General features: G+C 38.7%; 7 protein-coding genes across 8 annotated transcripts; 1 reads left to right on the forward strand and 6 right to left on the reverse strand.

Annotated features, from left to right (window-relative positions):
- The first annotated feature begins 29,522 nt into the window (after window positions 1-29,522).
- Window positions 29,523-31,350, forward strand: LOC111913087 (pentatricopeptide repeat-containing protein At2g03380, mitochondrial). Its single transcript, XM_023908815.1, has 2 exons — window positions 29,523-31,250; window positions 31,327-31,350. The coding sequence occupies exons 1-2, from the start codon at window positions 29,523-29,525 to the stop codon at window positions 31,348-31,350; spliced, it is 1,752 nt and encodes a 583-aa protein (XP_023764583.1).
- LOC111913096 (putative pentatricopeptide repeat-containing protein At1g69350, mitochondrial) lies at window positions 30,584-33,933 on the reverse strand. Its single transcript, XM_023908826.3, has one exon. It carries the CDS (start codon window positions 33,657-33,659, stop codon window positions 31,410-31,412), a length of 2,250 nt encoding a protein of 749 aa, XP_023764594.1. The 5' UTR covers window positions 33,660-33,933; the 3' UTR covers window positions 30,584-31,409.
- A 765-nt stretch (window positions 33,934-34,698) lies between these two features.
- On the reverse strand, window positions 34,699-37,601 carry LOC111913094 (clp protease adapter protein ClpF, chloroplastic). 2 transcript variants are annotated; one of them, XM_023908824.3, is made up of 9 exons: window positions 37,393-37,601; window positions 36,497-36,905; window positions 36,336-36,395; window positions 36,029-36,123; window positions 35,754-35,926; window positions 35,535-35,647; window positions 35,368-35,413; window positions 35,227-35,267; window positions 34,699-35,067 (listed from the first exon to the last, which is right to left on the reverse strand). In XM_023908824.3, the coding sequence occupies exons 2-9, from the start codon at window positions 36,815-36,817 to the stop codon at window positions 34,912-34,914; spliced, it is 1,005 nt and encodes a 334-aa protein (XP_023764592.1). In that variant the 5' UTR covers window positions 36,818-36,905; window positions 37,393-37,601; the 3' UTR covers window positions 34,699-34,911. The 2 variants fall into 2 exon arrangements, with proteins under 2 accessions (XP_023764592.1, XP_023764593.1); XM_023908825.3 differs by lacking the exon at window positions 37,393-37,601 and adding an exon at window positions 37,206-37,342.
- A 2,044-nt stretch (window positions 37,602-39,645) lies between these two features.
- LOC111913093 (uncharacterized) lies at window positions 39,646-43,500 on the reverse strand. Its single transcript, XM_023908822.3, has 15 exons — window positions 43,347-43,500; window positions 42,554-42,956; window positions 42,389-42,466; window positions 42,239-42,294; window positions 42,042-42,161; window positions 41,872-41,942; window positions 41,683-41,776; window positions 41,376-41,588; window positions 41,023-41,274; window positions 40,841-40,949; window positions 40,676-40,743; window positions 40,490-40,559; window positions 40,300-40,374; window positions 40,117-40,208; window positions 39,646-40,003 (listed from the first exon to the last, which is right to left on the reverse strand). Exons 2-15 carry the CDS (start codon window positions 42,857-42,859, stop codon window positions 39,928-39,930), a joined length of 1,680 nt encoding a protein of 559 aa, XP_023764590.1. The 5' UTR covers window positions 42,860-42,956; window positions 43,347-43,500; the 3' UTR covers window positions 39,646-39,927.
- Window positions 43,501-46,251: 2,751 nt separating this feature from the next.
- LOC128127547 (uncharacterized) lies at window positions 46,252-48,336 on the reverse strand. Its single transcript, XM_052766092.1, has 2 exons — window positions 47,793-48,336; window positions 46,252-47,710 (listed from the first exon to the last, which is right to left on the reverse strand). Exon 2 carries the CDS (start codon window positions 47,117-47,119, stop codon window positions 46,373-46,375), a length of 747 nt encoding a protein of 248 aa, XP_052622052.1. The 5' UTR covers window positions 47,120-47,710; window positions 47,793-48,336; the 3' UTR covers window positions 46,252-46,372.
- Window positions 48,337-48,405: 69 nt separating this feature from the next.
- On the reverse strand, window positions 48,406-50,767 carry LOC111913086 (pentatricopeptide repeat-containing protein At5g66520). Its single transcript, XM_023908814.3, has 2 exons — window positions 50,547-50,767; window positions 48,406-50,311 (listed from the first exon to the last, which is right to left on the reverse strand). The coding sequence occupies exon 2, from the start codon at window positions 50,279-50,281 to the stop codon at window positions 48,725-48,727; it is 1,557 nt and encodes a 518-aa protein (XP_023764582.1). The 5' UTR covers window positions 50,282-50,311; window positions 50,547-50,767; the 3' UTR covers window positions 48,406-48,724.
- Window positions 50,768-51,830: 1,063 nt separating this feature from the next.
- On the reverse strand, window positions 51,831-54,824 carry LOC111913092 (LRR receptor-like serine/threonine-protein kinase GSO1). Its single transcript, XM_023908821.3, has 11 exons — window positions 54,505-54,824; window positions 53,869-54,016; window positions 53,709-53,780; window positions 53,521-53,592; window positions 53,304-53,375; window positions 53,069-53,212; window positions 52,900-52,980; window positions 52,738-52,809; window positions 52,574-52,645; window positions 52,423-52,494; window positions 51,831-52,137 (listed from the first exon to the last, which is right to left on the reverse strand). Exons 1-11 carry the CDS (start codon window positions 54,599-54,601, stop codon window positions 52,047-52,049), a joined length of 993 nt encoding a protein of 330 aa, XP_023764589.1. The 5' UTR covers window positions 54,602-54,824; the 3' UTR covers window positions 51,831-52,046.
- Between the last annotated feature and the right edge of the window lie 16,618 nt (window positions 54,825-71,442).

Below are 71,442 nucleotides of genomic sequence, written 5' to 3' on the forward strand. Positions count from 1 at the left end.
GACAGTATATTCTATTCGAAAATGAAAATTTTTGTTTGAAAAATAGGACGTTACTATATATATATATATATATATATATATGAAACGACCCGAAAATACGACCCAAAAATTTTGTTTTTAATATAATCCAAACGGCAAACAGAGCATCATATAATAAAACCATACGTGATGTATTCCAAAACATGATAAAATACTGTGCGGAAAAACTGTATCATACTACATCAGATCAAACATCTAAATCAATCCCAGGCTAAAGCTGTGGCGGTGGTGTGTGCGATGCCATCATCCCGAGCTCTTCCCTTTGCTTGCGGAAGTACCTGAAACCAAAACTGAAACCGTAAGCACGAAGCTTAGTGAGCTCCCCCAAATTACCTCATACCATACAAATACATAACAAGCACGTACGGGGCCTTGCCCCCTCCATCGGACCGAAGTCCGAAGCTGACTGACCGGGACCTTGTCCCCTACATCGGACCAGAGTCCGAAGCTGACATCGGACCGAAGTCCGAAGCTGACTGGGACCTTGTCCCCTACATCGAACCGAAGTCCGAAGCTGACATCGGACCGGAGCCGAAGCTAACCGGGACCTTGTCCCCTACATCGAACCGAAGTCCGAAGCTGACATCGGACCGAAGTCCGAAGCTGACTGGGACCTTGTCCCCTACATCGAACCGAAGTCCGAAGCTGACATCGGACCGGAGCCCGAAGCTGACTGATCATAGCATAACGTATCACTGACATGAACACACATAATCTTGTCTGAGCCACGAAGGCATCAAACATGCTAACTACTGCATCGGATAACATCCGGATACTACTGCTAGCTAAACGGGCCGGCATTGTGGCCTTAGACCCGTTCCTACTGAAAGGGAACTCACCTCGTAAACTGGCGGCTGAGTGTGTGTGTGTCTGAAAGCTACTGGCTGCTGCCTCTGAATCTCCTCGGCTACAAGTCCATGAACACACTCAATCAAATACTAAACACAGCACTTGGGGTAAAATGACTCTTTTACCCTTGGTCAAAGTCAACTTGCTGATGGGACTGACTCGCCGAGTTGGGCCACCCAACTCGCCGAGTCCTATTCTCACTTCTCAGCTCTACATGCTGCTACTCGTCGAGTGTGGCATCGACTCGACGAGTACCCTCTTGATCCAAGAACTCAGATGATCTTCATCCGACTCGCCGAGTCAGATGAACAGACTCGACGAGTTGTTCTTAATCCTCAAGGAGATTGCCTTGGACTCGCCGAGTTGTATGAACAACTCGCCGAGTCCCTCCATTACTGAGTCTACTCTTAACTCGCTGAGTCCACTCCCTAACTCACCTCGTCCACTCGACACTGAAGAAACTAGAGAATTCGGGACTCGCGACCTGACTCGTCGAGTCGTTCTTCCGACTCGTCGAGTCGCCGCCATGCAACATATTTTTACTCGATTTCTCTTGAATCCAACACATGCAAATGATAGATCTAGGTCCATTAAGCTGTTTTACCACGTAAAGTTTCCAACTTTACGTGTACAACCACATGAATGAGGGAAATAAGACTAAAATATGCACAATAAGGGTAGATCCAAGGCTAATAAGCAATGTAACCCCAAAAAGACAGTGGATCTGGACTCTTCCACACCCCAACACTCAGATCCAAAGGTAATTCGGCTTAATAACACAATCAAGCAAGCATAAGGCTTGGAACAAGCATCAAATAGCTCTTAGAAGAGCCCTAATGGAAGATTAAAGCATATAACAAGAAGGGAACTCCGAAAATACCTCAATAACTCAGATTTGCCCTTGGATCTTTGCACTACAACTCGATTCCTTGCTTCTTTCTTCTTCTCCTTCTTCACACCTTCACAAAATGGCACCAAATCACTTATAGGCTTTCAAGGAAGGATTAGGGTTTTCTCACTGTGTTTTCAGGGTGAGGGAGGCGAGAATGGGGCTATAAGATGATTTAAATAGTGGGCAACCCGGGGATTTAGGGTTTCATCCAGACGGATGGACTCGCCGAGTCTAGGATATGGACTCGCCGAGTCCCCGGCTCACGCGTGCTCTCAGCCGCGACCCCACTCGGCGAGTCAGGCTATGAACTCGCCGAGTTCCTCTTGCAAAACTCACAACAATTACTAATAAATTAACATACCGGGAACGGGTCGTTACAATTCTCCCCCACTTGACTCAGACTTCGTCCTCGAAGTCTGCTACGGCTGGATCTGCAAATAACTCTGGGTAGTGCTCTCTCATCTCCTCCTCAGCCTCCCACGTCCACTCAGACCCCTTCCGGTGCTGCCACTGCACCTTTACTAACTGAATTTCCTTGTTCCTCAAGGTCTTGGTCTTCCGGTCCAAAACCGCGACCGGTCTCTCAATATAATTCAGGCTACTATCAACCTGAATATCCTCGAGGGGAACGACCGCTGATTCATCCACCAAACACTTCCTCAACTGAGACACATGGAAGGTGTTGTGGATCTGACTAAGCTCTTCAGGAAGATCTAATCGATAAGCAACCCGACCCACCCGGGCCAAAACCCTGAAAGGACCAATAAATCTGGGGCCCAATTTGCCCCTCTTCCGGAACCTGATGACACCTTTCCAAGGTGAGACTTTCAGAAGAACCATGTCTCCCACCTGGAAACTCCAAGTCTGAACGCCTCCTGTCGGCGTAGCTCTTCTGCCGACTCTGCGCAGTCTGCAGTCTACTACGGACCTGCTGGATCAGTTCCGTCGTCTTGAGCACCACTTCGGTGCTCCCCATGACCCGCTGACCGACCTCGCCCCAACAAATCGGGGTCCTGCACTTCCTGCCATATAACATCTCAAAAGGAGGTCGATCAATGCTCGCATGATAGCTGTTGTTATACGAGAATTCCGCTAAGGGAAGATACGTATCCCAACAGCCCCCAAAATCCAGAACACATGCCCTAAGCATGTCCTCGAGAGTCTGAATCGTCCTCTCACTCTGCCCGTCAGTCTGAGGATGGAAAGCGGTGCTGAAATGGAGACGAGTACCCATCTCATCGTGAAACCGCTTCCAGAATCTGGACGTGAAGCGAACGTCTCGGTCCGACACTACCGATACCGGCACTCCATGACGTGCCACAATCTCTCGCACATAGATATCAGCTAACCTTTCCGCCGATATACTCTCCTGGATCGGAATAAAATGGGCACTCTTCGTCAACCGATCCACCACTACCCATATCGAATCTACTCCACGTGCGGTTCTGGGAAGTTTGGTGATAAAATCCATGGTGATGTCCTCCCATTTCCACACGGGAATATCCAACGGCTGCATCTTGCCGTGAGGTCTCTGGTGCTCCGCCTTGACCTTCCGGCAGGTCAAGCACCTCTCAACGTACCAAGCGACGTCCCGCTTCATGCAGGGCCACCAATAATCAGGTCGAAGATCTCGATACATCTTCGTCGCCCCTGGATGGATAGAAAATCGAGACTTATGGGCCTCGTCCATCAATACCTGCCGTACCCCACCCCAGTACGGTACCCACACCCTACCATGAAGCGTCATCAAACCCCGACTGTCGTAGTCGAACGAAGCTACTCGACCCACTATCCTCTCGCACTTCTGCCTTTCCTCCTTGAGGCCCTCCATCTGAGCCTCCTTGATCCGCTCCAACAGAGGAGTGATTACCGTCATCCTCATACACAAATCCCTGATAGGGGCCGCCGACACCTTGCGGCTCAGGGCATCGGCCACTACGTTGGCCTTCCCTGGATGATACAGGATCTCACAGTCATAGTCCTTCAGCACGTCCAACCATCTCCTCTGTCTCATATTCAAACTCGGCTGATCCATAAGGTATCGTAAACTCTTGTGGTCCGTGTAGATAGTACAACGGACCCCATACAGGTAATGCCTCCAAATCTTGAGGGCAAATACAACTGCCCCCAGCTCCAAGTCGTGGGTAGGATAATTAGCCTCGTGAGGCTTCAACTGTCTCGAAGCGTAAGCCACCACATGGCCTCGCTGCATCAACACTGCTCCCATACCTGTGATCGAAGCATCACAATAGACCACGAAATCCTCAACACCCTCTGGCAAGGTAAGGATCGGAGCCTCGCACAATCTCCGCCTGAGAGTCTCGAACGCCGCCTGCTGCTCAGGCCCCCAACGATAAACTACCGACTTCTTGGTTAGTCGGGTGGGCGGCACTGCTATCTTGGAGAAATCCTGAATAAACCTCCGATAATACCCCGCCAATCCTAGGAAACTCCGAATCTCAGATGGAGACCTCGGGACCTCCCACTGCATCACTGCCCCAATCTTGGCCGGGTCAACCAAAATACCCTTCTGATTAACGAGATGCCCAAGAAACTGCACCTCGCGTAACCAGAACTCGCACTTGGAGAACTTAGCGAACAGTCTCTCCCTCCTCAAAGCCTCTAGCACCTCCCGCAGGTGCTCCTCGTGCTGCTCCTGCGTCTTGGAATACACCAAGATGTCATCTATGAACACTATCACTGACCGATCCAGCATCGGCCTACACACGCGGTTCATGAGATCCATGAACGCGGCTGGGGCATTGGTGAGCCCAAATGGCATCACCACGAACTCATAATGACCATACCGGGTCCTGAAAGCAGTCTTCTGTACATCCTCATCCCTGACCCTCATCTGGTGGTAACCGGAGCGTAGGTCGATCTTGGAGAACCAAGACGCTCCCTGGAGCTGATCGAACAAGTCATCTATCCTCGGAAGTGGGTAACGGTTCTTCACCGTTACCTTGTTCAACTCCCGGTAGTCAATGCACATCCGATGCGACCCGTCTTTCTTCCTCACAAATAAGATCGGCGCTCCCCAAGGCGAACTGCTCGGTCGAATGAAACCCTTGTCTAACAGCTCCTGCAGCTGTGTAGACAACTCCTGCATCTCAGGGGGAGCAAGTCGATATGGTGCTTTGGCTATCGGAGCCGCACCAGGAACCAGGTCGATCCTGAACTCAACCTGCCTCTCAGGAGGTATCCCCGGCAAATCCTCGGGAAACACATCCGGGTAATCTCGAACAATAGGAACATCATCGATCGTCGTCTTGCCCTTATCCCGGGCATCCAAGACGTAGGCTACATAACCGGCGCAACCCTGCTGAACGTAGCGCCTCGCCCTAGCGGCGGAACAAAAGGTCGGTCCTCGCTGTGGCCTCTCGCCCTGAATCACCAACTCTCCCCCACTGGGAGTGCGAACCCTCACTAACTGAAGCTCGCAATCAATCATCGCCCCATTGGGGCTTAGCCAATCCATACCCACAATAACCTTATTCCCTCGCAGGGGAATAGGTACCAAATCCACTGAAAACCGCTCATCAAATAACTGAAGAGAACATCCTCTGTGCACTCTGCCGACCCTCACGGTCCTATCATCCGCTAACTCAACCTCTAATGGACAATCTAGCTCCCCTGGAGCTCTACTGAACCTCTTGCTAAGCGCAAGAGATACGAATGATCGGGTAGCCCCCGAATCGAATAATACCAAAGCAGGAATGCCGTTCACAGAGAACGACCCTGAATAAAACATACAATCATAAGCAACATTTAATCAATAATAATAAAGAGATAAAAGGGAAGATACATACCCGTCACCACATCAGGAGTCGCTCGCGCCTCCTCTGCTGTCATCTGAAACGCCCTACTCTTCGCCACTGGCGCATCAGCTCGGCCCTGCCGGCCGTCTGTAATCCTCAAGGTAGCAGGGGCAGGTGCAGCCACCTTCCCTGCTGAAGCTAAACTCGGACACTGGGACCTTTTATGTCCCCTCTGATTGCACTGAAAGCAAATCAGGTCTGACGCAGCAACGACAGTAGCAGGAGCCGTACAATCCCTACTCAAATGTCCAACCCGACCGCACTTGAAGCAGCCGGGACTCCCTGCCTTGCACGCTCCCTCGTGCATCTTCCCACACCTACCACAACGACCGTGGCTCGGCTGTCCCCTGGACCTATGATCTGCAACCCTGGGCTTTTTGCCCGAACCGCCCAAACCCGAAACCGCCTCCGGTTTCCTCTTCTTCTCCATCTCGAGATCAATCTCCCTCTCCCGAGCTCTAGCAATCATATCTTCCAGCGTTTTACAGCTGGACCGACTCACAAACTGGCGGATATCGCTCCGCAACATCTCATGATAACGGGCCTTCTTCATTTCCTCATCAGCTACATACTGAGGAACGAGAAGAGCCCTCTCCCTGAACTTGGCGGTGATCTCCGCCACTGTCTCGGTAGTCTGGGTAAGATCCTGGAACTCCCTGGCTAACTGTTGCACCTCAATGACCGGTGCAAACTCCGCCCTGAACCTGGTAGAGAAATCAGCCCAGGTCATAGCGTCCAATGCTGCATCGTCCCCAATAGCATGCCCGACCTCCTCCCACCAATCTCGTGCCCTGTCCTTCAGAAGACAGGACGCCAATCTGACCTTGTCCCCCTCGGGACATCTGCTAGTACGGAAAGCGTTGGCCACATCTGCCAACCATCTGGTGCTCGCTATGGGGTCCCGCGCCCCATGATAGTCCGGGGCTCCACATGCCCTGAACTCCCTGAAGGTAAGGGTGCGCGACCCCATCATGGCCGCCACCTCGGCACGGAAGGTGCCCAGTCTCTCATCCATCAACTCTAGAATCCCCTCCTTGATCGAACCGAAGATCACAGGAGTCTGCTCTATAATGATGCGCGTAATCTCCGAAGGAAGAAACTCTCGGGTCTGCTCATCCATGCGCTCATCCCCTGAGCCTGAACCTGATCCCTCCCCAGCACCTCCGCTGCCGGCTGCTGGTCTCGAACGCAAAACCACCATTCTGAAACACATCACAATCACATCAGAAAACAGAAATGCCTCGAGGGATCATAGATACTACAACTAGCTTCCTGGTCTTGTCTCAGCCTTTCTTGATTCGAGTACGGATCCTCTGCTTCCAGTAGTACGGGCCCATACTACCTTCCACATCTATCCGTACTTTCTTCAAGAACTGCTCTGACTCCACCAAGTCGCTTCTACTACTACTGATCTCTGCTACTCTCATCCTAGGCTTGCCCTAGGGAACCTCTGACTCTACCCACACAGTCCTCAGCTGCTGAAGGCCTCCTAGTAATGCCAATTAGTCATCACCTGAATACCATCACATGTGACAAGGCTCAGATAATCCTTCAAGTAAAAGACTCGTCCCTACAACGGTTGGACTCAGACAAGAGCTGCGCAATAGGGCCAAATCCAACACTCTGAGATTATTCAACCTTGATCACATGTGATGTGATGTATTCACCTAATGACTAACTCCCATCACTCAGAGTCCCACAAAGCACAAAGCAAGCAGCATTCGGATAAAGGAAACATACTCAGGCAAAACTATTCTCAAAATGAGAAACTGATCTAGCATGCAGTGCTAAGCTCATACTATCAGGCATAACCTAAACAGGCTATCCTACTGCTGTCTACTCAATACTAGCATGCAATACTCATATAGCTGTAACATATAAAGCAGGCACATAAGGCATCATCCTAGATCCTTAATCCTATTCTAGCATGCTGTTCTACTGAAGCTGGAACTGAAACTGAAACTGAAACCGATACTGATAATCATAATATAACTTGTATGGGTAAATTGGGAGTACTTACTTGAGCTCGGCTGATTGCATGCACACACCTCTATCTTGTTGAAAATTCTTTCTTTCTAAGTGCTTTCAAAAATTCTTTTAGAAAACATTTTACTTTTAGAAATCTTTTTATTTTCCCCTTAGTTTGAGTTCAGATACACCCGGAAGTGTACCTGAATCCCTCAAACCAGGGCTCTGATACCAACTTGAAACGACCCGAAAATACGACCCAAAAATTTTGTTTTTAATATAATCCAAACGGCAAACAGAGCATCATATAATAAAACCATACGTGATGTATTCCAAAACATGATAAAATACTGTGCGGAAAAACTGTATCATACTACATCAGATCAAACATCTAAATCAATCCCAGGCTAAAGCTGTGGCGGTGGTGTGTGCGATGCCATCATCCCGAGCTCTTCCCTTTGCTTGCGGAAGTACCTGAAACCAAAACTGAAACCGTAAGCACGAAGCTTAGTGAGCTCCCCCAAATTACCTCATACCATACAAATACATAACAAGCACGTACGGGGCCTTGCCCCCTCCATCGGACCGAAGTCCGAAGCTGACTGACCGGGACCTTGTCCCCTACATCGGACCAGAGTCCGAAGCTGACATCGGACCGAAGTCCGAAGCTGACTGGGACCTTGTCCCCTACATCGAACCGAAGTCCGAAGCTGACATCGGACCGGAGCCGAAGCTAACCGGGACCTTGTCCCCTACATCGAACCGAAGTCCGAAGCTGACATCGGACCGAAGTCCGAAGCTGACTGGGACCTTGTCCCCTACATCGAACCGAAGTCCGAAGCTGACATCGGACCGGAGCCCGAAGCTGACTGATCATAGCATAACGTATCACTGACATGAACACACATAATCTTGTCTGAGCCACGAAGGCATCAAACATGCTAACTACTGCATCGGATAACATCCGGATACTACTGCTAGCTAAACGGGCCGGCATTGTGGCCTTAGACCCGTTCCTACTGAAAGGGAACTCACCTCGTAAACTGGCGGCTGAGTGTGTGTGTGTCTGAAAGCTACTGGCTGCTGCCTCTGAATCTCCTCGGCTACAAGTCCATGAACACACTCAATCAAATACTAAACACAGCACTTGGGGTAAAATGACTCTTTTACCCTTGGTCAAAGTCAACTTGCTGATGGGACTGACTCGCCGAGTTGGGCCACCCAACTCGCCGAGTCCTATTCTCACTTCTCAGCTCTACATGCTGCTACTCGTCGAGTGTGGCATCGACTCGACGAGTACCCTCTTGATCCAAGAACTCAGATGATCTTCATCCGACTCGCCGAGTCAGATGAACAGACTCGACGAGTTGTTCTTAATCCTCAAGGAGATTGCCTTGGACTCGCCGAGTTGTATGAACAACTCGCCGAGTCCCTCCATTACTGAGTCTACTCTTAACTCGCTGAGTCCACTCCCTAACTCACCTCGTCCACTCGACACTGAAGAAACTAGAGAATTCGGGACTCGCGACCTGACTCGTCGAGTCGTTCTTCCGACTCGTCGAGTCGCCGCCATGCAACATATTTTTACTCGATTTCTCTTGAATCCAACACATGCAAATGATAGATCTAGGTCCATTAAGCTGTTTTACCACGTAAAGTTTCCAACTTTACGTGTACAACCACATGAATGAGGGAAATAAGACTAAAATATGCACAATAAGGGTAGATCCAAGGCTAATAAGCAATGTAACCCCAAAAAGACAGTGGATCTGGACTCTTCCACACCCCAACACTCAGATCCAAAGGTAATTCGGCTTAATAACACAATCAAGCAAGCATAAGGCTTGGAACAAGCATCAAATAGCTCTTAGAAGAGCCCTAATGGAAGATTAAAGCATATAACAAGAAGGGAACTCCGAAAATACCTCAATAACTCAGATTTGCCCTTGGATCTTTGCACTACAACTCGATTCCTTGCTTCTTTCTTCTTCTCCTTCTTCACACCTTCACAAAATGGCACCAAATCACTTATAGGCTTTCAAGGAAGGATTAGGGTTTTCTCACTGTGTTTTCAGGGTGAGGGAGGCGAGAATGGGGCTATAAGATGATTTAAATAGTGGGCAACCCGGGGATTTAGGGTTTCATCCAGACGGATGGACTCGCCGAGTCTAGGATATGGACTCGCCGAGTCCCCGGCTCACGCGTGCTCTCAGCCGCGACCCCACTCGGCGAGTCAGGCTATGAACTCGCCGAGTTCCTCTTGCAAAACTCACAACAATTACTAATAAATTAACATACCGGGAACGGGTCGTTACAATATATATGCCTTGCCATTTCATCATCATACCTTCATGAATCACATTGTCTTTGTTGTCCAACAATTTTGTTCTAGTGAAACTGTAACGTCCCACCAATTCATAGTAAAAATTTTGTTTTTAAAACAGTAAACCATACAAAAGAGTTAATCCAAATTGATTACAGTGAGTATATTATTTAAACATGAGAGTAAATATCATAATTTTCCAATGTAGAAAACTATGGGGAATGCTATGCAGTCACGTCGGCCCTTCCTTTTCGTAAACCATAACCATAAAACCGTAAGAATAAAGCTTAGTGAGTTCCACAAAATACCACATACCATACATATCGTTGCGCCTAACCCACTATAATATGCCTAGCCCTCCCAAACCAATGGGCCTAACCTGACATACAAATGCAAGAGTCACAGAGATAGCTAGCACCCTACATAACATATAATGGGCCTATCCCTTCCTGATCCATGTACCTAGCCTAACATAAAAATGGACCTAAACTGTCATACTATAGGCCTAACCCATCATACAATAGGCCTAGCCCAACATACCATGCAAGAGTCACAAAGACAACTAGCATAACAGATCCTATGGGCCGACATTGGTGCCTTCAACCCATGGGTACAGTGAGGAGACTCGCCTAAATCACAAATCCAACCACAACCAACTACCCTCCTGCCAAAAGATGGGTGCTCGACACCTCCTATAAAACTAGACTAGTTAAACCCTAAGTTTACCTTCTTAAAGTAGGATTTGACCAAAAGTTAAGCCAAGCCAAAAGTCAAGAGTCAAAATCAAAGTTAACAGCCCAATGCCAACTTATCCATCCCCACATCGTGACCAACCCCTTAGTCATTTCATGAGATCTCACTTGATCTGATTCCAACTCATCCCGACTCAACTCAGTTAACTCATACATGAAAAGTCATCAGCTGACCTCACACAGTGAGAAGCTTTTCATCACATCGTGAGCTCCAAGAAGCTCATTAGAAACGGGATCACTCACTCATCACGTCGTGAGACCCCCATGTCTCACTTCTTGAGAACAATTTGAAGCCAAAAGTATAACTTTTAAGTCCTTAATCCATTAAGCCTTAAACTCTATCTTTCCAGAAGGTCTTATAATTCCATAATACACCGGAAAGTAGATGATTTTAAGACATATATGTCCAATATATGTCTAGATCTTATTTGGGTCAAAGGTTGAAGAAAATACATCCAACTTTCATGCAAGTTTCCCAAAACTCAACCATTCACTCGATCTAAACTCCATAATACTCTTAAGACCATTATAACCCATAAAGTTGGCAACTTTATGGTTTCCATTCATTCAAACTTGCACAACCAAGAAGAAAAGTAGGACAAAACTTAGATCTAGCCTCATATAACAATACAGGTGGAAGTTTTGACACTTAAAATGGTCCAAAAACAATGTAAGGTGATGATGATGATGATTCGTTGCAAGCCTCCACCAAAGATCATGTTCTTCTTCTTCTTTTCTTCTTCTTCCAAACCAAGAAAAGGGTCTAAAATGACCAAGGATCAAGCAAGGGATGAAGGCTAGGGTTTTCTGATGTGAAAGAGGGTTTTGAGGCTAGTAAGAAACCCTAAAATGAGTTTAGAGGTGCTTAAATACGAAGTAAACCATAAAATATCATGGGATTGCGCTGCTTTAGTTCTCACGTTGTGAGCCTTTATGTCTCATGTCATGAGACCAGTCCCGTACAAATGTTTTCATCTTAGCCCACCTCACGTCATGAGCCTCTATGTATCATGTTGTAAGGCTCCTTTCCTTCCAAAATCCAACCTTTTGTCTCCTTGAAACCCTGATTCAACTCATCCAGGAAAACGGGTGTTACAATAAGTTGGTATCAGAGTCGGGCACACTACGGGGTGTGTCTAAACTCAAACTGAGGAATTGATAATATTTTTGAAAGAAAAAAAAATTTCTAATAAGATTTTAAACAAAAAAGGGGTGTGATGTGTCCATTCAGCCTAGCTCAAGTAAGTGATTCCCAGAATACCCATACATATTGATATGTTATATGATATGAATGTTTGCATGCTAGGATAAGGCTAGGGATATGTGACAACCCGATATTTCGAGACAATGTAATGTAACACCAGTCAAATTTAGGTCAAAATATAACTTTCCTAAAATCTTATTTGGATTAAATAAAGTGGTAGGAATCGTAACAAGGTTTTCATACTTATAAAGAACACTAAAATCCGAGTTATAACGAAGAAGTTATAACCATTCTAAGATTCCTGACAAAACCGGCAATACGGATAGACGTAAAAATGCGAAGTTTCGATGCAATAGTTTTTAGCCTTAAGTATCTAAATGAAAGTTGTAGATATCATTAAACTGTGAGCGTACATAAAAAGAACGTCCAAATCTGACTTCGTATGAGGAAGTTATGATTTTTCTAAGATCCGGATATAGCAGTAGACAGCTAAAAACTCGAAATAGAGATCGAGAGACTTTTGGCCGAAACAACCAAAATAAGTATCGAAGGTCTCAACCAAAGTAGAACAACGGTAAAATGTCTGGCAAAAACGGACGCCGGATGAAGAAGTTATGGATTTTTAAATGGGCTTTTCCAGTCCCGACCTGTTAAAAATAAATAATTAAAAATAAAATCAAAATTAGCCGACGAAGTCTGAATGAGAGTTGTAGAGTATATTATCACCTACGCGTGCATATAAAGAGTATCGAAAACGGAGCTCATACGCGAAAGTTATGGATTTTACAAGTTTGAGGCCCGAAATCCGAGGCTGTCAGGCTTGTCACGACGTGACACAGTTTTCCGCGACCCGACAAGTGACTGAGGGCGTCCAATCAATAAAAGAGGATAATATGACTCACCACGACGTGGCACACCCTTTGCCACAGTGTGGCACTCAAAATATGCCCCTATAAATAGATCTCAAGGGCTCCGGGTTTCATTGCTTAGTTCTTTTCTTTCTCGCGCCGAAGCTCCGCGTTTAAGCCCCCGAAGCCCCGGTTTTCACCTTCAAGTTCCGAAGGAAGGTTTTGTGTTCCCGAGATTCCCGAGATTTCCGAGATTCCTGAGGAAATCAACTTTTCCAAGTCGAAGTTCTGCTCGATTTTCGTCTCACCTCTTCAATCAATCAGGTGAGTTCATACCCCTATAACTATACTTTCAAATGTTTTATAAATGCATTTTATACAATTTAAGGTGGGGAATACAAGTAAACACACGGTTATCATCGTGTGAAAAACATAAATCTTTTGTTATACTCTTTGTTATATAATCAATCACATGCGATTTATAACTGTGTTAAACTTACAAACAGCGGAGACAACAACTCTAGTACGTAGTAATATACATTTAACTCAATCATGCTCAGGGGGTAATAACTATACCTTGGGATATTATTAGCATGTTCACAATTCAGGATAAACACCCTTTTAACCAGTTTTACTTAAACAAAAGACGCACAGGGAGTATTAAAAATATATTGGTTTACAGAGTCATCAAGTGCCTTAGCGATTTTATACATACATAAATCTATTATTTAGGCATGAAAAACATCATTGTGTTATATTTTTGGAACTTTTAAACTACCACACACTTATGGATAAATGTTGGACTTTTAGAAACAAATATTCAAAAACAGTCAGGCCTCGATAAAAGGCTACTTTTATACTAGTAGAAAATGTGGGATTTTCTAGGAGTTTTCAAAACATATACAAACAGTTACATTGAACAATTTCAAACGTTTTCATCAAACTTATACAAACAATGACATTAATTACTTATGAACTCACCAACTTAAATGCCGACCTACACTTTCAAAATAACTTGTATTCTCAGGTCACCAATAGACAGGTTCGATGACCAGGTTTTGCGAAGACGGAGCAGTCAAGACTCGTCTTTTATTTTGATTACTTGTTGTAATGTCTTATTACTATGAAAGAACACACATGTATTAAACTATTACTATTAATGCAATGGACGATGTTGTTGCTTGTTTACTACTTTGCATTGTTATGATACTGTACATGAGGTCATCCACCCTCGAACGATTCCGTCGTTCTGGTTTGGGGGTGTGACAGGATACTTTCAGTAATTGCATGATAGATTGGCCTGATATGTGATGCCTTGTAGCCTAGGAAGCATTGGATGTTATGCTAGATTGGGAATATGTATTAATAATAGTAATTACTAAATGTATGCTTTAAAAGTTGTATACGGTTAGGATCATACAACCTTAGAATGACTTATTTGGCCTTATTCCATGTTCCTTGTTTGGTTGTGGTCTTAGGGTAGAATCTTTTATCCAACATTCTATTTGATCCTGTATGTGTATAATTTGCATGCATAAGGCTACCCGCGGTGAGAGTGGAAGTTCCTAGCATGGGTTGTAGTAAGTGAGATTTAGATATACTTTGTTTGCTCTGTGGCTTGGAGTGTAATTGCACGGATTTTGCTTGCTTTGTGCTTTGGGGGAATCTTAGTGATGTGAGTTAATTAGTAAGTGAAAATGTTAAGTCACATGTTACAAAGGTTAAATAATCTCAGGGTGATGGATTTGACTCTATTGTGTAGCTCTCGTTTGAGTCTAACTGTTGTAGGGTTGAGTCTTTTACTCGAAGGATTAGCTAAGCTTTATTACATGCGGTTGTATTCATGAAGTGGTTAACTGAAATTATTGGGAGTTTTTCAGCAGTTGATGGTAGAGTGAGGTCGGGAACCTATGGAAGTCTGGGGAGTGCTTTAGTGGGTTTGGTTACGCTGTTTAGAAAGTACTCAGAGAACCAGTTTGAGAAGGTGGCCTGGAGGATTCAATATAATTCTTGAGGAAAATATGGATATGTGTGGAAGGAAGTATTAGGCCTGTACTACTGAAATAACAGAATTCATAGTCGAAACACAGGAGAGTCACAAAGAATCTAGGAAACCTGCAGATTGAGGATTTTTGTGTATGTTCTGATTACTGTATGGTTGCTTTTCAATATGGTGATGAGCAATCGTGATGGAGGATCCGTTTTGGGCCCAGGTGTCGGCACTGAACCATTAGATGAGAGGATGCGGGAGTTTATCTCGTCGGAGATCACTCATGGTATTTTGGATCAGACTCCGGCGATATTTGGTACGATCAAGGAGGGGATCATGGAGATTATGCAGGAGCATCAGGATGGTTACCGCACTAGGATTATGGAGTTGTTGGATGAGCGACTCGGGGATTTCCGTGCCGAGATCACGACAAGATAGTTGGGAGCGTGGACTCCCTCATTTTAAGAGTTCAAGGCTTGTAGATATCAATAGTTCTTTGGGGATAAGGACCCCATTTCCAGCCGCCGATGGATCGCTGACATGCTGCATGCATAGCGAATGAGCTTCTGCCCTAAGGGGTGAAGGTGGGTTTTGTATCTTGTCTTTTGAAGGACCGAGCCCGTGATTGATGTGAGGAGGTCGGTAGGGTATTAGGATCTACGCTCGTGGAACCGGTGTCTTAGGAGGAGTTTGTTACGAGATTCTAGGAGGATTTTGCAGCGGCAATTGAGGTGTAGCAGTTGGAAAGGGAGTTTCAGGACCTTCGGCATACTATTGAGACTATAATAGAGATCAGTGCGAACTTCAAGGAGAGGGCTTGTTAGTTCTGCAGTGTGCAACGAATGTGGATATGAAGAAGATAAAGTATCATGATATGCTGAGGGATGACATCAGGGAGTTTGTGAGTTTGTCAGGGTGCAAGACCCTGAATGATATGATTGTTAGATCCAGAGAGTGGGAGATCGATTTGGAGCACCTCGGGAAGAGGAATTCAAAGCAGATTAAGATCATAGTGGGTCAGGCGAAGAGGCCCATAACTCAGGATTCATGTTTGGGAGCCCATCAAGGTCGGGTCCGTTGTACCAAGTATAGGAGGACCCATGAGGGAGGCTGTCGGGAGACAGGTCGGGTATGTTTTAGCTGTGGTCAGATAGGTCATTTCAGTAGGGATTGCCTCCGTGGATCAGTTTCGATGTGTTTTACTGCAACCAAGTGGGCCACAAGAAGGCCAATTTTCCAAGGTTGAGGGGTGGAGCAGTGAGTGCACATGCTCCAGTTACTTTGAGGAACAATGATGGTCGTGAGAGTAGGGCAGAAGCCCCAACAATGAGGATTCGAGCTTTGCAGCTTCAGATAGGAGAGGCCAGAGTTTCATCATATTCTGTCGTGGGTTTGTTATCTTTTGTTTTCCTCATGCCTTATTTTATATATATATATATATATATATATATATATATATATATATATATATGTACCTTTGAATCATGTTTTGGTATGTGTAAGGCATTGTCTTCGGCTTAGTTCTCTATAATTGTTTGGTTAATATTATCAATAGTCATTATATGCCATTTTTCATGCCAAGAACTATGATTAGGAAACATCTTGTTTAACCGGATTTAGATTGTCAGGCAGTTTTTATGGGCTATTAGTGGAAGCTGGTTGTCCCCATCTAGGACAACAAAGTCAGAATTAAGGAGCGCTTGTGTCGCTCAGGATGGATGTCAACTGATTGTTGACAGGCTTTAAACCGATTACTACTGTTGGTAGGACAACAACAATAGCGAATCATCACTCCAGAGCGTAGGTGATAAATTAATCGCATGGTTTTGTTCAGATGGTATTGTCAAGAGGATTTAAATGGACTTGTTAAAGATGTATAAAGTGCATCAATTCATTTGATAAGTAGGTAGTTAGAATGGTGATCTTTTCTGTTCTGGTCGAGGGTTGTAGTTCTTTGTCATGAGCTAATGTGGCTTAAGGATTTGGAATGGTATCATGGGAAGTACTTAGGATTATTGAGCTCGTTGAGATTTTAGGAAGTAGTCATATGGTTTTAGAATGTGTGTGATCGCTAAGATTGGCCAGTAATGTAATGCTAGTTCTTGTAAGCTCAGGTTGTCGACAGTTTGAATTGTAAGGTTGTGAGATAGATTGTTTGGTCATGGAATCATTAGCTCTTGCGAGCTCGGGTTGGTGTTGGCTTCGGGTAGTAAAGTTGTGAATGATTGGTGGTCCAAATGCTCTTAAGGTTAGGAGTGGTAGCTTAATACAAGTGGGGGAGAGCCATTTGTAGTGTAGAGGATAGTTCCTAATACGAGGTGATGTGGAGTTTTTATCCATAATGAGATTTTTGGGCCAATGGGCGTGTGAATTGAGTGTTTGTTGGATTTCCTTGTGGTTGGGGATGATCCAATATAGGACAGATGGTAAGTATAAAGCAAGCTACTGATAGTTTGGTGAGGACTTAACTGGTTGATTAGGTGATGCAGTTAAGAGATTGTCTGATTAGGGTAACGGGGTTATGCATGTTCGACCAGCAAGGGACTTATTTAAGAATCAATTTTCGAAGGGTAACCAGGGAAGGCTAGTTATCCACAGGTCATGGTAGTTGGCAATGTTATTTGGTAGTTATGGCTCAAAATCTTATATAGTAATTTGGATAGCCATTGTCAGATAGACTCTTGATCGCAGTCTCGTGGTGCGACCGTGTTTGAGGCCATTAGCATCAGCAACTGGTCAGGGGAGTCCATATTCCAATTATTTAGTAGTACAATGCGGAACTAAGAAGATCTCAGATAGATCGGAAATGTGAATGTTGGTTTGCAGAATGAGAGATATATGTTGGTAGGATACCAACAACTGATACCGGTATGGAAGTCACTTTCTTCTTCGAAGAGTAAGGATGTCAATATTGGAAGTTGGTATGGGTTTCTATTTCTCAGTTATCCGTGTGTTAATTTAGGGTCAAAGATGTTGTAGTTTATTTTGGATTGTGAATTAAAGAAGTTAGGGTTCTGGTTTGAATGGTTATGTATGTATGGAAGGCAGGCATACTATGAGGTTTTTAGATTTCAGGCAAAGTGGTTGAACTTTCTCTTTATTGATTAAGGGTAGTGTGTTGATGTTCGTTTCTTCGCCAAGACGTATGATTTTGCTAAAGATTGGTTCGGTATTGGTGTTAAAAGGTGGTTATCTCCTTAATTTGTTATTCTAGTTAGATTTTGGACTTGGAGGGTTCGGACGACGTTAATTCGGGTGAAAAGAGTAGGCTTGGAAAACCCTCAAGGGTTTGGAAGGGGCGTAGTAAGTGTAAGTGTAAGTACATATTTCGAGGATGAAATCTAATTTAAGTGGGAGAGAGTTGTAACGATCCGTTTCTCTTATGCTAATTATCAAGTTTATTGTCATTTTGGGTTGGCCACGGCGTGGTGAATGGATCAACACGTCGTGGTAGTGTGTAGGAAACACGTGTATCATTAATGCCCCCCCCCCCACGGCATGGCAAGTATTGGCCACAGCGTGGTGGACAACTGACGTAAAAACCCTATCTTTCCGGGTTTGCTCCCTATTTAAAGGAATGAAGAGGCTAAGGTTTGCTCATCCTCAGCCTCTATCAGCCTCCTCAAGCCCTAAAGAAAATCCTAGTAAATTTCCTTCATTATTAAGCTAGTCTTTATGTTCCTTGAAGCTAAAGAAGGAAGAAGGAAGCAAAGATAAAGCACGCAAGTCTCCATTCTTCACCTTAGCACTCTTCTATACCTTTGTAAGTGTCCAAGACTCGGTTTTTATCATGCTAGGTTTCTAGATCTTGAGTTTTGTCCCATAAATTTCTTGTTTTTGCTTATTTGGATCATGAGATCTCTTAAAGTTTGCAATTTTATGAATCTCTAGTGCATTTGGTGTATTTTGTGCCTTGGATCATAATGGGTAAAGTTAGAGACTTTATCCTTCTAGATCACATTTTGGACCAGATCTGAGCTTTGGAGCTCTTGGAATCGAAGAAAACAGCTTAATACATTAAGTTGTTGGAACCCCCAGCTACCACGGCGTGGTCCTAGGTCACCACGGCATGGCATATGAGATTTTCCCGATTGTGTGGTTGTATGCGGGCCACGACGTGGCCAAGGAAGACCACGTCACGGCGGTCGGCTAGAGTTAGCATTGACTGTTGACTTTGACCGTTGACCTTGAGGGTTGACTTTTAATCTGTGGATTTTTATCCAGCTGTTAATGTCTTAATAAGTAGATTAAGGTCTTGCCTGGTGTGATGATCTAGGTGACATTTAGCATCAGTTATGGGATGTTAAAAGCATGTTGACTTTTGAGCCGCTTTGCAAGGTGTGTTTTCCTTCACTGTACTCATAAGTCAAAGGCACCAATGCCGACCCAATGGATTATGTCTGTAGAATGATAGTTGTCTTTGTGACACTTACTGTTATGCGTGCATGTGCTTGTTGTCTACATGACTCTCGTTGATATGATTGTATGCTTAGGTGTAGGGGTGAAATAGACCCGATACCAGTTGAAAGAGACCGAAGGGGGTGAAATAGACCAAATATCGGTTGAAAGATACCGAAGGGGGTGAAATAGACCCATTATCGGTTAAAAGATACCGAAAGGGATGAAATAGACCCAATACTGGTTGAAAGATACCGAAGGGGGTGAAATAGACCCAATACCGGTTGAAAGATAGCGAAGGGGGGGGGGGGGTGAAATAGACCTAGTTATGTTTTGACTATTATGTATGTATTGTATGAGGTATTTTGGGGAAGCTCACTAAGCTTTGTTCTTACAGTTTTCAGTTTATGTTTCAGGTACATCCAGCTCGAATGAGAAGGGCCCGACCTAATCGTACTGCATCCGTTTATGTTTTTTGCATTATGAGATTTTGGGATTATGTACTCTGATGATATTTTTACTATGATACATTTTGATTGATTTAACACGTTTATAAAGTGTTTAAGAATGATTTAAAAACAAATATTTTATCTGAATTTTTGGGATGTTACAAGTTGGTATCAGAGCCTTGGTTTGGGGGATTTATGCATACTCTCGGTTGTGTCTGAACTCAAACTAAGGGTTTGGTAGGTTTTGCATAAAAATAAATGTTTTATTAAAGGATTTTTCTAATAAAAGAAAGGGGTGTGGTGCGTGCAATCATTTGAGCTCAAGTAAGTGATTTCTAGAATACTTATATATGTTTGTTATGTTATATGTTATGAGAATTTCATGCTATATTAGGGCTAAGGATCTGCACAAGATTTCTTGTTAGGAGAGATGCCTTTGATGCCTGTTGTTTAAGCTTTTAGAGTTGCATGCTAGTTTGGATAGAATGGCCTGATTAGGTGGTAAATTGGTTAGACTTTCTGATGCCTGAATGTTGCTTGCTTTGTGCTTTGTGGGACTCATATTAATGTAAGCTAATTATTCCATGAATATGTTAAGTTGCATGCTGTAGAGGTTAAATAGTCTTAGAGTGATTGATTTGGCCCTACGACACAGCTCTCGTATGTATCTAACCGTTGTAGGGTTGAGTCTTTTAGTCGAAGGATTATCTAAGCTTTGTTACATGCAATTGTATTCATGAAGTAGTTAATTGACATTACTAGGGGATCTTCAATAGCTGATAGTATGGTGGGTTGAGGAATCCTAGGAGAGCCTAGGAAGTATGTTAGTACAACGAAGACGTTGGTAGCCATTGAGCTCGAGATGTCATATGATTGGTCTACGGATTGGAGTGTCACTGCACGAATGTTGTTGGTTTTATGTTTATGGGACTCTTGATGATATGGGTTAACTATTAAATGAATATGTTAAGGCACATGCTGCGAAGGTTAAATAATCTCAGAATGATTGATATGGTCCTACTGCGCAGCTCTCGTCTGAGTCTAACTGTTGTAGGGATGAGTATCTTAGTCGAAGGATTATATAAGCGATGTGTGTTAAACGAACTAGTTTTAATCCTAAAAAACTCAAATAAAAACAAACACACGTAGGCAGTGTACCTATCGATAGCAGTTTAGTTTAAGCAAGTAGGGTATCGAACACAGGGAATGGTAACAGCTAAAATTAATAATGCTATTATCTAAATAAAACAATTAATTAAAATGAGGGTTTCTCTCTAGTTTTGCAAGACTAGAAAACTTAAGTAAGCAAATCACACTAAAACAAAAGACAACTAAACAACTAAATAGAATAGAAGGTAACTAAATTCAATGATAAAAGAGACTTCTGTTTAGGTTCGACTCACTTATTCCTATGGTTGATTTCATGGCAACTACAATGGATTAATATGTCATTGGCTACCGATTTCTAATGTGGTTAGATTCATGTTCACTATTACTAATCCTTCGCAAACTAGTTAATTCAAACAGTGGCCAATTGATTAAACTAACGAGTTTCCTAGTTGTTCAATTCAGATCAAGTAAGACTTGTAGTATTAGCTAACTAAATTTGTCAATTCAATTAACTCATGTATGGTTGTTCATCATACAAGCTTACACATTAACTTACTTATTTTCTTAGTTAATCCTAGGTTCATATTCACTAATTCTAGGCATACAATATTGTTTTCACAAATCCATATGTGACATCCCCAAAATCACGGCCAGAAAAGACCGGTTTGTTTATGCTTTGTTTAAAAATCAGAGTTACATTTTAAATGAAAGTGTTGCGGAATTTGTCCCAAAACAAAATATGATAAAGATTTATCAAAAGCATTTCCATAGAAATGTATTTCATTAAAAGACTTGGGATTTCATGTTCGTACAGATCAAAAGCATAAACAGTACAATATAAGCCTTACTACATTATTTCATATCTACAGGCCTATATCCGTAATCCCTCGTCCAAAACATCACACCTATGCTCATGCGCCACTACCTGTAATACATAAAACTGAGTGGGTCAGGCTTGGGAGCCTGGTGAGCACATAGGGTTTTCAACCCACAATAAATAAGTTTATTAATTTCATCAATCAACAATAACCCGATTACCCGTTCCCGTTATCCTCACTTTACGTCCCTAAACACCTATCATAAGGGACCTAGCCTAAGGATCATCATCGGGACGGACACTACTGCTAAGGGGATTCCTCAGCAATAAATGTCCTAAAGGCAACCATGTGGGGGATGGAGTACACCGGTGAACACGTCGTTCACAAACACCTACAGGTTGCGAGCCTGCTAGTGTTCCACTGGACTGTCTAGAAGAGTTCGTGGTCGTTATCCATACTCCGCTAGATGACAGAAACAACAACATCAACATCGAGGCCTCTCATCATTTTATCACACATCACCTATTGCATCTACCCATGTTTTACCCCAACATTTTCATAGATATAAAATACATATACAGTTTAAATCATTGAAAAACATGTATAACAACGTTCATCTAGCATAGATAGCAAGTATTCAGATAATATGCACACATAGCACGTAATTTATATAAAATACTTCATATCTATGTGTAAGCTGAAAGTAACTATGCACTCACCTAATTAGGTGGTGACTCAGCACTCGGACAGCGCTTCGATACTCTCAAAACGATATTCCTTCGATAAAACCTAGTATCGATACCACTAGGGTTTAGTTTAACGATAACCGCGACAAATTAATTAGTCTGACTATTATTAAGCGTTAATAACGCTCAATATAACTCATAATAATAGCCCAAATAATTATTTTAAGGACCTAATAACATTCCTATAATTATTTGAAAGCTATATAAAAAAATTGCGTAAGCGTAGCACACTTACAGCGAATTTTATCGAAAACCGAGACTTGATTGGAGCAACGTTTCGAAATCGAAAAACTCCTTTTTCTCGGGACTCCGGGAGCCTCGGGGCTTTCCTAGGGTGCTAAGGGTTTTAACTAGGGTTTAGGGGGGGTTTGGAACTCTAGAGAGAGAAAGAAACTAGAGAGAGAAGTTATTTTTGGTGTGAAAATGTGGGCAGCCTCGGTCCCCTTTTATAGCCTGGTCCTCGGACGCGGGGCGTAGCTTCGGATCATACCTCCAGGTGGCGAAGGCTCGGTGGTGCGACGTGGCTTCTTCTGGACCGAGAACGGCTAAGCGAACGCGGCGCGTACGAGGCCGAATGCTGGGCGTAGCGAGGGGCGACGCGTCACTCATCCGAGGCGACTTCAGCGATCATCATCGGACGGCTGGGAAAGCGCCACGTCAGCGAATTCGTATCAGACCTCGCAAAAACGAGTACAAACTTTAAAAATTCGTAACTTTCGCGTACGACCTCCGTTTTCGACGTTGTTTATATACATGCGAAGGTGGGAACGTACTCTACAACTTTCGTTTAGACTTCGTCGGCTAATTTTGGCTCGATTTTAAATTTTATATTATTAACGGGCCGAGACACGATTGGTCCGTTAAATCCTCATAACTTCTTCATCCGACATCCGTTTTCGCCCATCTTTTTCTCGTTACGCTACTCTCAACGAGATCTTCGATTCTCGTTTAGGTCGTGTCGGCTAAAAACCGCTCGATCTAATATTCGAATTTTGGGCTGTACACTGCTATTCCGAAACTTCGAAAAATCATAACTTCTTCATACGAAGTCAGATTTGGGCGTTCTTTTTATCGATGTTCCTATTTTAACATATTCTACGACTTTTGTTTAGATCTCTAAGGCTAAATCTCGCTCTATCGTAAATTCACTATTTACGCTTCCCGGTGCCGTGCCGGTTTTACCGTAAAACTTCGACGGGTCATAACTTCTTCGTTATAACTCGGATTTCGACATTCTTTATATGTACGGAAACCTTGAGACATATTCTACAACTTTATGTAGAGATATCGGGATTATCTCATACTTTAATTTTGACGCTTATTTTTATTATTTATTAATTATACACTTATAATTAAATAATATACACATAAACACACATAATTCACATAATACTCAAATATATCATCCTTATTACTTCAAAAAGAGTTACAAGATTTGACCTAGACTATTACATTGACAAAAATGCTTAGCCCTGAAACCCGGGCGTTACACCATATGATTCAAGCAATTAAGATGATGTTCATGTAACTCAATAACTTGATTATTAACAGAAAATAATTATTGTTAACACATAAGGGTATTTAACAAGCTTAACAAGACAATTCACTAAATCAAAACTAATCCATGCCATAAAATCAAACCATAGTTATAAGTTTATCAACCCTAAACAAAAGCAAAGAGTTTTTAGTTCATGTCTACAACAATTAACAATCCAAAAACGAAATATAATGATGTAAACATAGTTTATGCAAAATATTAAGAAAAAGTATAGTGTTTATTGCCTTTGATCTCTTCTAACTTGACTACTAGGTTGAAGTCTCGAAAACTAGAGCTCCAAGAACCCTTCTGGCCTCCAAAAATCATCCAAAGCTTCCAGAATTAGTTAGGGTTTCGGATGAAAGAATTTCTATATATAAATTCTGAAAACAGATCCAACTCGACGAGTTTTTGGGAAAAACTCGTCAAGTTTTTCATTTAAATCGCGTGTACGACAAGTCAACGTCACGAATTGCGAAACTTCTGACCAACTCGTCGAGTTATGTTGGAATCAACATTTTCTCAAAACACAAAAGTCGTCCGAAATTATGTCAGTTTTCAGAACATTTTGAATCTCATCAATCAGAGTTACGGTCCATGATATATGGCCAAAACACTGACGAAGGATCAAGCTGTCCAGCAACATCCTTCTTTCTTCAAAATCCAAGATCCAAGCTTCCAATTACTAAATCCACTTCCTTTTCCACCTGAGCATGTCATTGTTGCTGAAAAATGAAATTCTAAACTAATTAAGCACCTTTTGTTCATTAAATGAGATAAAATCAACATAAAGTATTAAGATAATATATAAATTATATGACTAAATATGCCAATATCAATAAGCTTTGTGGCATGTGATTGTATTCATGAGGTAGTTAGTTAGCATTGGAAGGAGTTCATCAGCAGTCGATGGTAGGCTAAGAGAAGAGGATTGTCGACCACACTTGGGCACGACATGCACCCTGTCTGTGCACAACATACATGCCCAACATTCAGCCTATAAATAGCTTTATCCTACGCATTCGATCTCCACACCGCACACAAACTTCTCTCTCGAGTTTCTCTCGATTTTAGCCCATTTTCCCTTAGTTTTTGGTACTCCGGCGAAGCCCTGCAACCCATGGGTGCTCGATAAGTAGTAGCTAGCTGGCCAGAGTTCAGCCAGTGCAATTTTCAAACTTTTGTCTAAGAAATCTCTATAAATTAAATTACACTCAACATTATTTTAGTGTAATTTATATATATATATATATATATATATATATATATATATATATATATATATATATATATATATATATACTCGTTGTTATAAATCTCTAAATAAGATTTATCAACAATTCCAAATCGTTATACTAATTGATCTACTTACAGGAGAGGTGCCTAGAATGGTAATGTTGGTTTGGTTGTTGGATTTTAGAAAAGTTATTATGTCAAAATGATCATGCCTTCCAACTTTCCTGCATGTCTGATTCTTATTTGATAGAACTCTCAATATACATTGGGATTATTGAGGAATCTAGACTATTAATTAGTCATAAGAAATAATAAACTAAGACTTAGTAATAATTGAACCTAGGTCACATCAAAGGAAAGGCTAAGTGCTGAAGCGAAGCGCTGCCCAACTTTCCAGTCATCACTTTAACAAGTGAGTGCATAGTTACTTTCAGCTTACACATAGATATAAAGTTTCTACATGATTAAACGCTATGTGTGCCTATTATTCGAATTACTTGATATATGTGTTAGATAAAATATTTTATTTTTATTTGATTTAATCGTATATCTATTTTCATATATAAAATATATATTGGGTAGTGATGGGTGATGAAAATGAAGATATGATGATGAGAGGACTTGACTATGGATGAACCCAGTCATCTAGCATAGTATAGATGACGACCATTGACTATTCTAGACAGTCCAGTGGTAACACTGAAAGGATTGCAACCTGTAGGTGTTAATAAACTATATGTTCATTTGATGTACTCTATTCCCCCATCGTTACCTTATTGAAACATATTGCTATAGGAATCCCCGAAGCAATATTTTCTACCTGTTGCTAATGATGATCCTTAGGATAGGTCCCTTGAGATCAATATTTTAGGACCAGTATGTAAGATTAAAGGGAATTGGTGATCGGGTGAATCTTTATATAATTAAAGAACTTATTTACTATGGGTTGAAAACCCTACGTGCTCACCAGACCCCCAAGTTTGACCCACTCAGTTTCTTTGTATCACATGCAGTAGTACAAAGACACTTGGATGATGAGTGATTTGAGGAGTTTGTAGGCCATTAGTATAATAAAATGTTGTAAGGCCTATTAAGACTTGTTTATGCTTATGTATTTGTATTGACGATGACATCCCATGATTTTAAATATAAATGAAATACATTTCTTAGAAAATGCTTTGATAATGATATTATCATGTTTTGGGAACAAATTTCACATTAAGTTTTATACTCTGAAACAAATAAAGCATAAATAAAAAGTTCTAAATTGACCGTGAAAATGGGGATGTCACACTGAGGGTTGGGAAGGGTATTCCAGTCTTATCATGTGGGCTCGGGAGCAAGCCAGTCATGGGTTGTGGGTCGGGGAAGGGTAATCCAGTCTCATGTTGTGGGCTTGGGGGCATTCCAGTCTTATGTTGTGGGTTAGGGAGCAAGCCAGTCATGGGTTGTGGGTTGGGGAAGGGCAATCCAGTCTAGTGTCGTCGACTCAGGGGCAATCCGGTCTTATGTTGTTGGCCTGGGGTGCATGCATTGTATATGTATTGATGTTTGGGGTATTTTGGGGGAACTTACTAAGCTTTAGCTTACAATTGTTATTTGGGTTTAGGTCATTTTTGGTCACTTAACTTTTGGTTTTGTGCTCATGTGGCCACTTACTCTTTTTAAGTTTTAAAATGTCATCAAAATTTTGGCTTTGTGCTCATTTAGTCACTAAATTTTTGTTTTGGTCACATTTAGTCACCTAACTTTTATAATTGTGCTCATTTAGTCATTAAACCTTTTAAATTTTTTAAAATTTAAGTGACTAAATGAGCACAATTTTAAAAGTTAGGTGACTAAATGAGCACAAATCTAAAAGTTAGGTGACTAAATGTGGCCAAACCAAAAGTTAAGTGACTACATGAGCACAAAGTCAAAAGTTTGATAACCTTTTAAAACTTAAAAATAGTTAAGTGACCAAATGAGCACAAAACTAAAAGTTAAGTGACCAAATGAGCACAAAACCAAAAGTTAAGTGACGAAAAATGACCTAAACCCTTGTTGATTTCAATGTTTTTAGATATTTATGATGACCGAAGTAAGGCGACATCGTGATTGCACACATCCTCCTAGTGTTTATGTTTTGAGAGATTGTTGATACTATGATTTTCTATGGATGTACTTGGAAAACAATGATTGATTATCTTGTTGATTTTATAAAAATGTTTTATTAAAAATGAAAAAAGATTGCCATGATTTTTTTTGGAACGTTACATTAACGATATCAGAAAACGCAATATCATCAGCTGAAGAAAGTAGATGTATTCATAGGCAAGGGCATGCGTTTGGACTCAAAAGATAATAAGCCTTCTTGAAATTAGTATTTGACTTTTAGGGATGTGATTTAATCACATAAACCTTAATTATAACTTGTAGTGGATAGAAATAAGATAGGTAAAAACATTGAGAAATTAAATACCCTCCTACCTTTTGATCCTACCGATCCTACTAATCCTCCTACCCATTTAAATGATGACATATGTCCCATTAGTATCCTAAAATATCATTAAATCTCATTAAATGAGTATTAAATATTACACATGTCACCATTTCTTTGGGTAGGAGGATATGTAGGAAAAAAAGTAGAAGGATATTTAATTTCTCAAAAACATTAGGACCAGATCGTCCTCGTTTGCAAGGCATGTAGTGATGGTTAATGGAATTTCCTTTACGTCCTTTGTAAAAAGGAGTACATGTGTAAGAAAATCAAAAATAAAGGGAAAATGGTGCAAAAAAAAAATACTTGAACTAAAGTTGAAATTTCGAGAAAACTATATGGATTATTTATGTAATTATGGTTAACCAAATTTATCAATCCTCTCTAATAATAAATAAATAAATAAAGGTTTTTCTGTATTTAATTTGTAAAATTTCATTTTATGGTTATTTTGAATTCAATTTTTTTTATCACATGTCATTTTATTAATTTTTCTATTTTATTAAATTCTACATAATATTTTGATGTAATAATTACAATAAATGTAGTAATATATGGGTATTAATTTCACTAATAAACTTATATTTTAATTTCAAAATTCTCAAAATTAAAACTCGTTAGTTTCTTTTCTCTTTATTTAAATTATTTGTTTAAATTTAAAAGATAAAAATCATTTTCATTATAATAAATCATTATATTTTGTTATAAATTCAAAGTTCTCAGATATTTTGATCTTTATATTTAATATATATATATATATATATATATATATATATATATATATATATATATATATATATATTAAATTAACTTATATAATACATGAGTCTCGCAACTAATATTATATTATAAAAGAAGAAAATTTATTTACTTTGAAACTCCAATGATCTTTTTAATTTCTAATAAATTGTCATTGACCTTTCAAATTTCTAATAATACACAACTTAATTAGTTAATATAAAATAAATACAAGGAAAAATTTATACCAAAATTCTAGTCTTTTATAATAATACATGGTTTTAAAATTAATTAATAATGATAATAATTTACCATAGCACAAAACTACAAAATACATTAGATTGCCATATATTTTTTTATTATAATTCATTTTTTCAAATAAATGATTTTTAATTAATTATAAAAAATGGGTCATATGTCAATTCATCATGATTGAAATTTTAAAAAATCAATAAATAAATTATTTTAAATTAAGCAATCGTGACATTAAATTATAATATTAAATTAAAAGCCATATTTAGTTTTATTTATACACAAACTGTGGTAAATGTTATTGAATTATATGATTTTGATAGATATATATTTTAGGATTTAGGTTACTTTTAGTCATTTAATTTTTCGTTTTGTGTTATTTGGTCACTTAACTCTTTTTAAGTTTTAAAAGGTCTTCAAACTGTCACCTAACTTTTAAAATTATGCTCATTTAGTCACTATATTTTTAAATTTTTTCAAAAGTTTAGTGACTAAATAAGCACAAATTTAAAATTTAGGTGACTAAATAAGCACAAATATAAAAGTTAAGTGATTAAATGAACACAAAGTCAAAAGTTTGATGACCTTTTAAAACTTAAAAAGAATTAAATGACCAAATGAGTACAAAACCAAAACTTAAGTGACAAAAAATGATCTAAACCTTATAATTTATAATATGGTTCAACATAATTACAAATTTATATATCAATTTTGTGTAATAGTTACTATATTTTATAATTAATGTCTTATTATTTTCAAGTTTATATGAAATAAAAAATTAACTATATAATTTTATTAATTAATAATTGTTTTAAGATGTGATAATAAATAAGTCGTGGCAGTTGGTCCCCGGCAACTCAAACAACGCATTCAAACAAACCACCATGAAAAAGTTGAAAAATGTACTTCAGATATGCTTCCATCGCTCCAAATTTCTCCACCCCAGGTTTCATTACACAACCCTAATTCCATCAGCAACCCATCAAGAACTTGATCCGACCATAAGTTACATTAACTCCGTCTCCTCGAACCCATTATTTCATCTCTTGAATTCATGCAGAACTCTGCCCTCAGTCATGGAACTGCACTCCTTGCTCATAGTAAATGGCCACTCAACCCAACTCAATTCGCAAACCAAACTTGTTAGTTTATATGGTTCGCTTGGGGACACGAAAACCGCCCGCCTGGTGTTCGATCAAATGTCAAACCCAGATATGTTCTCATGTAAAGTAATGATCAGATGGTATTTCCTAAACGATCTACACCTTGAAACTATCATGTTCTACAGGTGTATGACGAAATGCCTCAAAGAACATGACAATGCTGTCTTTTCGATTGTAGTCAAGGCATGTACAAAGCTGCGAGATATTAATGAAGGAAAAAAAGTTCATTGTCATATTGTGAAAGCAGGAAACCCTGATGGTTTTGTTTTGACTAGTCTTGTAGATATGTACGCCAAATGTGGTCAAATTAACTGTTCAAGAAGAGTTTTTGATGATATTATTGATAAAGATGTTGTTTCTTGGACTTCTATGATAGTTTCTTATGTGCAAAATGGTTGCCCTGAAGAAGCTTTCATGGTGTTCAATAGAATGAGAAGTGATTTAATTCAAGGCAATCAACATACATTTGGTAGCATCATTTCGGCTTGTACAAAGTTAAGAGCTTTACATCAAGGAAAATGGGTTCATGGGTATGCTATAAAGAGTGGAATTGGTCTCAATTCACATATGGTAAGTTCTCTTGTAGACATGTATGTGAAATGTGGTGCAATTCTTGATGCTCGATCTTTATTGAACGAGCATCAAGAAGCCATGACTGGCTGTCCAAGTGTCGATCTTGTCACTTGGACATCTATGATTGTTGGGTACACGCAAAACGGTTACCCGAATGAAGCAATTGCATTGTTTACAGACAAAAATTGGATTGATATTTTACCAAATTCGGTCACAATTGCAAGTGTGATTTCTGCGTGTTCACAATTGGGTGATTCGAAATTAGGTAAAGTGATACATTCTTTAGGGGTTAAGTTAGGGTTAGAAGATGGTAATGTGAGAAATGCTCTTGTGGACATGTATGCAAAATGTGAGATGATTAAAGAAGCTCGTTATTTATTCGATACTATTTCAAACAAAGATTTAGTGTCATGGAATTCGATTATAAACGGGTATGCCAAAATTGGTTGTACTTATGAAGTTACAAGATTATTTAATCAAATGAGATACGAAGGTTTTCATCCAGATGAAATTACTATGGTGTCACTACTTTCTTGTTTTGATCTTCATCTTGGTTCTTCTCTTCACGCTTACTCCATTAAAGGGTTCCTTTCCTTTGACAATGTTTATATTGGGACATCACTTGTCAACTTCTATGCCAAATTCGGAAAACTAAAAACCGCATGCCACGTGTTTGATAAAATGCCTCAGAGAAATACAGTTTCATGGAATGCTTTGATTAATGGGCATGGGATACAAGGCGATTGTAGTGGCTCCATGGAACTTTTCAATGACATGTTGAAGGAAAACTTGGATCCAACTGATGCAACATTTACATCGATTCTGTCAGCTTGTAGTCACACTGGAATGATTGAAGGATTGAAGTTTTTCGATTTGATTACAAAAGAATTCGAATTTGTTCCAAAAATGAAGCACTATGGGTGTTTGGTGGACTTGTTGGCTCGTTATGGAAACCTTGAAGAAGCATTTAACTTCATCAAGAAAATGCCTGTTAGACCTGATGTCACCTTGTTGGGATCATTTCTCCATGGATGTAGTATGCACTCGAGGTTTGACCTTGGTGAAGCTGTGATGACGTGGATGTTTGACCAAAATCCAATTGATGCTTCATATTATATCCTCATTTCAAATTTATACGCTTCAGATGGAAGATGGAATCAAGTTTTAAAGTTACGCGAGTTGATGAACATGAAAAAGATAAAGAAATCGCCTGGATGCAGTGTAAATTTATCTGGTTTGAATCATGCTACACCCTTGAAGCTTTCTGAGACCCGTGGTTTTCATCTTTGACCTCACATCTTCAAATTGTTTCCAATCTTGCCCTTCGGCTGATATATTAGACAACAAAGTGTAGTAACCCGTGTCATCAATTTTTTCAAGATTTTCTTGAATTCGGTTCATTATGTCTAGTCTTCTATGAATCCGGCACCCGTTTAGCAAAGAACCCCATACACCGGAATTGGGTGGAAACGGAATGGAATTGATGATTCCATACGCGTCATCAAGATGACCCGCCCGACTTAAAAGATCAATCAAGCAAGAATAATGTTCCAAATTCGGTTCAACTCCAAAATCTTTCATGGATTCAAAATAAAACTTGCCCTTTTCGACATATCCCGCATGACTACAAGCAGACAGCATGTTCATGAATGTGATTCCATTCGGTCTCATCTTTGACTTTATCATTTCATCAAAAACCGAGATAGCAAAGTCAACATATCCATGCATACCATAAGCATCAATCATGGCACTCCATGACACAACACTTTTGTCTGACATCATGTCAAAAACACGTTGAGCCATGAAAAGGTCACCACATTTTGCATACATGTCAACTAGAGCTGTATCTATATATGTATCTATATATCTATCAACATTTGTAATGAGCTTATGATGAATACATTTTCCCTTTTTGAGATGCCTCAAATCTGAACAGGTTTGAATCGCGTTCAAGAAAGTCACCTCATCCATTTCTAGACCTTCCAAGAACATATGGTCAAAAAGATTCATGGCCTCGATTAATTTGCCATTATAAGAAAAACCCCAAATCATAGAGTTCCATGTCACAACACTTTTATGATCCATGTTGTTGAATATGTTATATGCTATATTCACAAAACCACATTTAGCATACATGTCAATGAGCGAATTGTGGACAAATTCATTCAAAATCCCGGTTTTAGTAGCATACCCATGAATCTGAGTTGCATGATTAAAGTAATTTAAGTTACCACAAGCGGATACAACACTTGCTATAGTGAATTCATCTGGTGACATTTTGCATGACATCATTTGTTTAAAAAGATCTAATGCATGGTCAAACATTCCATCACGAGTGTAACCTGATATAACCATATTCCATGAAACTAGATGTCTGTTTTTAGCTGTATCGAAAATCTTGTGGCAAGAAGTCAACTTTCCACAATTGGCATACAAATCGATCAGTGATGATTCAAGAATGTTGTTATCAGGGTCGAGGTGTTTTCTAATAACAAAACCATGAATTGACTTACCTTGTTTTAGTGAACTTAGTCTAGCACAAGAAGAAAGAATGCCCATCATTGTGATTGCATTTGGTTCTGTTTTAGATTCTTGCATTTTGTTAAAAACCTCCAATGCTTCTTGAAAGTAACCATTGTGATTGTAGCATGTGATCATGGATGTCCATGATGAAGTACAATGATTGGAAACACTGTTGAAAAGAGTCTCAGCAGTATACAGTTCTCCACATTTTCCATACATTGCAATCAAAGAGCTGATCAATGTGTTATTATCGTTGCTTTTGATGTTTCTTGTTATTGTATAGCTGTGAATTGATTTTGATTGTAGCCCTAAACCCAATTCACCACATGCTTCTGCTATACTAAGTAGAGTCACATAATCTGGTTCATGTCCATCTGTTACCATTTCGCGAAACAATTTCAACCCTTGAATTGCTTGACTGTTACGAACATGCATTGAAATGATGGAGCTCCAGGAGACAATATCTCTTTCAGGCATTTCGTCGAACACCTTACGTGCGTGACTCAAGTAGGATGCTTCTCCATACATGTTGAGCAATGAGGTTTGAACTACAGGATCTGATTCAAGTCCACTCTTGATTATCCTTCCATGAACAGTTTGGCCAACATCCAAATCACGAGAACCAGAACAAGCTCTTAAAACGGATGGGAATATGAAGCTGCTGATGAGGGTTAGTTCGTGCAACATATTGTAGTATAAATTAACAGCTTCTGTGAATAATCCGTACCAAACATAGCGCTTGATCAAAACACCATACATGAAAGAATCTGGTCTAGGAAAGGTTTGAAATACGAGTTTTGCAGAATCGAGAGGACCCATTTGGGCGTATGATTCAATAAGTTTAGTTGAAGCGAGATGGCTTCTGTGTTGGCCTGTGACAAGGAGATGAGCATGGAGTTGAGTGAGTGTTCTTGTGGTGTAGCAAGATCTGAATAAGGGCATGTACTGTGTCATTTTGGGTGTTCTTAAATCTTCGCAGAGAGACGCATGAATCTGGAATCAGATTTGTGGAATTTGGTTGATCTTTGGTACGTGAAAGATGATTCTGGAGGGCGAGTTCAACCAAAATCATATGGCATTTATAGTCACTTAAACAAGGAAATCTATAAAGATTTACGTGTACCCATTTTCGTTTTAATTTATATACCTTTTATTTTTACAAGGAAATCTATAAGGATGTATTTGATTGGATAAAATCGTAATGTCGAAAAAATAAAATGGATATATGGAAGTGATCAAGCAAACTAAAAGCAACTTATAATATACTAGTTTATAAATGGAACCATTGTTATAAAATTAATTCAATTTTCATAACAAAAATTCATAATTATTAATCAATTATTTTAAATAAATTATTAATTAATAAGATATACCAAAATTTTAAAATTAGTTATAACTTCAAATTTAACATATAACTAAAAGAGTCAAAATTTAAAATCTATTAGTTAAAACTTTAACCTCATTAATTGTGATAGTGATTTTCCTAATATAAATCTTTGACACATAACATAATTTTAATGTGAAATTATATTAAAGTGACACATGACAAAAAAGATTAAAACTATTCTTTTATTAGCATATGAATTATTACTATTATTATTATGTGAAAAAATTGTCTAAATAAATTAATGTTTGTCGAAATAAATTAATGTTTATATGGATTTTTATATTATATATAAATACAATATATAGTTGCAACTCTAGTATGCATATTATTTAATTATAATTTAAGATTTCTAATCAGTTAATCGGAAGCACTAATTTTATTGCATTTTTATCTGTGATTTTTTTTTTTCAAACCCCTACATTTTATACATTTCACAAGTGGGACCTGCGAAATTAGTGTGCTGTTTATGAAAAAAAAAAAAAAAAAAAAAAAACCTTAATTTTTTAATTGTCTAAATTTTAGAAAAAGCTAATGGGAATTAACAAAGATAAAAAATTATATTTTCTAATTACTTATAAACACATTTAGATGGATGGATTGTTGATATTGAAGGTTGAAATTGTATCTTTTCTCTATCTTGCCAAATTCACAAATTCGAATTTGAAAAATCCAACATTCCACTTGTTAATCTTCAAGAACAAGAAGAAAAGAAAGCATCCTGGATCCAAGTACAAAAATATATACATTCTATCTATACGACTACAAGGCATGAGGGTTTTGGAGCAAGGCTCCAAGATCACATCAATGGATTACATCCAATCAAGCATCACCTCCAGCCCTCTCATCCTTTGGATCATATGGCACCTCGTGTCGTGGTCTATTGTACTTCTCACGCAGTTGCTTCACTGGAATAAAATCTCCAGCCGAATCCATACCATAAAATAAGAAGGATGCGTACGGATGATCAAACCTAGCCTGCATATAAACACCGACAAGACTGTCTCACGTCAAGTCAATCGGACAAAGAATGCAACTTTTTTTTGCAAAAGACGTAAATGCCCTTGTCATTCTCAAAATCCAAAATAGCCCTTGAAAGCTTTGTCTAGTCTAGTAAATTAATATATGAATACTTACCTTATCTGGTTCTTCTGGAGCCAGTAAATTTTCCTCTGGAACTAAGAAGATGGAAGAAACAAAAGTAAATACTAATATTTTAAGGCTAAAATTGGAATTTGGAATTTGGTTATGAAATTGTATGAGAAAAAATAAACTTACCATATGCTACCAATAGATTGGGGTCTTCATGTACATCAACCAAAATCTGCAAGAAAATGACCAAAGAAAAAATAAACCTACAATAGACTGATTATCATAGTTAAGAATTAAAGTAATCAACAAAATTTTTGACGAAAATTAGAAATTAAAGAGATTTTTGGTGAGACCTGATAATATGGCTGATCAGGACCACGAGTCAACTGGTCAACATTTGCAGTTTCCATCCATGATTTTGTTTCACAGCACACTGGATCCATTCCACAAACCACACCTCTGTATCCTTTTATCACCAAAATCACAAAATAAACATCATCAACACCTTTTATATATTTCAAACTATAATTAATGTCTTAATAACAAAAAGAAACTGAAAAAAAAACATATACCAAATTTTTTGTGTCTGACTTTCTGGCCTAAACGAAATTCAAATTGAGCATTTTGAAAAGCTTGTGCTTTTATTGATGCAGCCAAAGAATCGGCCTCAAGTTTGGAAATTTGATCACGTAATTCAGCTGCCAATGAATAGTTTTCATTCTGAATTGCTTTCTGCAGGTCTGCTCTGCAGGAGAAAATATATAAACATAAAAAATGAAAAAGAATATTATTTAAAAAGATATACAAGGATGAAGCTATAAAAATATAATATTATATAAAAACTCACCGGAAGCGCAACAAGCTTAATCCCTTGTCTTGGGCTTCACTTTTTATGGATAATCCCCTCTTTGTTTCTTGTTGCTTAATCACTTCAGCTTCAACCTTATAGAAAATGTTACAACAGTAAGCCAATACACCCCCTGGATATTGAATGAAGATTAACAAAAGCATAGGAATCATATTCCTTCAAGAATCAGGTTTCCAATGGAATGAACCATTCCATTCCCTCCCTGATTCCAGCATACCAAACACTATCATAAACTATGTGCTAAATGAAACATTACAACCATAAGAGCTGAACTAGATTATCAAACCTCATTGAGCTTGTTTCTCAACTGTTTCGCAATATCATACTCCTCCAAATTCAATGCATACTACAAACAAGAGAAGGTGTAGAACTTGATAAGCAAATTAGAGATATCTCTATAAAATAACAATAATAATAATAATACAAAGAATGAAGTATGTGAAAAACCTGTACTCTAGTTGCCAAATCCAACTGGTAAAAGAATATGAGTATATCCTCATTGGCACTATCACTGTGCTCTAAACTCGCATCTGAACCCTGTTCACCTCCACCTTTAAAAAACCAACCTGCTTCAACCCTTGTATTTCTTTGTCCAGATATATCTGAAGGGCTTGTGAAAGGGTAATTTTGTACACATTGGTGTGAAAGGAATTTTTTTTCAGTCCCAAAGATTATGTGGTTTCTTTTCAGTCTCAAATGTCTCCTTGAAGCATTGGTAGATCCACACACACTACTGTTTGTGGATGCTGTAATGGTGGTTACTGACATTCTTTTGTATGAATTGAACACAGATGATGTTGACTTTTCCTTTGTTGAAGACAGATATGCTTTCTTTTCTACTGTTATGTATATGAACCTGATACCAATTTGTGTCATGATACTATGATTAGTATATTAATCAAAACAGGTAGCAAAGCAAATTAACAGATGATGCAGAAACTGAATACAAATGCAGCATTAGAGTACTAATATAGAGAGAAATTGACATTCAAGGTCGTAGTTTTTAGTGATTATAAGAAAGGAGAATCAATAATTCAGCATTAACTAAAACGATGGTTCTATAAACAGTCTATGGTCATATTTTTTCGTTTGTAATGAACATTAAATTCACGAACTTATATGCTAATTTGATGATTTCCACGGCTTTAGGGTTCACCATTCAGTGATAACTCTTTTCCTTCGTCAAAATACATGCACGCTCAATGAACCTCGGAATCAGATAATAATCAATTTGAAACAAAACTAAAGGAAACTGCGTCCAGTATAAAAGTAGAAAAAGATCCAAAATATACTGAACTTTTGAACAACGATAATTAGATAGGTGAAGAAATGAGATTACTTACAAGAAAAATCGGAAATCAACGTGAATATCGAATACCGCAGGATTTAATTTCTTGAACCCTAATTTGTTGAGGTTTGATTTGTGCTTCTGTTTCAGCCTCAGAATTTGACTGGTGTATATGGTGTTAGTTTTTCCTGTGCCTCAGAAGTCAGAACTCACTATCAACTGCCATAACTTTCAATTTGGAGAGCTGATTTTCCTCATAACAATTAATGACCACTACCTTTGGAGTAACTGTGACTTTTTGGACGTTACTTTTGCAAATTTACAGTTTCTTGATATCCATTTGCAGAGAAAAAAATATGTTACTTCATGATTTTTTTTTTCCTTATATGATATTCATGATTTTTTTTTTATGCAAAAATTATGTCATTTCATGTCGTTTTCATGAAAACTAAATACGTTTACACAATTTTGTTTGAATCTAATTTTGTTTAAATTTGAAAAACTTGTTATGTAAAAAGAATCAATTTCACAAAAAAAGTAAGTCAATATCTGTGGATAATATAAAAATTCATGAGGTGGGAGAACTGAAAAACACATTCGCAAAAGGAAGCAATTTCGAAATGCCATTTTGCAAAATAAGTGGTCCTTTGTGATAAAGGTTAAAAGTAAAGTTCTTTTGTGATATAGCCCTCCTATTATTTTATTTAACTATCTTTTAAGTAATATTAAGGGTTGTAAAAAGGGAAAATAACTTACCAGCATAATTATTTTTGTCGTTTTGTTTATATTTAGATAATTTTTTTTTTTATTTTTGTACATATTTGATCATTTAACTTTTTATATGTGTTTACATATTATCATTGTCACCAGATATAGCAGGTGACAATAATAATATGTGAACAAATTAACAAGTTAAATGGTTAAATGTATAATTCTTTTTTTAAAAAGTAGTCTAAATGTGAACAAAACGAAAAGTTAATTACTCTGATAAGTCATTTTTTCCACTTTTAATAACGATTTTATTTATCATATTTGTTTGAATTATTTTTTTTTTAAACTTTATTTTTAAAATATCCATAATTTCCTAAATATTAATTAAATATTGATCAATTTTAAACTTTACTTTTTAATTAATAAATATGTTTTTGTTTTGTGAAATATTTTATATTGCCTCTTATATATATATATTTTTTTCTTTTGTTTTAAAGCACATACAATATCTTTAAAGTAAATAGTATCTAACAATAAAAGTAAATAAATATAATATGTAACAATAAATATGGAAGGTCTTTTAAAAAAAATAAAAAGAAACTACTATTTAGCAAATAAAAAAACAAAAAGAAAAATCTATATAATGTAAATGTTTTAAAATTATTCCAACTTTTTAATTAGAAGTTTATAATCTTCCAATTTTTTTAATACAGTGTTTGAAACTAGTATTTAACGAAAGAATTTTAAAATGTTTTAAAAAATATTAAATTGCCATACAAAATCTGTAAAACACTTTAAAAATGTTTTAAAAGAAAGTTTATAAATAAATATACGAAAGTTATAAAAAATTTTGTATGAAAAAAAAAATAAAAATAAATAAATAAAAACAAGTTCAAAACTTGTAAGAAAACTTTAAAACATTTATAAAATATTTGGTTTAAAAGCACTTGTAACAAACTTATATGAAAGTAAAAAAAAAATTATAATCAAGGTTTAAAACATAGTATTAGAAAAACCTATATGAAAAAAAAAATATCATAAAAATGTTGTAAGAAATTATAAAAAAATCTTCAGAAATTTGTTAAAAAGAAAAAAAAAAAAATTGTTCACATTTAGACAACTTTCTTATTTTGTATACATTTGACCATTTAACTTGTTAAATGTATTTGCATATTACCATTGTCACCTGCTATAACCTTATAGTTATTATTAGTTGATCTATAACCTTAAAATTTTAAAATCACTTAAAAATGTTACAAGTTTCTCTTGAAATGTGTGTCACACAGGACACCATGTTCTTGCTTCGGTTCTACATTATTGCATCTAGCTTCATTTTCTCTAATGTCAACAAGGGTCAGATTATTCCAGATCTTATTTTTTTATTATACTCATGGCGTTCTCATTTATAGAAGTAAAATAATTAGTTCACAAACATATTTGCATGTTTCTACAAATACAGGCAACATACTTTATCTTTTACCCATAAAAGCAACCAACTTTATTTATAAAAAATATTTATAACTTGGTTGCTATAATGGATATAGTTTAAGCAGCAATTTGCGCAAAAAAAAACAAATCAAGTATAATATAGTCAAGGTAAAGAAAATCAACAACATTACTATTAAAATTTATTCAACATGATTATCAGTCAGTCCAAACAATAAACAAATTTCACAAGAACAATATCTAAAGTGTTGAAAACTTTACAGGAGGAAATAAAATACATCACAACTCGCATCTATAAATAGAAGGAAACTTGAATAAATAAAATGGAAACTTTACAGTTGTGTCACAGATTTGAATCACAGCCTTGTGAAACTGAAGAAGAGCCTTGGTGTACTTTTTGCTCAAATTTGCATAAAAATGTGTTGTCTCATGTCTAAGGTCGTTGGTATACATATTTTGTTCTTGGATCCACAATAAGCCCTTTTCCTCCATTCACTTCCAAATCATGCCTACATCACAAAACATTTACTAAATGTAAGAGACATGACTTAATCTGGTAAGTTACTTAATATAGAAAGAACGACTTAACAGAAAAAGTAAGGATTAAGGATTAAGACTCAACTGGAAGACAAAGTCAGGAATTGTTAGCTGTTCACGAGGAACATATCTGAAAAGCTGAAGAAGTCGATCAACATATACAGCCTTTTTCCACACCTGCAAATCAATATCAATATAAACTATCTATATATATTATAAAATGTAGCAAATTTTATAAAAGGTGAGAAATTTCAAGATAATTACGTACCATGCCATCGACTAATAGTTGCAATGCAAGTATGGCAGCCTTGAGTCCAAAGGTCGGGTGGAGGATGTATATTGCCTGCATAAGTGAGTCAAACAATTACTCCCTAATTTAATGAAAGCAGCCTTTTTGTATATTTTGCTATTTATAAATAAATAGTCAAAGTCAAACATTGAATTTTTCTTTGTCTTACATGAAGATTGCGCTGGCTTTTCCTACCAAGTATTTGCTGCAATTTCCTCATAAATCCCAAATCTGGCTGCCTGTTATGTTAATTCCACAAAATCATATTTACAAAGTAGAAAAAAAAAATCCAACATACTCTATTTCTAATACATATTTAGCTCAATATTACAGATATAAAGTAATGACAACTTACACTTGTAGAGATGCAGCAGAGTGGAAGTAAACAATGCTATAAGGTTTTTGTATCAAGGGTTCAAACTCCTGATAATTTTAACAATTTCAAACAATGATCATATACTTTCACTCCAAAAATGTCAGAATAATTGTAATAAAACATGTGTCAAGAATTGTATTTTACCTTTACTACATAAAGAACAAATCTTTCAAGATCAAGACAACGAAGGAGAAAATGTGCTCCAACTACAACCATTACTGGTCTGCCTTCACTATCTACCCCTCCCCTGTATCTGAAACATGAGTATACAGTGTAAGCACCATATTATTTAGTCTAATTAAATTTAAAACACAAGAACTACTTACAGAATCTTCATTTCTGCTATTTCAGAAAGATTAAGAGAATTGGCTTTAGCAAGATATCTAGAATGTAACGAATATTCTTCAGCAGCAGAAAGTTTTGGGCCTCCAAGATCACCAAACCCTAACATTTTCGCAAAATTAAATCCATTTTGTGCTCGAGCAGTTCTTTCCCATTGTTCCTTACGCCTTTGATCAGGATCTTTAATTATAGACATAAAAGCAGGATCTAAATATGCTTCCAAATGCGAAGAGTTCCTGTCAAGAATCAAACAAAATGAAGTGGGACCCACGAAACCTAAAAAGATTAAAATGGCATTTTTTTGTAATTAATTAACTGAGATTTAAAGGTCACTAACCTTCTAGCCATTACAAGATCACTAACAGGAACATCTAGTGAGGCTCGTTGAGGTTTAGGGCTACTACTTTTCTTGAGATTTGGTAATGGTTTTATTCTGATTTTTCTTTCATCTATTACTGTTTCACCATTTTCATCTCCAACATCAGCAGGAAGCTTTGAAATTGCAATCTCTTCTTCCTTTTTGTCACGAGGAAAGTAGAGTGGAAGTAGTCTGCATTTTTGTAAAGAAAATAAAGGTGTAGGCATGTGTATATACTTATAAATGTCATATAGGAAAAACAAAAACATAAAATCCATGACTTTACCTTTTATATATTTCAGTATCATTTGTTGTTGTTAAACAAAAGACAACACCTGTAATTTTATCCTTTTGTTTCTCAAGTAATCGGCGAACAGTTCCTGATAGAAAATAAGGGTCAGTAAATTTCCTACACACACACACAGTGAGGGTATTTTTGTCATTTTGTAAACAAGTAAAGAGCTGGAATTGTTACTTATTGCCACATGGGCTGCTGGTTCTCGTGGATAATTTTTGGCTTCTGTGTATATACACCCCATAGCAATGCTACATTTAAAGATTCCAAGGGATAATAAGCTCAAGTATATTACATAAAAATAAATATAATAAATGATTGTAAAATTTAGCCTATGGATTTGAAACAACCTTTGGAGTCCATTTTCAATGAGGAGTTCTAAACAAGCACGATAGCAGTGACTCAAAGCATTTTCTGCTGCAGTATGATATTTTACAGCATACTTAGGCCCAACTGTATGTATAACCCTCCTGCAATATAAACATAACAGAAAATGAAATCAGAACATATGAAAATAATAAAGCAAACAATTTTCACAAAAACTCACCTTGCAGGAAGATCATATGCATTAGTAACTTTTGCCATCCCTGTTCTACAGCCACCCTGTGAAGCAAAAAATCGCATCACATCACATCTTCCAATTACCAAAATGCCCTTTCAAATCACACTATAACTATAAATAGAAAAGTTGTGTTACCAATGTTGCACATTCTTCAGCTAGACCAGGCCCAGCTGCAGCATGCAAACCAGGGCTGCATTGTGCTTCATCCAAATTCTGTAGAAAACTCAAAAGTTTGACCAATGAGGTGATAACAAACAAAAAAGGTCAACATTCATAAGAAACAAGTCAACAACTGCATACCTCATTTGTGGAATTGACAACAGCATCTACTTCAAGATTCCATGGGTTTCCTCTCCAAAGATAGATTTTTGAGTTAACTTCATGGTCAACAGGAAACCTTGAGACCTTTCCACTACTTTCAGCTCCAGAAGAAGAAGCCAAGGGATCAGGGAAGTTTGAATTTGGAAAATTGGGATCTTCAATTTCATAAGAATATCTAAAATCCCCATCACTCCATCTAGGAATTTGATCAAGAGTCACCACCACATCTCCGCTATCAGTAGGTTGTCCACCATGAGTCTGATCTGCCGCCATATGCCGGTACATTTGTTTTCTATAAAATCTCCACCACCCTCCTTTATCCTTCTCAACTCATACAAGTTCAAAAAACTGCCATTGACAAGTTTTTCAAGCCCCCAAAGACCTTCACAAAACCAGAAATTTGAACAAATTCTATCAATCTCAAAAACTTTACTCATGATATAATTTAGGGAAATTAGGGATTGGGCGAATGTCGAATTATATCAGAATCAATCAATTTGATGCGAATTTGAAAAGGGAATAAAAAAATTTCATCAAAGACAGAATCCTCAATCGCTAGCTATGGCAAAACTAATCGAATGAAAGCTCTATGATTTCGGCAAATTAACTAAATACGATGGAGTTTTGCATCATATCATAATCATACAAAAACTGAAAAACATCAAACAAACAAGCAGAAATTCAGAAACTTTTGAGATTATAGCAAGTGTATTGAACATATACGACGGATGTTCAGATGCAGGAACTGAAATTACGAAATTCATATACATACCTGCTAATCGGTGGAGAGATTTGGGGGTGTCTATCTAGAGAATAGAGATGGAGAGAGAGGATCACAATTATTGGTAAAACCTGGGTAGAGCTTGTGTCAAAATTACAAAAAGTTAATTTAAAAATAAAAATAAATACACCCGGAGCTTTCATTGTCTTTTTGTGTGGTTTCGACTGCGGCTTATGTATGTTGTAAGAATCACCCTCCATCTTTTTCTTTTTTTTTCCCTTTATGGTCCTTCTGTTAAATATTGAACAAATAAACCCTTAGGGATCATTGTATAAAACTTCATATTATAAAGAAATCTTATCTTATAAAGTTATAAATAAATTTATGTTACCGGTAATGGTATTATTAAATTATAACCCATGATTCCTTTTTAAGATGACTTAACTGAAATAATTTATGGTTGTTTGTCATGTCTAGGTGCTAGAAAAATCCATCGTTGTTTATTTTTGCTCAAATATGTTCCTACATATAAATGAAAAAATGAAAAAGGTGATAGGTTGTATTGACATTAATCTAAAGTTATTTTGGCACATTATATAATATTTTCTGTAATGGACAAACACACTGAACGTGTTTTTGAATCTACATATTTGTTCAACATGATGAACTCTCAATTACTTGGGAGAGAGACACATTTTCATCATAATTTGATAATATTAGGTCAAAGGTCTTTTGATTGTCACGTTATATAACTAACTTAAATAATTTGGAGTTTGTTATAAATGTTTTTTAAGAAAATATACTTCTTTGCATTTCTTCAACAAACTCACCGACTTTTTGCTTAAAAAAGAAAAAAAAATAAAAATAAAAAAGGTGATGCACTTAGTTACAAAATAAAGTGAAAAACACGATTTGTAGACCATAAACTTTATCAGGAACGATCCAAATATATTTGGGTCGGTGGCCCCTCAAAGATATATAGAATAAACAAATCATTTAAAAAAAATGAGAAACCTTAGAAAAATTCAACGTATTATTTTTTTTGTATCCGAAAAAACCATTATATAATTATTTTGTACAATAAAACCATTTTATTTTTTATCATACCTAAAATAATATTTCATAATCGAAAAACCCTTAATATTCGATTACCTAGCAATTTGGCATTAGAAAAACTCAAATTATTATCATCCGGTGCACAAAAGAACCCATCATTATATATTTTGTATGATAAAACCATTTTATTTTTTGATTTCGTACGATAAAACAATTTTATTTCTTGATTTTATACAATAAAACAAGTATCTTCCCCTTTATGCCCTAATATTTTTCTTCATAAATGATAATTGGTAGATTTTGCATTGATTCTACAAATGAAGTACATGTTAGACTACTTGATCCTAAAAAAAGTAAATGCCAATCTTGTTATGGTTTATGTGTTGATGTTGTACATGAATCAAATTCAAGTATATGTCATTGAAGTTGACACAATATGAAATGGTGGCCCCAATGGAGTTCATTAAGGAGATTGCAAATCCAACATTGATTGAAAATTGCAGTATTTATGGTATTCAACTTCGACCTTAGAATGAGAAATAACACTATGGTACTTGGATGTACGAGAGATGATGTTGTCACCTAGAAAGATAAAACATATGGATGTGGAACAACAAGAGTACCTTATATAAAGTTGGAGAGCAAGATCAAAAGTACCTTATATGTAACACACGATGTGTCTCATGGAATGAAAATATAGCTCATGAGGGTCGGTCATAGCAAAACCATTATGGTGGAAGAAGGAGATGACGACCGAAAGAATACCAAAAATAGAGAGAGAAAAATGTTAAAGAAGGAAGGGATATATTTTAGGAGGGTGGTTAACTAGGAAACCCTTAATATCATGATAATTAGTAAATGTCTAATTGATTCAATAAATAAAGTACATGTATGATTAGTGATGCATTAACTAAGAGTATGAACAGGCTAAAAATCTAAAGATATATTATGGCCTATGTCAGGTTATTTAGTTTCATTTGTGGAATAAATACATTTGTGGAATAAATAGAAAATTTATCAAGTACTTTCTCAAAAGAAAAATATAAGGCATAATGGGGAAAACAAAAGCTTTTCTTGCATAAAACTAGAACATAAAATAGTTTTATTGTACAAAATCATTACATAAATGGTTTTATTGTACAAATTGATACATAATGGTTTTTTTTTGTGCATTATAGGATGATATGTTATATATTTCTAAAGCCATAAATACCAAGTAAAGGTAACAGGCTATCATGGATTTGTCTGTTACAAAGAATTATATTAAGTATGATTAGAAAATAAAATGGTTTTATTGTACATAATAATAGCATAATGGTTTTTTCGAACATTAAGGGATAATATGATAGACTTTTTTACGGTTTTCTCTAGCAAAATCTACCAATTTAAATAAAATTACTCCTTTTAGCCTTTTTAGATGTAAATATCTTTAATAATAATATCAATTTGGTTGTTAAAATCATGATCTTTATATACTATGATTGTTTTTGGGTAGAATGATAAAAATGCTTGTAAGATCGATCGTAATATTTTTATTATTTAGTTTTTTAAATAATAATTTTATTTTGGGTTTAACTAAGTGACTACATATATATCCTACAAAACTTATTTTTAATGTTTTATTGTTAAACGATACATCAGAGATGTATTTTTTTTCATGTTTTAAACTATTTGTTGTTTGATTAAATGGTTAACAGATGAATGTATACGTATTTTTTATGTTTTAAATTGTCTTTTGTAGGATTTTACGATCACAATTTGATTTTATGATTATGATTTTACAAAGTGAAAACGATCATATATTAGATCCCGATCTTGACAAGTTTGGTACCTATTCGCTCATGAATTCTCACGAAACTAACAATCAACCGTTATCGAGTGTGCTCCCTTTCGCCTCCGCTCTCCAATTTTGTATCTAACTTTAGCCCTTAAACTATACTTTTATCACTTTTGTTTTCGAAAATATGGTTACAAACTATATAACCCATACAAATTTTGGGCTCGTTGATAAAGATATGCCATCATAGATTGTCGTTACTTTCTTTTTGACAAAGTGGGACCAATTCAACCCAAAACGTATGACCATCTTTCACTTTCTTTTTCTTTTGACTTGGTCCCACTTTGTCATTACTTTTGCTGGTCCCACCTTTTTCTAATATCCCAAGGTTTGGTATTGTCCCTTTACAAACCACTCTAATCATGTTTTTGTCATTCTTGACGAAGTCTAACTCCCTTCTACTCTGTATGGAATGAAGATAAATTTGTTGTTTAACTTCCTTGGCTGTGCTAAAAGTCTGGTGGATGTAAAATGAATATTTGACAACAGCTGCTTCATTCTTATGTGCTCTTTGTAAATCTCTTATCTTCTTCCTTTTTTTACTAGCTTCACCCTCATCTGATGAAGATGTAGATACAAATTCTTCAGTGTCTATAACCTCTAATTCTTCATCACCTTCTATTACTTCATCTCGATCATCAGGAAAACTTCCAACCCACTCCACTTCTTTGTCAATGTTGAGGTGAAAGTTCTTCATATCAACCTCTGGATCATCTAACAAATTATCTTCATCAACTATGTAATCACTATCTTGACTGTCTTCACTATCTTCATTGTCATCACTATCATGACTGTCTTTACTAGCTTGACTGTCTTCACCTGCTTTTTCACTATTTGGTTCATCTTGTTCCATAGTAGTCCCACCAAAAGGTTCACACCATTCAAATGTATCATCCCAACCATCAACATTAGGACATGTGCTTCCTATCATTGGTTCAGTCAAAGGGCTTTCAATTCTTGGTATATAGGCAGGGGTTGACTCAACTGTTTCACTCAATGTATTGTTCCAAGGTTGTTTCAGGTAATGTACTAGGGGGTTGGTCTTTAGTTTCTACATTCTCAAAAACAGGTGCTTCTTCACTAGGACAATCCCCTGAATTTGACCATGTCAATAACAAGCTTTTACGACAAAGGGACTCAGGAATTTCGTGTATCTTTATCTTTGCAAGGTTTGGGGACATTTGATACGTATGCAGCTTGGTTTCCCAAAACTCTGTATACACTTCTATCACCTTGTGTTCATAAACGTATGACCTAAAGTGGTTTATATCTTCGTCACAGCCCAAAGCATACAACCCAAAATCTAAATCCCAGGTTGGTCGTTTGAAATGATAGTAAATACTTTTACCTGGTTCCACACAATCAAGCAATTCCATTATCTCGTCCATATCATGCATCGAGAACAAGTCACTATCAATGCCATCAATATATTTCATCTTCCCCTTTATGTATTTGCGGCCTGGAAACTTCGTAAAAACTTCACCATAGTTCAATCGTATCGAGAACATAGATGGATTGTCAGCTGCGAACCCAAAAAATAAATAATAAAATTACATTTTAGGAACGTATAATGGATGATCAACTGAAAATGTAGAAAATTTTACCGTATGAGCTTTGGAGATCGTATTCCTCCCATTCTTGCCTAATCCTCCAGTTCACCATCGTAGAAAACTAGGGTTTTCTTGTGCAATGTTAAGGGTCGACGGAGGATGAAATGAGAAATGATCGGTTATCGAAGTCGCGCCATACTGGTTCATGTATACAAACCCTGAAAAGACGAAAATGCCCCTGCATGCAAGGCACGTGGGTAGCTTAAACGAAAGGATTTAACAGTTAACGTGCATAGGGACTAACCGTGCAAGATAAATAACAACGAGGGACTGCACGAGTTAAATTTTGGAAATAAGGACTAAACACGCTTTCTGGCATGTGCACGAGGGACCAACGGTGTAATTTACCCAACAATAAACTATGTTTAGTTAATATAAATTTAAGTGTTGTTTCTACTTTGAAATTATAATACATTTTTTTTTTCATTCGCATATATTATCAAAAGATCAAAGCGATGAATATACATACACTAATGTTTCTACTTAGTAATAAAATATTTGAAATTATTTATCAAAGTTGTACCTTTTGTGGTGGAATATCCTTATTGTATCCGTTTCCTATAAGCATCAACAACGTGCGAATTTCAAATAATGCACATGGCAGCAATTTTATTTTGCTTTAATGTAAAAAATTCTCATTTAGCTTATCACCATTTTGGAAATCCAATGCTAAAAGAATAAATTTGCTTTCTCCTTATTTAACTACACATTTTAATCTTACTTTGCTAAAAAAGCAATTTCCTCTAACACGATTACTTTTATCATCAAACAACTCTCGTTATATCTTGAAATAAATAACAAACTCAACATCTACGCTTCATCTTCTTGAGTCTTGACTGAGACAAAAAAAAATACAGCTTTTGTTTCATTGACATCAGTCTGAGTCCCAATCTAAAGCACACCAAACACAATACAACCTGTTCCACTCAATCCATTTGTCGATTCAAATTCTTCAAAACTTCATGAATCTCTTCTATTTTATAATTCGTTTTCTCATCCACAACAAATTCATTAACCACACCACCGACCTCAATCGAGCTACACCCAGGTACTTTATCGACCCCACGGGCTCTCATCATCTTTCTAGTCTTTTGCAAGCTATCAACATCATTAGTACTTGAATACAAATTAGACATAATTACATAAACGCCACTATCATTTTCCAATTCCATCAATCTCTCAGCTGCCATTTTTGCAAACTCAATCTCTTTATGACTCTCACAAGCACTTAAGAAAGCTCGCCAAGCCACTGCTATTTCTTTAGGGCTACAAGAATTTGGGATTTTATTAATTATGTCTTTTGCTTCTTTAAATAAACCAGCTCTTGCAAGAAGATCGATTATGCAAATGTAGTGTTCTGTTTTTGGGTTGATGTTGTATTCCTTGCACATTTTGTTGAAAAACTTTAGACCTTCGTGTTCCATGCCTGAATAGCTACAAGCAGTGAAAATGGCAATGAAGGTGACATCATCTGGTTGAATTTTAGTCGATTCCATTTGTGAAAAGAGTTTAATTGCACGTAATCCTTCCCCATGAATTGCTAATCCTGAAATCATAACATTCCAGCAAATTGTATCTCTCTCAGGCATTTCATCGAACAGTTTGTGTGCAACATCGAGCTTCCCACATTTGCAATACATGTCCATCAATGCAGTAGCTAACTTCACACTAGGTCGTAATTTTATTGCGTCGATTCGTTTATGAATCCATATTCCAATTTCGAGAGTTCCTAGATGAGCACAAGCGCCAAGTATGCTCACGAATATAGCTTCATCAGGGATGATGCTGGTTGATTGCATTAATCTGAACATTTGTAAGCCCTCTTTGAAACAATTATTCTGAACGTATCCAGAAATTATAGAACCCCAAATCCCTCTATCTTTAATGGGTGCTTCATCGAATGCGACTCGAGCCAGCTCAATGTTGCCGGTTTTAGCATACCCAGAAATTAAAACAGTCCATGACACGACACAGTGAGTTGGCATTTCATCGAACACGTAACGTGTGGATTCCATGTTACCAAAGAGGGAGTACGTCATCATCAAAGTGTTACCAACAAAACTGTCGAACAAAAACCCTAATTGCAAACAATGCGCATGAACTAGCTCTCCAAGACGAAAACTTTCCATGTATGCACAAGCTTTTAAGATGTAAGGAAGTGTGTAATTGTCAGGATACATACCGTTTTCAAGCAGGCGTTTGTATAACTGAAACGACATGTTTAATTCGTTTCGAAGCAAACAAGCTTTGATCATGGTGTTGTATAAGCAATTAGAGGGTTGTTGAACGTGTTGTAGGATGTTTAAGCCGTGTGATAAGCTACCATGATGATGAGGTTGTGAACAGAAAGCTAATAACCTGCTTAAAGCATAGTGATTATCTCCGAGGCCACATGTGATTGCTTGACCATGCACTTGCTTTAGTTGCTTCATGTTCTTGCATTTTTCTAACAGCAAGAGGCATCTTCTGGTTGTTGTTGACATTAGCGATCACGATCTTCATTGAGCAAACACCTGCCACCGGCACTGATGAGTATACATTCAAGGGGTTTTAATTTTATTTATTAAAATAAATAGTATTGTGAGACAATGATGCATTCATAAAGTGGCTGAAATAAAAGAAAAATTAAAAAGTTAATAAGTACAAACGTATCATTGAAAATCTATATATTACAAAAAAATATATTTATAATATATTTTTTATGTCAAAAAAAGTGTTGATAAGATGGAAATAAATCACTCATTATACCACAAGATATATCATTGTTGTTAGAAAAAAATGATGTAATAGGTCAAATGTCCTCTAAAGCCTTGGGGTATACACGCATGAGAGTCTTGTGGTGATGAGCTGGAGCTTTGATCGTTGTCTCATGTGGTGTATACCACTAGAAACCACAACCAATCAACTCTCTTTTTCTCCGTTCTTCTCTTCTTCTTGTAGTGTGTACACCAACAATGGTGTGGTGGAGTTAGTTGGCGTGTCCTCCATACCCCATGGCCTAAGAGGGGGTTTATATTTTATAGTAGCAGAAAAGATGCAATTGGTTTCTTTTATGCATTTAAATTTGATTGTAACTTGTTAATCAATAATTACTACTAGTTTTCTATATTTTTTATCTAGTTTTTTTGAAAGAATTACTACTAGTTTTCTATTTTTTATTTATATAGTTGAAAATGGTTTTGTAATTTTTTGAACGGCAAGGTCGGTGGTTTTGTATATTAGATTCTTGATTAAAAAATTTGAACTATATATCAAGTTAAACTTTGTATTTTAGGCTTGGGGGGTGGGAGTGGCATTTGTTTGGCATTTGCATGACATGAGTGGCATACACCACCCCTCAAACATGACATGACAAAATGAGAAATTCAAATCACATGTTTGTGCCGATGAGAGAGGGGATACCTCAAACATGACATGACAAAATGAGAAATTCAAATCACATGTTTGTGCCGATGAGAGAGGGGATAGAGAGATGAGAGAGAATAAGCATGTTAGTGTTTATTTATTTTAAGTTTTTTTTATCAAGTTGACCTATCCCTCAAAGTGGCATGTCATGTATCTCTTGCAGCAAAAGTGATATGATAACATGGCATGACCACACCCACCCCTCAAAATGGCATGTCATATATCTCTTGTAGCAAAAATGATGTGACAACATGGCATGACGTGGCAACACCACTCCCTTCAGCCCTATTAAATTCAATTCCAACCACAAGAAAGGGATACAACTTAACCTATGTTTTGCGGACTAGCTAATCGCTAAAAAACCAGTTGGTAGATAATAGCTAACAAACTAGCTAATAAAAAATGACATTTGATAAAACTAACTAACTGATAAGCTAACTGAAATATTCAAATGACATATATGATTGAGTTTTTTATAATTAATAAAATGTTTATTTGGGAGAATGTTAAAAAAGGTATCGTATCAGCTATTTTTGGTTTGTCAAACATAACAACCTGAAAAAACTCGAAAAATAAGCTAGCGGCCACTTGTAGCTTGTGAAAGAAACATTGTATAAAGCAGTGATGGAATCCTTAAAACCCAAAATAACTGATAATACTATATTCTATACACTTAAGTTCCTTTGGAACTTGCGAGTTTTAACACGTATACAAAAGATTAAACAATCACAGCTATAAAATATTTTTATCATCAAAGGAAAATCACCCGATTAATGCTTGATTTCGTGGGGCCCACTTCGTAAACTAAGTAATAACTAGACAAAAATCGTGTAATCAAATTGATTAAAACAAGAAGTCCGAGTCTGAAAGTTCAAGTACTTTGTGAACACCAATCGGGTTCACCCCTGGCTTAAATGCATTTCCTTCAATGTACCTACAACATATACCATACTATGTCAATACAAGTGCTTCTATCTTACTTATAAAAAAATTGCAAAAAATAGAAATATACTTTACTCTTTTTAACAATATTGGCAATATACTTTTTTTTACCCATAATATACATTTCTTTATCCATAATAACTACATACTTACACTCTTTCACTAATAATACCAATTTTGGTGTACTTATTTTCAATTTTGCCAAATATTTTTTTGAATATCAGACAGCACTCGTGCATAATCTTGAAATGAAGGAATGAAAAAAGAGTAAGCTTACAATTCTTTCAGATAAGGATGCTTGTAGAAGGCATCAGGAATCCTTCCACTAAATTGATTGTGATCCAGATACCTGAAATTTGGAAATTTATAGGAATTATTACACTTTTCAGATATAAGTTAAAGAGTAAGAAAAAGGAGTATATACTTACAAGTAGGTCAATTTTGGAATATGAGCAGGTCCAAATGGAACTATCCCAGACATTTTGTTGTAAGATAAATGCCTGAAAAAAAAAAAACAACACAATATACATTACAATTCGTTTTAAAAGATACTTTTAGTTTATGAAAAAAGGTATGAACATTCAATACTCACAGAATTTCCAGATTGGTCAAGTTTTCAAGCTGAGTTGGAATACCTCCAGTCAGATAGTTGTTATTTAGATATCTGAAAATCATAGTAGGAGTGTAAATATAAATAATATCTTCAAAATAGTAATTATGCATTATAAATATAAGTTAATGAGATTAAACATACAGATTGCGAAGAGCTGGAAAACATCCATCTATACGTATCAGTTCCCTAATAGTTCCAACCAAATGATTATCACCAACATCCCTACAAATCACAAACACAATCATCATCAGAATAATTCACATTTGTAAGATGAACAGATAAAGTGGTAATGAAAAAAGATGAACATTACAAATGGCGAAGATTTTGTAAAGAGCCCAATTCATGTGGAATACGCCCAATTAACCGATTTTGATGCAGATGAAGATGCTGCAATTCTGGAAGATTAGCTAGCTCCCTTGGTATTTCCCCTTTAAAGCTATTGAAACTTAAGTAGCTGTAGACATATAGGTAAAGAATCGAATCAGATGTTCATTTCATAAAGCATATATCCAAAAAAGGGTAAAGAAAAAGTAGAAAACACTCACAGGTGTGTTAATTTCTTTAGTTCACCTATTTCAGGAGGAATTACATCCTGCAGCTTATTCCACCTCAGATTACTACAAAGAAACAACACCCATCACCCAAATGAGTTCTAAGATCATGTATTTGGGAATATTTAATGTTTATTTCACTAGCTATATGCAGAAGAAGAAGCAGAAGCACCACAAATTAGTGATATAAGTATTTAGAGAAGAATAATACAGTATCTTAAGCCGCTTTAATCGCCCAATTTGAGGTGGGATTGGACCAGTCAACTTATTGTTGTGGAGATCCCTGAAAACAAATAGTAAGTAAGATAACAATACATATCCAAACAAAGTAAATTTGCATTATTGAACAATAAAGAAACAAAAAGAAGAGCAGTAAGTTATTAGGATAGAGATTTGTACAATCTAGTAAGATCCAGTAGATTGGTTACTGCAGTAGGAAAGGGTCCCACAATTGAAACTGCATATACTTCCCTGAAATGATTATATAATGTTAGAAAATATCAGATTGGTTCCACAAATTCAAGATTCAAGGACACATACATGATGAAGTAACACTTACAGTTCAGTAACCACTCTATAATCACCTTGTGTGGAGCATGTGACACCAGACCAAGCTGGTAAATCACCATCTCCACATGGATCATCTCCAACCCATGCATACACCACTCTCCATCCAAGAGATGCTTTAATTTCGTTAAGAGCTTTCACTGCAAGTGATGAAAGATTTTATTATTTCCCTCAAGAAAACAGATGAATTATGCATCGATTTTCATTACTTTCAGATCAGAATCTCATTAATAACACGTCGAAAAAGCAATTATCAGAGTTCCTTGAACCAAATGAAGGAAGTATAAAGACACCAGTACAACAGTTTCTAGAGGAATGTCAAGAGATAAAACCAACTTTCAGTTTATTGAAGTTATGGAGCTTAATTTCGTAGCTTAAAATCATGATTGGATCAAGATCAATTTAAACTTCGAATCACCAAGTAATCATCCAAAATTTTAAACAAACTATTCCGAATTTCCCTAAAATAGTGAGATCTAAGAGCAATCGAAGAAAGTCGGAATAAGCAACAAATTCACAGATACTCGTGCTAAATTCATAGATATTCGTGCATCTTCGGAATACAGAGCATAGACAATACCATATTTGATATATGACCATGTGTCCCGGAAAATGATAAACAGCTTACCGTCTCTTTTTAGGGTTTTGCAGTGCACAGAAACGCTGAGAAGGCAAAAAAGTAATATGATCGATGAAAATCCTGTAGATACTCCGAGACGCAACATTATTGATGTCGATTTAGAATCCTTTTTTGCTTTCGAAATTCAAATCAACATTCGTCTGTAAATTGTATGTCTGAGTGTATATAACTATACATCAAGTAGATAGGAATACAGATCAAAGACTGTGTTTCCGAGTAAGATCTAAGAGGGAGTGGGAGATTTTCAGGAATGAGACAACGCGTGAACTTGGCATGTTATCGTCGGCGGATCCTTAAACTCAATTTTCTCTCCTTTCCTTTATTTTAAACTAATCATTCTAATTTTAATAAACTATTTAACAAAAATAACTATTTTAATGGAGTATTTTTTTTTTTTTCAAATTGATGGTATGGAGAATGGACTATGGTTTTCTTTTCAAATAAATCTTTCAATTTATAAATTCGAATGTAATTTCAAAATGTTTAATCTCACTGCACAGTGTATATATTTCATATTTGTAATGTTTGTTAAACTTTTAGTAGAAAACAACATTTTTCTAAAAATTTGGACTTTTTTTTTTATCAAAATTCATATTTGTTCTAGAAAGTGTTTTCTTTGTTTTTTTTTTCTTTTTTTTTTCAGTCCGAAATACTCTATTCCAGACTTGATGATTGTTTTGCCAAAAAAAATTACTTATTTTGCCTTAAATATAAATTAGATTATGGTTAAATTACTCAACTTCCCTTTACTTTGTTGTTTCTTCCATTTTAGAATTTACGGTTTCAAAAATTCGTAAAAGTTAAAAAAATTCCTAAAATTTGCTTTCCTTTTAGGATCATTGTGTGATGTCAATGAACTACTCATACATTGTTTGTGTTTCTTATATATGACATCTTCATCAATGAAAACAAGTTATAGTTCAACTTGTGTAATATTTCAAACTTCAACCTATAATTTTTATTTTAAATTTAAAGAAAATCATATCAATTTCATTCTCACATAAGTAAACAACTATTTGTTTCAAACCATAATCAAACTAGAGTCATAATCATAATAAAATCAAGAGTGCAAAAATCGTTAAAATATATCTATGGATGCAATGCGATGCAATCAAGTTACACCATTCCCCTTGATGTCATAACAATTAACAACCTGAAATATTTTAAACTTAAACAGTAAATACAAAACTTAATGAGTTCCTTAAAATATTACATATTCATGTGAGTGTTATGATACCATTATAGTCTTACGTTCACTTACATTGCTACAATACCACTACACTCTTTCATGTTATAATCCAACATAGTCTTTCATGTAGTTGTTGTGGTACCATTATAGACGTACCAAGTTTTTTAAAACAACTAATATAATATTTTTATAATTATAGACATAATATTTATTATCTTTCATATTATTGGGAAAAATCTCCAATAAAGTAATATTTTTTTGTTTTGATTTTTTTGTGACATCATGTTTTTATAAGTACTCGTTGTCATATATTTGTGGTTATTGTATATCGCGTATTGTCATATATGTCTTTCGTTTAATTTAATTGTCAAATTTTCTATATTATAAATATTTTATTTTAATTAAATGTTTTTGTGGTGTAATATTTTATTTTAAAAATTGATATTTGTGTTAAAAAGGATAAATTAGATAATAATGTTTTATAATACTTTCCTTATAGATAAAATGGTTATATATTAGTTAATCAAAAAAAATAGTTAACGATTGGTGAAGATTTAGGTTAATAAGTTTTTATTTGATAATTATACAAGATGTGACAGAAGAAAAATAATGTACGAGAGCGATGCCCTCCCGATAAATGTTCTACCAATGAAAATTAAAAACAAAAAGAAGCAAAATTGAAAATTAAACAAGTTAATTAAAAAAAAGGCTCGAATAAATAGTTCGTATCATAATCTCACAAGTCACAATCATTTTGGCGATTTGATATAATTTGGTCAAACTCTCTTTGGTCACATTGTAATGACCAAATTTGTTGCCTGAAAAAATTTAGAGAAAAAAAAAAAAAAAAAAACTATTTCACTTCCAAAGATTTTATATCCATGATAAAACTAAATTTTTTAAAAGTATATACAAACATACCCGTGTTACTCTGCATCTTACTGTTTCGAACTTTTATATTTGAAGTCAGTGAGTGAGTACATTTCTGATTTGAAAGGATCATGGATTTCATGACCTCTCAATAAATTCATACCCCATATATTAATTGGCATAAAATTAACCAAGTGTTTCAATGGCAAAACAGAAAATTCATCTAAAAAAAACTTCATTCAACCCGTCATTCATTCATTGGCATAGTAACTATTTACATGAACATGTTTAACATAGATTTGGCAAATAACCATACAAAAAGACAATTTTACCCTCAGCATTACCATCTTCCTCATGGAACCTTCAAACTTTAATGCAAGTCATGGGCTTCTCTTGATACCAAGTACTTCCAGTTCTTCCTACAAAAACAAAGGTACAACTAATATAGCTAATAGTACTACTACGAAGTAAATCTTGACTATTTCCATGCTTGTTTTTGCTTCTTCTAGTTAGGTCAAAATGTCATAGCCACACGCTCCTTCATGTTTGCATCTCCTTTAACAGACTACCAATTCGAAAACATGGACTGGAATAGTAATAGATGCCGGAAAGAACGAATATGGGTGGCCGGGAAAACAAAGTAACTGTGATATTGCTTTTGATCATGGGGTTCAAGAAATTATGAAGAATTGATGGAGAGAATCTTGAATTAGAGAGTGGAAAGAAATGGGTTTTGTCAATTATGGAGTGGGTTGGGTCCAGAAGGGACTAATCTTTTTGAAACGCCGTATCTTGGATCGATTTCTTCATTGATTGGCGGTGGCGGCGGTGGTGGTGGTGGCGGTTGTACTTGTGGATGCCGGTGTAGCAGTGGAGGGAGAGGCGGAGGGCATCGAGAGTTACAGAGAGGCTTGGGGTGTTCTTTTCTGGAGATGGTGATGCAAGAATTGTGATAATGGAGTTGGTGGCGGCGGTTGGGCTGATATGTGATGGCGGAGGCTTCCGGCAAGGTGGTGGATGAAGTAATGGTGATGATGAAGATACAGATCAGTAACAGATGGAAAAGGGATTGAGATGAAGAGAGAGAAGTCTTCATTTCGTGTTTGAGTGAGAGATTGGGTGGTTGATGTATTTGTTACGGTGGTGGTGGTGGTGGCGGCGTTGGCTGCGGCAGCGATGGCGGAAGACGAGAGATGTGATGTGATGATATAAAGGAGTCGCGCACATACAGGCGTTGTATCTTTTCCTTTCTCTAGTTATTTTGACAAAATCATGGAAAATTTACAATATACTCCCATATAGTTCAGAACTTTTTGCATTTAAGCCCCCTTAAATATTTTCAACAAACCAAGCTTAATAATTTCATTTTGGGTTGGAGTGGTTCCATGGTTGTGGAAATATTTATGTAATTTACTGATATACAATTTTTGTCACAGTAGTAAATCTCCGGTGATGGATTTAGGAATATTCTTCGGGCAGGGCATTAAAATGATCAGCTACATATTTAACGGTTTGAATTATGTAAAAATAATCAAAATAATAAATTCAAGTTAATATGGCATACTTCTTCATTCCAATGTAAGACGATGAATATATATAACTAGTTAGAGAATATTATAATTCAATACATATCGATTGAAGGCAAACGGGCAACAAGCTGCGCCGCTAGCCCTTTCTGGATAGTAAAACCAATTCTTTTGAAAACAACATTTGTGGATCTAAGAGATATAACATTAGAATGCATGACCCGTTGGACTCTATTAAGGAGCTTCACCGCCTCTTGTGCGAGAAAACCAAATGTATCGAATGCAAAAGGAACAAACACATGTTGATTTTCGCTACATACATTCCCATGCTTTACCACTTTGCACGCAGCGACTTTCAAAGCGGCATGCCCAGCTATGAAACCCCCGCTCCCCAAACCAATGAGAGGAGAGACCCCAGTAAGATCCACGCACACATGTTTCCCTCCTATCCATCCAAAGACCAAAATGTCAGCCGGTCTAAGTGTGGACCTGCAATCCTACGGGTCCGTCAAAAAGTTCAGTGGCGTTTCTTTCTTCATAGAAATACCAGCACGCTGACAAGCATCAAAGAGAACATCCCGAACCACATCATGTCTATACTTGAAACTAGGGAGCTCTCTACAATGAACCACGTGTTCCCCAAAGGTATCCAAACATGCCTTGCGACAAACTGGGCATATCTCGTCAATTGGGAATATGGGAATCATGAGGAGATAACAAAGGATAGTTCGGTAATCCACAAGAGACATATGCTGGCCAAGACCATCAATAGGGATAGTTACCAGAAAATCCTGAGCATGAGGCGCCCGCAGACACTCAAAGACTGCTTTCTGTCTGACATTCATGTCGAAGTCGACTTCCATATCTTGGACGATTTTGCTAAAAAGGGCACACGCCAAAGCTTTTTGGGATTTAGGGGGGGGTGTCCTTATTAGTGAAACCGCTACAGTCAAATCCCAGAATCGTATCGCGAAGACGAGTCATAACACATAGGTAATCCGAGTCCATACCACATATGCCACTGTCATTCCAATTAAAACAAAAATAAAAAAAAAATCCACAAGGTGTTTATAAGAATAAAGAAAAACGTATGGTTGCATGCTATAATCGTTTTTGATTAACCGAAAAAGATAAGATTACCATAAAATTCAATTTTTTTTATATAACGGCATAACCACATCAGTTATCACATAAATATCCTAAGTTCAAACAATTCAACAAGTTTAATATATTTAACAAATATTGGCCCTGCCTGTCCTCGAGCACCGCTTGGTATACATATCTGTCAGTCATTGGATCCCCATCGGCATTGGGTCCCGCCCGGTATACATATAAACATATAAGCATATAAACACATACACATGAAATAATCACAAAGATAAATAGCCTACAGAATGGTCATCGGGCCCCCGTCTAGCATTAGGCCCCACCCAGTAAACATGAAAACACATAACATATGCAATGATCTCAAAGATAGATAGCATACAAAATGGTCATCGGGCCCCCGTCCAACATCAGTCCCCGTTTGGCATTGGGTTCCGCCCAATAAACATGCAAACACATAACACATGCGAGAGTCATGCAGACATCTAGAATCCTAACATAATAAACCATGAGCCGACATTGGTGCCTTCGACACGCTAGACACAATAAGGAAACTCACCTCAAGCTGCTGAATCTTTTAATAAATCCACAGTCTGCTGATCCGGAAATCCCTACGTGCTAGCACCATCAAATAATTTCCCAATTAATGAATTAATAATTAAATCTCGATCCAAAACAAGAATCAAATCCACTTAATCCATAACCAAGGTAAAAGACCATTTTACCCCTTCCTTACTTGGGCCAAAACCTGGGCCCAACAAAATTGCTCCAAAAAGCCCAATTTCCTAAATGACAACCCAAGGACCAATATGGACCAACCTCCTAATTAGGCCCAAGAACTATCACGGGACCAATACCAAGAAGGCCCACAATCAAACCACGACCCAAAGTCAGAAGTTCAATGGCCCAATAAGGCCCAAACCTTAAAAGGCCCAAAATGACATGCTGGAGACTATGTCCATGTACCAAAATGGTATGCCCCGCATACTCACCCTCGAAGCGTAAAGTACAATCTGCTAAAGCACATCACCCTCATTACGCTAAGCGTACTCCTGTACGCCCATCGTACTCTTCAGAAGGCCAAAATCCCATAAAAGCTCTTAATAGTTAAGACAAAGACTTCCAAACTTAGATATGACCCTAGGGAGATGTCTTGACACATAAAGTTGGCAACTTTACTCATTTGCATGGCTTAATGGGATCAAAACCTCAATAAAATCCATAATAAACATCTAAACTCATGCATAGTCCAAAATAACTTATCTAGATGACATTTTTATGAACAAGGGACCTCCCAAATGCCAAGATCCATCATTCAAAGCTCTTAGAGTAGCTCATACTCACAAGGATGACTATAAGGACCAAAAAGAACCCAAATTATTCCTTAAACTAGATCTAACACCTAGATTCATAAAGATAGAAACTTTATACATCCAAAAGATAGATCAAGATGCACAAAGCATGGATCCAAAAGCTTCAAGTAATCCTACACCTCTCCAAGAAGCTCATTCTTCTTCAAAGTTCACAAAAATGCATGAAAACACTCCAAAAGCTCAAGAACCACACCAATGAAGGTTAAGGTTTCAATTCTAGGGTTTAAAGGGATGGAGGCCAAAGATAATAGGGTTTGGTGTTGAGTTAAGGAGCTTAAATAGGGTCTAAGACCCTAAATTAGGGTTTGGGTCTGACTGGAGTACGTCATACGTAACTATGGTACCCCCAACGTACTCCAAGGAGCACCCGCAACTCCCTTTCCTAGTACGCCCTACGTACCTCCCAAGTATGCCCCACGTTTTAGGCTGGCCCATAATCCTTCAAACTTCCGAATGCCATATCTCCTTTGTTCTAAGTCCAATTTCGACGATCCTTATATCCATGGAAAGGTAATGAGAATCTCTATACTTCTATCAACTCATTTTGGCCTTAAAAATTCCCGAACTAAAATCCAATATTCATAAAAGCCCGAACTGCCACCTTACGGTTATACCATTGGGCTCCAAATCACAAACCGAACTCCCTAATCGTCTATCTTACATTTCCCACACTCAAAGGGTATAAATCTCTCTCTCCCAAAGGCCCTAAGCCTTATGATAACCTATCTCCGGGTCACAACCCCGAATTATGAAACTATTCGATATAGGGTGTTACACTTTGCTCATTACTTTTTTTACAGAATCGATGGATGTTCATAGTGGAAATCGGAATCATTTATTAATTTTTGATCTTTGATGTTTATATGTTTTTACTTATATATATATATATATATATATATATATATATATATATATATATATATATATATATATATATCCAATGCAATTTGTTAATCTTGCAAGATAATGAAGATGAGAATCCCGGAAGGATCTGGGTAATGGCAATGATCCCAATTTGGTGAACGAGGTTGTGAAGAAAAAAAGAAAATGTAAAATATGATTTGGAATTGGTCATGATAAGATGAATTGTCCTTTTAGCTTCAAGAAAGCATAGAAGTACAAGAAATTCATCAAGTTATACGTTTTTAGATGTTGTTAATGTAACAGCCCGGAACCTCAGGTATTATTAAAATTATGTTTTTGGGGTGATTTAAGAGGGGACTCGGCGAGTTGGAGCCTAGACTCGCCGAGTAGGATCGCGGACTTGGTCGCGGGTCCGCGACTGGACTCGACGAGTCAGATATGGACTCGGCGAGTCGACGCTGTTCAACAGAAACCCTAACCGTTCAGTTTGGATCGTATTTAACGCCTCTTAGGCCGTCATTTTCAGTCTTTTGGTCAATTGAGAGAAACCCTAATCGCTGTGGACGCCTAGAGCAAGGGAGAAAGCTTTGGAACTTGGAAGAATTGGTTAGGCAAGAAGAAGAGGGATTTGGCTAAAGGAATATCAAGGAGGATTGAGTTCTGAGAGTTGGGGGACACAGAGAGTGCGTTTCCAGGTAATAATTCGGACCAAATCTGTTACTTTGATGTATTTATGAAATTAGGGTTTATAGAACCCATTTAGTGATTTGATGAAGAAATGCCTTGTTACCCCACGATTATAGTCTTGTATTAGGACCTTTAGAGGTCCAGAAGGTCCCATGCATGTGTACTTCGGGACGAGACCTATCTCAGGAAGCAGTTACTCGTCTGCATGGCATGGACTCGCCGAGTTGTTCTTCAGACTCGGCGAGTAGCTTGAAGATGTGCTGGGACTCGCCGAGTTGTTCATCAGACTCGGCGAGTGGAGTCGGGGTGGCCCCGCGATTCTTCCACGAGGACCTCGTCGAGTCAAGAGGTATACTCGACGAGTAGAAAGGGAATATTCAGGAATCTGTGAGGACGACTAGACTCGCCGAGTCGCCATGGTACTCGCCGAGTCCAGTCGGGTTGACCGTTGACCGTTGACCAGAGTTGACCTAAGTCTGACTTCTTAGGGATAGTCACACTCAGATGATATGAGTGTTAATGAGTTGTGTAATGTTATAGGAGGGTTGTAGCTCGTTGGTTCGTGCGCGAGTGATTTCAGGAGTTGCTAGCTTCAGCACTTACGAGGTGAGTCTTCTCACTATACTGTACCCGGAAGGGTTTGCCTGTGTGACCGGAAGGTCGAGTATGTTATATGGATATGTATGCTATAAGTGGTAAGTTAAGAGTCATATGGATATGTATGCTATAAGTGGTAAGTTAAGTGTTATATGAATATGTATGCTATAAGTGGTGAGTTAAGTGTTATATGGATATGTATGCTATATGTGGTAAGTTAAGTGTTATATGTGCTATGTTTGATATGTGGGCCGGAAGGCAATATGTTATGGGCCGGAAGGCGATTATGCTATGGGCCGGAAGGCGTTGTAATGAGGACCAGAAGGTCAGGGCCTGGAAAGGCGTATGTGTGTAAGTGTATATTGGGGAACTCACTAAGCATTTATGCTTACAGTTGTTGTGTATGTATGTATTTCAGGTACTAGCGAGGACCGTGGGAAGGCGCCGGCATGATCGATACACACTGAAGATTGTTTTAGGATCTTGGGAGTTTGAATAATTGTATTGACCGAATAATTAAACTATTTATGCCTTGTTTTAATGGAAAATATTATGTTTTAAAAATGAAAAATTTGTTTGAAAAATTTGAGTTGTTACAATTGGTATCAGAGCCTTGGTTTGAGGGATTCGGGTGCACCTTCGGGGGTAACTGAACTCAGACCGAGGATTTGAGGAAACTTTTCAAATAAAGGCATAAACTTTTGTAAATGGTTTTGTGGTAAGCAAGAAAGAAGCAGTGTGTACGATCAGTCAGCGCCCGAACGGTAAAAGATCCCCAAAATACCTTACAATATTATATGATATGAATTGTTATGCATGCTAGAAGACTAGGTATTCATGATAGGACTAGAGTGGCCTGATTTGTGATGCCTTAGTCTAGGGAAGTTGCCTATATGTGATGCTTTGCTAGTATGCGGGTAGATAGAGCGTATCAGAAGTAGAGTACTCACTATCTGGAGTTTGGGGAGGAGGACTTGGGATGAACATTGATGCGGTGTGGTCGGTAGTATTGGGCCCGTACTACCGAGGACACCGGGTCAGTGGGAGGCCCAAGTAAGAATCCCTGGATATCTGGGACTGAGTAGGGTTGCGTATCGAGTACGATTATACTCGGTAGAATCTCTGATAGTTTTATGTTGTATTTCAGAGATATCATGGTTAGACCGCGGCACGGAGCGAGTACGAGCGGTGTGAGTGACGAGGCTATTCGTCAGATGATTCAGGAGGAGGTGGCGGCGGCGATCCGGGCTGAGATCCCGGAGATGTTTGGGTCTATCAAGACCACCCTTATGGAGACGTTCGACGAGCGGTACGCCGCATTGACTGAGGCTGCAACCGCTGCAGCTACCGCAGCTGTGGCCGCTGCTAGGCCACAGGGGGGTGATTCATTGCTGTTCCGAGAGTTCAGCAACACGAAGCCACCAGAGTTTGATGGGACGCAGGATCCGATTGCTGCGATGAGGTGGATCGCAGATATAGAGGGGTGCTTCTACACTTGTTCATGCCCGGAGCACCTGAGGGTACGGTTCGCTTTGAACCAGCTCCGTCTGGGAGCCAAGGACTGGTGGAAGTTCGTGACGGCGAACTTCACTTTAGCAGAGACTGCGGCGGTGACATGGGAGGGGTTCACTACCATGTTCAGGGATGAGTATGTTCCCCCGGTGGAGCGGGAACGATTGGTTCAGGAGTTCTTAGCCCTCAAGCAGGGTACTGATTCGGTGGCGGCGATCACGCGGAAGTTCCACGAGAGGGCGATGTTTTGCCCCGAGCTAGTGGCCACAGAGCAGGCTCGGATGAGCCGGTACTTGGGTGTTCTGAGGAGGGAGATCCGGGAGTTTGTGTCAAACTCCACTTACCATACTTTTACTGAGCTTCAGGCGAATGCCAGGAAGCGTGAGATCGAGTTAGAGACTCATGCCAGGGAGGAGGCCGAGTCTCAGCAGGCAGACCGGCGACCGGCTCAGTCTCAGCCGGCAGCCAAGCGGATCAAGTCCGCCGATTCGAGGACGGGAGGATCGAAGAACCGCACTTGCGTAAAGTGCGGTAAGGGTCACGATGGGGCGTGTCGAGCCGGTGCTTGCTACAAGTGTGGCAAGGAGGGACACATTGCTAGGGAGTGTCCCAAGGGATTTATGGTTTGCTTTCATTGCAACCAGACCGGCCATCGGAAGGCCGAGTGCCCTCAGCTTCGTCAGGGATCTGCACCTGTTTCCAGGACTACTGAGACTCGACCGGTGAAGGTCGAGGCCCCGAGGGCTCGTGGGAGAGCCTTTCAGCTGACTGCGGAGGAGGTCCGCGCTGCGCCCGATGTTGTGGCAGGTATGTTGTAATTCATGTATTTATTTAATGTCGATATGTTATGCTTATATTATTATGCGCGTAGGTACTTTCCTTGTGAACTCTGTGCCTGCCTTAGTGTTATTTGACTCGGGTGCGAGTAGGTCCTTTGTGTCCTTGGCCTTTAGTCAGCATATTGGCGTTAGGCGTGAGTCGTTGAGTCGACCTTTGAGAGTCTCTATAGCTGACGAGAAGGTGATTTGTGCTACGGAGGTTCTTCAGGGATGTGTACTAGAGATTTTCGGGATTGGGTTCCCAATTGATCTGATTCCTATCGCGATGGGGGATGTCTGTGTCATCGTGGGCATGGACTGGCTGAGCCGGTTCGGCGCTGTCATTGACTGTGAGCGTCAGTTAGTGACTATACGAGACCCTAGAGGGGGAGTTCTTTCAGTGTACGACGAGGGTACCCGTTCGGGATCAGCTTTTTGTTCGGCCGCTAGGGCGAGGCAGTGCCTACGGCAGGGCTGTAAAGGTTTTGTGGCGTATGTGATGGATACGCGGAAGGTTTCCGAGAAACCGAAGTCAGTTGAGGAAGTTCCGGTGGTGCGCGAATTTTCAGATGTCTTTCCCGAGGAGTTGCCGGGAGTACCGCCGGTGAGGCAAGTAGAGTTTAGTATTGATCTGGTTCCGGGGGCAGCGCCTATTGCTAAAGTGCCCTATCGTCTTGCACCTCCAGAGATGCAAGAGTTGTCTTCGCAACTCCAGGAGTTGCTGGGAAAGGGATTCATTCGGCCGAGCAGCTCGCCATGGGGAGCACCTATTTTGTTCGTCAAGAAGAAGGATGGTTCACACCGGATGTGCATTGATTACTGGGAGTTGAACAAGCTAACGGTCAAGAACCGTTACCCGTTGCCGAGGATCGATGATTTATTCGATCAGTTGCAGGGAGCATCTTGGTTTTCCAAGATCGATCTGAGGTCGGGTTACCATCAAGTGAGAGTACGGGATGAAGATGTTCAGAAGACAGCGTTTAGGACGCGATATGGGCATTATGAGTTTGTGGTGATGCCTTTTGGACTCACCAATGCCCCGGCTGTGTTCATGGATCTCATGAACAGGGTATGCAGACCGATGTTGGATCGGTCGGTGATCGTATTTATCGACGACATTCTGGTGTATTCGAGATCGAGAGAGCAGCATGAGGAGCATTTGAGGGAGGTCCTTGAGGTATTGAGGTCGGAGAAACTTTATGCAAAGTTCTCCAAATGTGAATTCTGGTTGCGGGAGGTCCAGTTTCTAGGACATGTGGTTAATCAGAAAGGGATATTGGTCGACCCGGCCAAGGTTGAGGCGGTGATGAGTTGGGAGGTGCCGAAGTCACCCTCTGAGATCAGAAGTTTCCTTGGGTTGGCAGGGTATTATCGGAGATTTATCAAGGATTTCTCCAAGATCGCAGTGCCACTCACCAGATTGACCCGGAAGGGTGTTATGTTCTCATGGGGGCCCGAGCAGCAGACCTCCTTTGAGACACTTCGCCAGAGCTTGTGCGAAGCCCCGGTATTAGCTCTCCCAGAAGGGATGGAAGATTTCGTGGTATATTGCGACGCATCGATTTCGGGATTGGGTGCAGTGTTGATGCAGAGGGGTCATGTGATAGCTTATGCATCGAGGCAGCTGAAGCCTCATGAGGCGAGATACCCCACGCATGATTTAGAACTGGGGGCAGTAGTGTTCGCTCTCAAGATTTGGCGCCACTACTTGTATGGGGTTCGATGTACGATATACACGGACCATAAGAGTTTGAAGTATTTGATGGATCAACCCAACCTAAATATGCGTCAGAGGAGGTGGTTGGATGTGGTCAAGGATTATGATTGTGAGATCCTGTACCACCCAGGCAAGGCTAATGTGGTAGCCGATGCATTGAGCCGCAGGGCGGAGAGCACTCCATTGCGAGATGTGTGCTTGAGACTGACCGTGATGACTCCTGTATTGGACGATATTCGTAGGGCACAGGCTGAGGCTGTGCGACCAGAAATGCAGAAGAAAGAGCGGGTTGTGGGGTTAATCTCAGAGTTTGTCAAGGATGGTCGAGGCCTTATGACGTTTCGGGGTCGGATTTGGGTGCCGTTCGTGGGCGGTACGCGTGTTACGTTGATGGAAGAGGCTCATAAATCGAAATTCTCGATCCATCCCGGTGCTACAAAGATGTATTTGGATCTAAGGAAGGAATATTGGTGGCCCTGTATGAAGAGGGACGTGGCATGGTTCGTTGAGAGGTGCTTGACCTGCCGTAGGGTTAAGGCGGAGCACCAGAGACCGCATGGCAAGTTACAGCCATTGGAGATCCCCGAGTGGAAGTGGGAACAGATTACTATGGACTTTATCACCAAATTGCCGAGGACTGCTAGGGGAGTTGACGCAATTTGGGTGATCGTGGATAGGTTGACAAAGAGTGCACACTTCCTTGCCATCAGTGAGAGTTCTTCGGCGGAGAAATTGGCGGAGATATACGTTAGAGAGGTGGTGTCTCGGCACGGGGTGCCGATCTCGATTGTGTCAGACCGTGATGTGCGCTTTACTTCCAGATTCTGGAAGAAATTCCATGAGGAATTGGGTACTAAATTGCATTTTAGTACCGCATACCATCCCCAGACAGACGGTCAGAGCGAGCGGACAATTCAGACGCTGGAAGACATGCTCCGAGCGTGTGTGTTAGACTTCGGGGGTAGTTGGGATGCGTATTTACCATTGGCGGAGTTTTCCTACAACAACAGCCATCATTCGAGCATTGGTATGCCGCCTTTCGAGCTGTTGTATGGTAGGAGGTGTCGGACTCCCATCTGCTGGGGGGAGGTGGGACAGAGAGTGATGGGCAGCACGGAGATCATACTCCAGACGGCAGAGCAGATTCAACAAGTGAGGCAAAGATTATTGACTGCCCAGAGCCGACAGAAGAGTTACGCAGACAGGCGCCGATCTGAGCTTGAATTTCAAGTCGGCGACTTCGTTCTCCTGAAGGTCTCTCCTTGGAAAGGAGTGATTCGATTCAGGAAGAGGGGCAAGTTGGGGCCCCGGTATATTGGGCCATTTCGTGTGGTTGCAAGAGTAGGCCGGGTAGCCTATCGGTTGGAGTTGCCAGCGGAGTTGGGTCAGATCCATGACACTTTTCATGTATCGCAGTTAAGGAAGTGCATAGCCGATGAGTCGGCATTGGTTCCATTGGAGGATATTCAGGTGGATGCGAGCCTGAATTACGCGGAGAGACCAGTGGCTATCAGGGATCGGAAGATCAAGGTTCTGAGGAACAAGGAAGTACCTCTGGTGTTGGTTCAATGGCAACACCGTAAGGGATCAGAAATGACTTGGGAACCGGAGCGCGAAATGCGGGAGCAGCATCCGGAACTATTTGCAGAATGAGACTTCGAGGGCGAAGTCTAATCCAAGTGGGGGAGAATTGTAACAGCCCGGAACCTCAGGTATTATTAAAATTATGTTTTTGGGGTGATTTAAGAGGGGACTCGGCGAGTTGGAGCCTAGACTCGCCGAGTAGGATCGCGGACTTGGTCGCGGGTCCGCGACTGGACTCGACGAGTCAGATATGGACTCGGCGAGTCGACGCTGTTCAGCAGAAACCCTAACCGTTCAGTTTGGATCGTATTTAACGCCTCTTAGGCCGTCATTTTCAGTCTTTTGGTCAATTGAGAGAAACCCTAATCGCTGTGGACGCCTAGAGCAAGGGAGAAAGCTTTGGAACTTGGAAGAATTGGTTAGGCAAGAAGAAGAGGGATTTGGCTAAAGGAATATCAAGGAGGATTGAGTTCTGAGAGTTGGGGGACACAGAGAGTGCGTTTCCAGGTAATAATTCGGACCAAATCTGTTACTTTGATGTATTTATGAAATTAGGGTTTATAGAACCCATTTAGTGATTTGATGAAGAAATGCCTTGTTACCCCACGATTATAGTCTTGTATTAGGACCTTTAGAGGTCCAGAAGGTCCCATGCATGTGTACTTCGGGACGAGACCTATCTCAGGAAGCAGTTACTCGTCTGCATGGCATGGACTCGCCGAGTTGTTCTTCAGACTCGGCGAGTAGCTTGAAGATGTGCTGGGACTCGCCGAGTTGTTCATCAGACTCGGCGAGTGGAGTCGGGGTGGCCCCGCGATTCTTCCACGAGGACCTCGTCGAGTCAAGAGGTATACTCGACGAGTAGAAAGGGAATATTCAGGAATCTGTGAGGACGACTAGACTCGCCGAGTCGCCATGGTACTCGCCGAGTCCAGTCGGGTTGACCGTTGACCGTTGACCAGAGTTGACCTAAGTCTGACTTCTTAGGGATAGTCACACTCAGATGATATGAGTGTTAATGAGTTGTGTAATGTTATAGGAGGGTTGTAGCTCGTTGGTTCGTGCGCGAGTGATTTCAGGAGTTGCTAGCTTCAGCACTTACGAGGTGAGTCTTCTCACTATACTGTACCCGGAAGGGTTTGCCTGTGTGACCGGAAGGTCGAGTATGTTATATGGATATGTATGCTATAAGTGGTAAGTTAAGAGTCATATGGATATGTATGCTATAAGTGGTAAGTTAAGTGTTATATGAATATGTATGCTATAAGTGGTGAGTTAAGTGTTATATGGATATGTATGCTATATGTGGTAAGTTAAGTGTTATATGTGCTATGTTTGATATGTGGGCCGGAAGGCAATATGTTATGGGCCGGAAGGCGATTATGCTATGGGCCGGAAGGCGTTGTAATGAGGACCAGAAGGTCAGGGCCTGGAAAGGCGTATGTGTGTAAGTGTATATTGGGGAACTCACTAAGCATTTATGCTTACAGTTGTTGTGTATGTATGTATTTCAGGTACTAGCGAGGACCGTGGGAAGGCGCCGGCATGATCGATACACACTGAAGATTGTTTTAGGATCTTGGGAGTTTGAATAATTGTATTGACCGAATAATTAAACTATTTATGCCTTGTTTTAATGGAAAATATTATGTTTTAAAAATGAAAAATTTGTTTGAAAAATTTGAGTTGTTACAATTGGTATCAGAGCCTTGGTTTGAGGGATTCGGGTGCACCTTCGGGGGTAACTGAACTCAGACCGAGGATTTGAGGAAACTTTTCAAATAAAGGCATAAACTTTTGTAAATGGTTTTGTGGTAAGCAAGAAAGAAGCAGTGTGTACGATCAGTCAGCGCCCGAACGGTAAAAGATCCCCAAAATACCTTACAATATTATATGATATGAATTGTTATGCATGCTAGAAGACTAGGTATTCATGATAGGACTAGAGTGGCCTGATTTGTGATGCCTTAGTCTAGGGAAGTTGCCTATATGTGATGCTTTGCTAGTATGCGGGTAGATAGAGCGTATCAGAAGTAGAGTACTCACTATCTGGAGTTTGGGGAGGAGGACTTGGGATGAACATTGATGCGGTGTGGTCGGTAGTATTGGGCCCGTACTACCGAGGACACCGGGTCAGTGGGAGGCCCAAGTAAGAATCCCTGGATATCTGGGACTGAGTAGGGTTGCGTATCGAGTACGATTATACTCGGTAGAATCTCTGATAGTTTTATGTTGTATTTCAGAGATATCATGGTTAGACCGCGGCACGGAGCGAGTACGAGCGGTGTGAGTGACGAGGCTATTCGTCAGATGATTCAGGAGGAGGTGGCGGCGGCGATCCGGGCTGAGATCCCGGAGATGTTTGGGTCTATCAAGACCACCCTTATGGAGACGTTCGACGAGCGGTACGCCGCATTGACTGAGGCTGCAACCGCTGCAGCTACCGCAGCTGTGGCCGCTGCTAGGCCACAGGGGGGTGATTCATTGCTGTTCCGAGAGTTCAGCAACACGAAGCCACCAGAGTTTGATGGGACGCAGGATCCGATTGCTGCGATGAGGTGGATCGCAGATATAGAGGGGTGCTTCTACACTTGTTCATGCCCGGAGCACCTGAGGGTACGGTTCGCTTTGAACCAGCTCCGTCTGGGAGCCAAGGACTGGTGGAAGTTCGTGACGGCGAACTTCACTTTAGCAGAGACTGCGGCGGTGACATGGGAGGGGTTCACTACCATGTTCAGGGATGAGTATGTTCCCCCGGTGGAGCGGGAACGATTGGTTCAGGAGTTCTTAGCCCTCAAGCAGGGTACTGATTCGGTGGCGGCGATCACGCGGAAGTTCCACGAGAGGGCGATGTTTTGCCCCGAGCTAGTGGCCACAGAGCAGGCTCGGATGAGCCGGTACTTGGGTGTTCTGAGGAGGGAGATCCGGGAGTTTGTGTCAAACTCCACTTACCATACTTTTACTGAGCTTCAGGCGAATGCCAGGAAGCGTGAGATCGAGTTAGAGACTCATGCCAGGGAGGAGGCCGAGTCTCAGCAGGCAGACCGGCGACCGGCTCAGTCTCAGCCGGCAGCCAAGCGGATCA

The sequence above is a fragment of the Lactuca sativa genome, chromosome 8 (assembly GCF_002870075.4).
Source record: "Lactuca sativa cultivar Salinas chromosome 8, Lsat_Salinas_v11, whole genome shotgun sequence".
Classification (NCBI taxonomy): domain Eukaryota; kingdom Viridiplantae; phylum Streptophyta; class Magnoliopsida; order Asterales; family Asteraceae; genus Lactuca; species Lactuca sativa.

Bases quoted from the DNA above. Each gene is read 5' to 3' on its own strand.
- LOC111913087 (XM_023908815.1), top strand. From the start codon at position 29,523: ATGGAACTGCACTCCTTGCTCATAGTAAATGGCCACTCAACCCAACTC. The intron at 31,251-31,326 runs GTGATGACGTGG...TATACGCTTCAG, and splicing joins GGTTTGACCTTGGTGAAGCT to ATGGAAGATGGAATCAAGTT.
- LOC111913096 (XM_023908826.3), bottom strand. From the start codon at position 33,659: ATGACACAGTACATGCCCTTATTCAGATCTTGCTACACCACAAGAACA.
- LOC111913094 (XM_023908824.3), bottom strand. From the start codon at position 36,817: ATGTCAGTAACCACCATTACAGCATCCACAAACAGTAGTGTGTGTGGA. The intron at 35,414-35,534 runs GTCTCACCAAAA...ATTTTCTTGCAG, and splicing joins CTGATCAGCCATATTATCAG to ATTTTGGTTGATGTACATGA. The intron at 35,268-35,367 runs GTAAGTTTATTT...CCATCTTCTTAG, and splicing joins CAATCTATTGGTAGCATATG to TTCCAGAGGAAAATTTACTG.
- LOC111913093 (XM_023908822.3), bottom strand. From the start codon at position 42,859: ATGTACCGGCATATGGCGGCAGATCAGACTCATGGTGGACAACCTACT. The intron at 41,777-41,871 runs GTAACAATTCCA...ATTTTCTATCAG, and splicing joins AGCAGCCCATGTGGCAATAA to GAACTGTTCGCCGATTACTT. The intron at 40,560-40,675 runs GTAAGTTGTCAT...TTAACATAACAG, and splicing joins TCTGCTGCATCTCTACAAGT to GCAGCCAGATTTGGGATTTA.
- LOC128127547 (XM_052766092.1), bottom strand. From the start codon at position 47,119: ATGATAGGAAGCACATGTCCTAATGTTGATGGTTGGGATGATACATTT.
- LOC111913086 (XM_023908814.3), bottom strand. From the start codon at position 50,281: ATGTCAACAACAACCAGAAGATGCCTCTTGCTGTTAGAAAAATGCAAG.
- LOC111913092 (XM_023908821.3), bottom strand. From the start codon at position 54,601: ATGTTGCGTCTCGGAGTATCTACAGGATTTTCATCGATCATATTACTT. The intron at 53,376-53,520 runs GTATTATTCTTC...GTTTCTTTGTAG, and splicing joins TTAAAGCGGCTTAAGATACT to TAATCTGAGGTGGAATAAGC. The intron at 53,213-53,303 runs GTGAGTGTTTTC...ATATGTCTACAG, and splicing joins CTAAAGAAATTAACACACCT to CTACTTAAGTTTCAATAGCT.